Source organism: Adiantum capillus-veneris, chromosome 10, assembly GCF_014529385.1.
Source record: "Adiantum capillus-veneris isolate H3 chromosome 10, ASM1452938v2, whole genome shotgun sequence".
NCBI lineage: Eukaryota > Viridiplantae > Streptophyta > Polypodiopsida > Polypodiales > Pteridaceae > Adiantum > Adiantum capillus-veneris.
In genome coordinates this window covers 91,705,930-91,778,018 of record NC_140940.1, presented here as the reverse complement: position 1 = coordinate 91,778,018, position 72,089 = coordinate 91,705,930, and the positions used below count along the sequence as shown (strand labels likewise).

General features: G+C 45.1%; 1 pseudogene; it reads left to right on the top strand.

Annotated features, from left to right (window-relative positions):
• Positions 1-33,466: 33,466 nt before the first annotated feature.
• LOC147449236 (uncharacterized) lies at positions 33,467-36,976 on the top strand (annotated as a pseudogene).
• Positions 36,977-72,089: the final 35,113 nt, after the last annotated feature.

The following is a 72,089-nucleotide window of genomic DNA, read 5'->3' as shown; positions in this document are numbered from 1 at the left end:
TATAACTACAAGCTTTAACAACCTCACATTCTCTAGCCAGGCCCGATCCCTGCACACCTCAGTCTAGAGGTGCACGGAGATTAGGACCACAGGGTAATAATCTCGTCTTTATTGGTCAATGACTATATATTAAAGTTCTTGACGTCTGTGTGCACTTTTGACTTTCGATTGCATTTTTTCAAATATTTTCTGCTAGCTCTAACAACCTCACATTCTCTAGCCAGGCCCGATCCTTGCACACCTCGGTCTAGAGGTGCACTGTGGAGATTAAGACCACAGGGTAATAATCTCGTCTTTATTGATCAATGACTATATATTAAGGTTCTTCCAGTCTGTGTGCACTTTTGAAGTCCGATTACGTTTTTTCTACTATTAATTTGACGCTAGATCTAACCTAACCTATAATTTAACCTAACCTAACTTAATGTAATCTATCTTATAACATCTACCTAACCTATAACCTAACCTAATTGAAGTTCGTTTTCGTTTTTAGAAGTACACGAGTCACTTCAAAGTCCGATTGTGTTTTTACTACTATTAATTTGATGCTAGCTCTAACCTAACCTATAATCATTATGCCTAACCTATAATATAATCTAACTTAATGTAAAACCTATACCTAACCTATCTTATAACATCTACCTAACCTAACCGAAGTCCATTTGCATTTTTAGAAGTACACGAGTCACTTTGAAGTCCGATTGCGTTTTTTGAAGTACACGCGTCATATTCGAAGTCCGTTTGTATTTTCTCGACTATTATGCCGTCGATAGCTCTAACCTAACCTAACATATAACCTAAACCTAACATAAAAACAACACAATGGTGAGGCGTTTAGCAAAAAGACAAGCCGTAGATCTTGTCCACAATGCATTTGTGGGCAAGTTCTTTGGCTTGCCAATTTGGCAAACGACTCACCATTGTGTTGTTTTTAGAGTTGCGAAGCGATTTTATAGCCCAAAAACCGCTCGCAAACATATAGACAACACCATGGCGAGCCGTTGGCAATATGGCAAGCCATAGAGCTTGCCCACAATGCATACTCCTTGTGGGCAAGCTTTATGGCTTGCCGTATTGCCAAACGGATTGTCATTGTGTTGTTTTTAGGGGCACGAGGTAATTTTAGCGCTTGAAAATCGCTCGCAAACATATAGACAACACCATGGCGAGCCGTTTGGCAATACGGCAAGCCATAAAGTTTGTCCACAATGGATATGCATTGTAAACAAGATCTATGGCTTGCCGTATTGCCAAACGGCTCACCATGGTGCTATTCTAGGACTTGAAATTCGCTCACGGATATATAAACAACACAATGGCGAGCCGTTGGAATTATGAAAATCCATAGAGCTTGCCCACAATGCATATGTGTTGTGGGTAAGCTTTATGGATTACCGTATTGATGAACGGAATGCCATTGTGTTGTTTTTAATATGCGCTGTGGGTAAGCTCTATAGCTTGCCGTATTGTCGAACGTAGCTTAACCTAACTTAACCTAATGTAGCTTTACTTAACCTAACGTAACATAACCTAACATAACTTAACCTAACCTAACATATAAGATAACTTAACGTAGCTTAACCTAACTTAACCTAATATAACTTAACCTAACATAGCTTAACTTAATCTAACGTAGCTTAACTTAATCTAACCTAACGTATAAGATAACTTAACTTAACCTAACGTATAACCTAACATAACACTGTAACTTAACTTAACATACCCTAACCTAATCTAACTTAACTTATAACTTAAACTTAGCCTAAAACATAAACATCATCAACTACATAATTTGAAAAACGACATAATTCAATAAAAAATTTCTTCAAAACAAGATTTTATCATAAACTTTAACAATTTTTTTCCATAATTTAAAATAAAATTTCACATAACAACTCCTAATTTCTTTCAAAGCATTGAAAGTTTTAAGCATTCAAAGTTTAAAGCATGATTTTTTTTTAATATACAAAGTAATTTAAATAAACTTAATATGCATTTAAAGGTTTGAGCACTCACATTAGTCCTATTTGAGCAATGAAAGTTGTCGCCTAAGTCGTAGAACCTGCAAAAACGCACACACAAACACAAACACAAACACAAACACAAAGTTCAACCCTAAACCCTAAATCTACAAGAAAACATGAAAATAATTTTACCTTAGCGTTATGCGCTAACCCACAAGCAAGATTAGCACCTCCAACGGCGTGTATTGCAGCAGATCTGTGAGAGAGGGTGAAGAGGAGAGCTTGAGATGTGGTGCAAAAATTAGTAGAAATGCGCAGAGAATGCCCGCGGTTTTGGTTTTTGCAGGTACCGACGGTACAACTATCGGTATAGGCATCGGAATAGCCAACGGAAGGGGCGTCGGAATGTGCATTCGCGTTGGCGTCGGAACACCCGTCGAAATAGGCGTCGGAATTTTAAAAATGAAAATTTAAAAAAAACATTGGCTCCCTCCATAAATACACACACATATACCGACACCCGCCAGTGACGCCGATAATGTGGCACCGGAATTCAAGTGACCTCTTGTAGTGAATATGGGCTCCAAGTGTTCCTTCCATATAACTTGCAAATGGGCCTCTTCATTGGAGGACAACGTTGTGTTCTTGTTCGACTTGGCATACTTGACACCTTCAGTAGAGGCAGGCATTTGCAAATTGCTACAAGGGTTTGCGCTATGCAATTCAAAAGTTTGCCGTAAAAAACTTGCCTGCCTTTCCAAAATGGATTGCTTCTTCCTCCCCTCTTCTATCTTGCTTGCCAAACTTGCCATCCTCCACAACCTCAAAATCCCTATCGCTCAAACTCCACAGCCTAGCTTAGCCCAACTTGTGCATTCTATGATGCTAATAGGTGTGACGTGAATTCATGTTGCCTTCCATGATGCAAAACCTTCTTCCTTGAGGCTGAAATCTCTTATAAAAAATTGATTTCTTTTTCTCCCCTCTTGCATCGTGCTTGCTACATTTAGCAATGCAGCAACCTCAAAATCCCTGTCACTTCCATTGAATAGCCCACAACTTCTGCCTTCTATGATGTTGATAGGAATGACATGAATGTGTCTTGAGTTTTTGAGCTTGATAGTCTTGTTGATACATCCATGTTGCTTGAGTTGATGATGTTGGCACCTCCTTCTTTGAGGTTGACATCCATTAAGATATAAAATTTTCTTGAGCTAAGAAAGAGTGCATTTGATAGTAGAAAATAACTTCACCAATATTCAAAAAGAGCATCTTCATGGATGATGCAATGCCCAAGAATTTTGTGAACTCCTATTGATTGAAAGGTATTCTTCCCCTTCAATTTTCAACTTCTAGAGCTCCATAAGCTCATTTTCTTCCTTGTGTTTTTTTAAAAATCATTGACACTCGATTGCATTCTCAAGTTTTTAGCATCTCTTCGTACATAAACCTAAAATGCTTTTGTGAATTCCAACTGATGCTTTAAGATTTGAATTACAACCAATTGATGATGGCCTCCTCGCACTAAACTTGTAACCTAGTTCATCGATGTTGTGCTTAACTACAATTGAAAAAGACTCCATAATGAAAAACCTCAACTCTAGTTTGGCATGAAGGGCAGATGGAGTGGCTACTAAGATATGGTTTGACACACTTGAGGAGAAAGGCATGCTTGCATTTGGAAAGAATTCAAGGATGTCAAAGCAAGAGAGTTGGACATTACACTCAAGTCATTGCTTGAGCCCATGGAGGGATGCAAAAGAGAAAGTGGGGAGGGGGAATTGGGAACATACTTGAAACACAACATATTTGCCTCTCTATAGATTAGGGTATTCACAACATCCTTGTCCTCTCAAAAACACTTTCAAATATATACAAATTACACTAGTAGACCACTATCTGCACTTTACCCACTGTCTACACTCACCACAACATCAACACACATAACACACATGCCATTGTTTCTCCTCTCGGCACTTCCACCACATATAACAACTCTATCTCACTCTCTTTGCACAAACGCCACCGGTTTGAGGGGCACAAACATCCACTATCAACATTGTGGAACAAACGCAAGCGGACGAGAAAGAGGGGGGGGGGGGGGGGGGGGGGGGGGGGGGGGGGGAGAACGACCCCTGAGAGGGAGAAGGGGAGAATGACCTCAAAAAGACATTTACAACACCTTGAACACCAAAATTATGGCTATCTCCAAAGAAACACCTCCTTGTGGCTCCATAGGCAAAAAACCTATGTCCAAAAAGCCCCCAAAATGACAAAAAACCTCTTTTTTAGAGGTGCTAATACATCTTTAGAAACTCTCTTCTCATTGGTCCATGAGATTAATTGGTTTGGTAATTTGAAGAGGGCAGTGCCCCTCAACTTGTCTTCACCTCTCTCTCTCTCTCTCTCTCACTCACACACACACACACACACACACACACACACACACACACACACACACACACACACACACACACACACACACACACACACACACACACACACACACACACACACACACACAAACCTGGGGCACTAGTGCTAGCTCTTCTAATTGGTCCATGAGGTTGGTCGGTTTGGTAATTTCAAGAGGGCGGTGCCCCTGAACTTGTCTTCACCTTTGTCTCTCACTCTCTCTTAGCTAGCGCTAGTGCCCCACCTTGCCCACTCATAGCTTTGACCATCTTTGGCTTCACCATCATTGCCCAACCCCCTTGTTGAACATTCATGTTCAACCAAAAAGGCATGTATTGACCTTAAAACTGCAACACCAAGCAAACAACCAAACAGACAAAAAGATTGCAACTATATGTACAAAATATGTACAAAGCTCTATATCCACTGCATGCTTTTCTTTCTTCAAGTGGGTTGCCCAACCTCCTTGACCACAATTTGATGCACATCAAGCACTAATCCCATGTCAAAGTAAAGCTTAAGTCGTGCACCATTTACCCTATGCTGAAAAAGTTTCCCATTTGCCCACATTAATTGATATATCCCATTAGGAAAAGCCTTATGCACCTTATATGGACCTATCCACTTCTTCTTAAACTTCTTTTGGAAGGTGAAATCAACGTAGCTTTCATATTTCATCACAAGGTTGCCATCCTATACCTTTTTGTATGGCAGGTTTTGATGATTGAACTTTGTAACCCGCTTCTCCCACTGCTACACCGCTACCTCTCTATTCATCTGCAAGGTTTCAAGACTAGCAATTCAATCCTACAAAACATCCTACTGAGTGTCCCAAAAGAACACATCCTTATGGATCCAGAGGCAAACAAGTGTGTCCAAAAAGCCCCCAAAATGACAAAAAAGACCTCTTTTGTAGAGGTGCTAATACATCCTTAGAAAGTCTCTTCTATTGATCCATGTGGTTGATTGGTTTTGTAATTTGAAGAGGGTGATGCCTCTCTCTCTCTCTCTCTCTCTCTCTCAAACCTGGGGCACTAACGCTAGCGCTATTTCTCCACCCTACCTTCAATTAAAAAGAAAGGGGGGCCCACGGCCTCCCTTGTGAGAACGAGCCCCATTTAGGCACTTTAGAATTACCACTGATTTCTGGTCAAACACCACTGCACCGCTACGGGTGCCCGCAACCACTGCCGAAGTCACCAACCGCCACCTACACAACATGCATGCAAAAGGGGTGAGGGAGGAGGCCATGAGGGCTTCTCTTTCACTCCCTTTTTCCTTATGAGGGGACTCAGCACTATATAAATACCATTGTTTACCCCTTAGCACATATGGGACTACTACCATGTCACACGGAATCACTACAATTTAGCACCCCTTGTAGGTTTTCCTCTCTTAACAAAAAAAAACCAAAATTTCTTGGAAAAAACTTACCCCTTGGAAACCCCTTTATCTTCTTGCCCCTCGACCCAATGGTCCAACAGTAAGGCCTGATCAAAAGCTAGTTTCTTGGACTCCTGCCCCCATCATCTGCCCTGCATTTTGGCTTCACCGCAGCCTCAAATGACGTGCCTAAATTTGGCAAAATATCATATGTACCTATTTCCTCGGCAAATGCATTCAACTTCCACTGGGCTTATCTTTGTGCACATGATCGCGATAGATGAGCCAACACTTCTTGCTGATCCCACACACTACATACTACCCTTGAGAACATTGGTGAGCCCAAAAAGACTCATGAGAACACACCTATCAAGGCTGTCAAGTTGGTACAGATCTAGCCACCAGAAAAATTTTAATTGCCTATATCTTGGGCATCTAGACCCCATTGTTGAGCCAAAAAGACCGACATGCTCCATAAATTGATTACTTCAGGCTTAGGCACTCACCATGGTTCTGATATTTGTCTACACCTATCCAATCTGTGAAGGATCTCTAAAGCACTCCACCTTCAAACTGCAATAACTCTTACACCGTAGCTCCGATTGAGGAGTTGTCTGAACCGGTTAGAGGATCACATCTTGCGACATATTTTGAACTCTTAAGAAAACTTGACATGGCAATGTGTTGAGCGCCATATAGAGATTTTTTGGCATAAAGAACCATCTCAAACATGTATATTGGCAACCATCTGTATGCATAGGACCTTCACATCTACTCTAGCATCCTGGCATTCACTTGTAACCACACCTACTCTTGCCTATGCCCACTCATAGCTGTGACCATCTTTGGTTGTACCAACATCAATGATGACATGATCAATGCATGAATCACATCCGCGGAGGAGGGGAGGAGGAGAGATAGAGCGGCACTAAGGGAAAGATCAGTGACTGAATGAGAGAGAGAGAGAGAGAGAGAGAGAGAGAGAGAGAGAGAGAGAGAGAGAGAGAGAGGACCTTCTACAGAGGTCATAATATGGGTTCCAAGTGCTCCCATATAATCTACAAGCGTGGCCTCTTTATCTCTCTCTCTCTCTCTCTCTCTCACTCACACACACACACACACACACACACACACACACACACACACACACACACACACACACATCCTCGACATGCCATTTTTGAGCACTGTTTTCAGGAAGTCATTGTAGTTGAAAAAGCGAATGTCGTGATAGCTCTGCCTTGTAGCTTGCTTTGTCATTTGGTGATTAATGCACACTGGTCGGGACCAACCAGATGCAACAACTGCTAACACATGGCACAGAGAAGAGATATGGCACGACTTTACAATGTGATGATGAGGAGGGAAAGGGTAGCATGTCGATGAGATAAGAGGTAAGGTCTACATGCTGAGTGGGCAATTTCAAAGTGTTCCTTTTTTTTTTTTTCAAATCTCACATTTTGTGAAAGATTTTATTGATAATAAGAAACAAATACATCATCACCATGATCAACTCAAACCGTGGCCACAAAAACCTTCACAAGGGACCAATGTCCGGGTTTTTACAAGGAGCCTCAACCTTACAAACATCAAGACAACACCATATACAACTCGATGAAACGAGAGATTGGAATAGACTAGCATATCGAAACTAATATTACAATTATCTTTTTTCAGAAGAACAACTATCATCAACAAGAAGAAGGTATCAATACCAAACTGATTATTCTAAAAAAAAATAATGAAATTTCTAAACGCTTAAGAGTAGTTTGCTAGAAAGTGAAAGTTGAGCAATATATTTGAAGGTTTTAACGCTAAATGTATCTAAATTTTGTAGGGCTACACCAAACCTAGGTTTTTTCAGGCATGAATGATGTCGATTGAGGGAGGCTCATAGATGAGATGGGTTGTGGACGTCCATAGGACTGAGGCGGTGCATCTACCATAGCAGCAAGTGGACACCCCTACAACAGAGTTATCGGGCCATTGATAGGGGTAGCAGAGTCCCTTGAGCAAAGAAGTGGGTGTAATCAGCTTGCATGCGGGCAAGACATGATCCTCTGGAGCTACTCAACCTCCTATTGGTGATCAACAGAGTTGTGATTGCCAACCTACAAGTTTTGAGAGCTAAGAGTTCCAAGGTAGGCATGCCTGTGTGGGGTGGGGGCTGCAACACATCCATGTTGCAAGGTATTGAGAATTGGATGTAATTAAAGGTGCATCTCTCTCTGTCTCTCTCTCTCTCTCTCTCTCTCTCTCTCTCTCTCACACACACACACACACACACACACACACACACACACACACACACACACACACACACACACACACACACACACAATGTAGCTTTCCCACGTGTTAGAGGAGCGGGAAACTTTCACTCATGAACCCTCAGTCGATAGCTTTATTGCAGCATGCTCTTCAACCTAGTGTGGTGGGTGCAACTTGTTGTGGTAGCCTACCGGCATACATGGGGGACAACTACATGGCAACATGTTATGGTGGTGGTAGTTGCAACAATAGAGTACTCAAAATGTTTTGGTAGTGATGGTAGTTGCAGCATGCTCGACATCACATACTGGCTGGCACACATTGACACTTCCTAGAACTCTAGTAATGATGGTAGCCTTGACAACACGCAATCACAACCTACATTGGCGGGTGTAAGAGTGCACCTCTATTGCACATATTTGAGCAAGGTCTTAATATTCTTATCACGCCCAAAAGCCTCTATGACTGCGACAGCAAGTGGCTTCTAATTTTGTGCATGGACAACTTGAGGTGTTGGTGATACTCGTGTATCAAGAAGCACAAAATTTGAAGTGTTAGCTGCGGATGAGTCCTGAGAAGCTCTATCTCTTGGGGTTTACTTGGCATTTTTTATGGTTGTGGAAAACAATAACTACTTCCTCTTAGCAATGGATTCACAAATACTCTAGGATAAATTTAAAATTCTAAAACAAGGCAGACATTTTAAAAGATGGATTCTCTTTATGAAGGGATAAAAAGACAAAAGGTTAATGTTCAAGGAAAGCACTTCTTTAGCATTTTGTAAAATGCTATTTTCTTCCATTTAAAATGCAATGGATTCACAAATACTCTAGAATAAATTTAAAATTCTAAAACAAGGCAGACATTTTAAAAGATGGATTCTCTTTATGAAGAGATAAAAAGACAAAAGGTCAATGTTCAAGGAAAGCACTTCTTTAGCATTTTGTAAAATGCTATTTTCTTCCATTTCATATTTTTGAGAGGATTGTCCTTAAATCCATAGGGTTCATAGTAATGCAAAATATAATATTAGGGACTTGGATAAACAAATTGACTTGTGAGTCCGATTACAATGCCAATTTGTTTCAACAAGGGTCCAACAATAGTACTTGAGACCTACTTCCAATTTTATTTCTATCACCATTTCTAGACAAAAATTATCCAAATCATAGTCATGGGACCTGGCTATATTGTACTAGGTCTCCCATATTTGCATATTTTCTAATTCTTTTCTTTGGTAGGAAAGATGAGGTAGACATATCGGGTCCTCTTTCTTTTCTTCATTCTTTTCTAAAGTTGCTATCTCAATTTAATCTTACACAAACTGAGAACTTTCTCTTCTTAATATTCTTATGTCATTTTTGTCAATAATTCACTCTCTCCTATAAAAGTTCATACTAAAAAAATATTTATCTGGCCAAGGATGAAAAATACATTCTGATACCACTTGTGAGGGCCATGGCAGAGACCATCGACTATACCATCTTCAAATGGATACATCGTGATCTCTGACATTCCTCCCGCTTAAGACTGACACCAAGAGAGGACTCCTCCTGCTCTTTGATGCAACTCAAGTGGATGATAACATTCACTTTTCTGATATGGAACCCTTAATCTGAAAACATGTTTTCTTATTGGTTCAAATTTCTAATCAAAGTCATCGAAATAAATTTGAACTCAACCTTCCAATGTCAAACTGGTGGGACGTCTCTACTTCGTCCTTGGTTCAAGGTCACTGACGCTTTTTTTCTCGGTTATGATCGAGCACAACCGTCAATGTATTCCCCTAAGATGCGTGTATTTACTAACTATATGAATCCCTCGTCCCCAAGTTTGATTCCCGCTATGTAGGTCAAAATCCTTTTTTTCTGTTCTTGACTTAATAAAAAATATAAAATTGGGTTCAACTTTCCGGCCAACAAATTAACTCTCCAGAATCCACCCACCCACCAAATCGTTTGATAAATGCATCTTCACAAGGTAGTACTATGATACTAGAAATCAATATTCCAATCATATCAAACCAAGAATAAATTTGAAGAATTTGAAAGAAGCATGCAAACTGCTGCATACCCTTGCAAGTGTGTATTTATTAGGTCGTTTTCACCTTTTTTCTTTTTATAATATTTTACTTCCTTTTTTCTTTAGTATTATTAAAGCTATCTAGTTATCTCTCAAGCAATCACATATACTTCTCCATGCATATCCCTATCCTCGTCCCAAGACTCAAGTATCCTGTCTCCTTTTCCATGTGTGGAGGTAGCACCTTGACACAATTTCCAATTCTTTTTTTCTTATCTTGTGGGGTACTGGTTTAAAAAAATAATCTACTCTTCATAAACCAAGAAGCAAAGCAAAGGTCCGACTAACGAGGACAATTGCAAAATAGCCCATTTAGGTTCCTAGACTTCCAAGGTTCCTTTTAACCAAACAATCAGAAGAGTTCCTTAGTTAAATCACATTCTCCTCTCTTATCCTTATCTCTTCATGGATCCATTTTTCCTTCCTGCATTTTCTCATTGGCATTAGACCTACCCGAATAAGGTCGATTACTAAACGCATCTGCGGGTCCCTATCACCCCATCGGGACTCACTCCCATTCATTCTAATTCTAGGGCAATGAATGAGCCCGAGCTCAAAACATAGACCAACGGTTATCAGGCTTAGATGAAAAAGACCATTCTTCATTGCGTCCCACATGTAAACACCCGTGCCGCCCTTTTTTTAACATGTAAGACAAAGTTCACACTTAAATCCTTTATGTTATGTTAGGGCTATCCACGTCAAATCTTTTTGGTAAAGTTTTTAATCCTAGTTGAAATTTAGATTAGGTTCATTTGATTTATAATCCCTTAGATTTCCTTTTAATTTCTACTCAAGCAAAACCTTAAGAAACCAACTTGTCTCTTGGATGTTAAGGTTTTGTCTTGACGTAAGTTTCAAATTAACTTCGACTTCTACGGATCCCATTTTGGTCCCTTTGCATCATTTGCCATCCATGGGACATCTCCATGGAAATGGTGGGAAGGTGAGAGGAATGTGGCCTCTTCAAGAACTCTTTAAGAGCCCAAGTTCCAAAACAATGCTCTTCAAAAAAATTCAAATTCAATATTTTGTATTTCTATCTCTTTGTCTTCCCCAAATATAGGCCGGAAACCGAGTCTCTCTCTCTCTCTCTTCCCCCTTGTTACGCCAAGTTGTAGGGGTCACTCGCCGAAGAAAGGAGGTGATGACACGTGATGTATGCAATCATATAAGCAATGGTGAGATTCCTATACGCTCGGTTGGATTTTCATTTGCTTTCAGGCTCATTGTTTTGAATACTAAGAAAATAGTAGTCAAATATGTGTATGTGATCAAGATTCAAGAAAGCCTGCTTGCATTTGTTCCACAATAAAGTCATGACAATTTAAAACATTTGAACCGACTTTTCGAGAAGAAGAAGATAAGTCCTTGACGCTAAGATATAGTAATTTTGTAACATGGATTAACAATTGTCTTAGAGCCCCTGGGGGGCTTTGCGCCGATTGGAATGACTTTTTTGTATATGCTGGATTTCCTTGTGCAAAGGACATGCTAGGGTTTGCATGTATTATTTTGAGTTAATTGAAATCAAGTTTAAATGGGCATTTAACAAAAATACAATTGAACTGTTAATTTTTTTCCAAAAAAAACCAAACCACCACCCAAAAAAAGAAAAAGGAAACTCAAAACCCACATGAAAAACAGCATTAAGAAAAAATCATTTTCTTAGCCTTATTTTTTTATGGCCAAATGTTTTTTTTTTTGCAAAACTCACAATAGTGAGTAGATTATATTGATCAACCGAAAAATTACAAGATAACGAGCCTTGCTCATCATCCGAGCCAGGGAATCATGGAGGCATAGGGATACCAATAAGGAGACAAACCAGGACCATTAGATACATTGGCTACCTAGGGGAGCCACCCCGCAATAGACATAGAACTAACAAAAAACAAGAGATACACTCAAAGAATGGTTGAACAGGGAGCCACCCTTGACACCATTATCCTAATAGGTTGCCAGTGAAGATCCGCCCTCTGCCACCGAACATAGCGCCACCCACACAGGAAGAGTAGTAGACTGCAACGAGAACCATAAAGCATGCCGTACAAGGGGGGAGCCAGACTACTCCATCACCGGCCTCATAGGAGCCTCCACCAAAAAGAAGCAAACATTTTAGTGCACGACTGACGAGATCGTTGTCAAAGGGAACAAACCGTAGGCTGTAAGGGAAGGCATGTCCCGAGAGCATGTTGTTAAGGTGAGACAAGCACCTTCATAGGGTGGAACTGCAAGCCTGACGAAGCCACAAACAGGGAAGGGCTGCCACTACCTCCCCCATCCCCCGCATACAGACCATTCCCACAGTTGAAGCCATAGCCGCTGTATCAATGCTGAGATGAATAAGGAGGGACGGCCTCCACCTATTCCTAAAAGAAGAGGGATTGGTGCCGAAAGATTATAGGCAAAAAGAGTGAAGGCACCTAGACACCCATCCCCAGGGTGAGCGTCCTTAACAAACTCCCAACCCACCTCCAACAGACGACACCACTGCCCTACCTTGTCGCAACATCAACTTGAGCACTCTGACTGCTTGGCCTTTGTAGGCTAGAGAGCCACATACGAAGCCCGCTCCAGACCTCTTCTTATGCAAGAAATTCTCACCCACACAATATTGTTCTTTTATGGCCAAATCTTTAAGACAATCTCGGTATAGCCAAAATTCAAGGTATAGATAAAATGCCCAATTTTAACCTTGAAATTGGGACTAGATAAAATTACAACCAACATTTTCCATTTTCAATCTAAACGTTTAGACTAAAAACCAAGATATTTGAGCACGGAATATTCAAGGAATTGTCCGTCTTGTTTCCCCCCTTCCCTTACTCCTTTGGAGTGCATGTGTGGCAAGTGTCACCTTCTAGTCATATCACCATCTTTGTTACCTTTACCACCCGAAGAGGGGGGGGGGGGGGGGGTTCTTTCAAGACTAAAGGGCATTGGGGTCCCTGGATGCTCGGCTCGACCATTCGATTTTATTCGGCATGTTCAAGTTTCCTTTTTTGTCCTAGTTTACTACCCCTATTTATCATGCATTTGTTTCCAAGCATGGGCACCATCTGCGCGGGGGGGGGGGGGGGGGGGGGGGGGGGGGGGGGGGGTGGGTTTCCGATAGGTCACAAGCCTTGTACGGTGCCTGTCTAGCTTCAGATCTCGTGATCAATAAATTTTTTGAGCCCTCCAATGTCCTCAAGATTCACGGTACAACACCCCACTGTGGATCCCATCGCTCCCCCTTCATTCAATACCCCGTGGTCTTTAGTGTGTGCGTGTGACGGGGGGGGGGGGGGGGGGGGGGGGGTGGAGACTAAATATCAAGACACATTTAATGAGGGGGTGAGGGGATCAATAGCTTGGAAGTGCACGGTGGGATCTCAAGGCGGACTAAACCCGGCCAATGCAAAAATTGAGGTTGTACCAAAACTAAGCCAACCAGTCTTGAACCCACAACCTCTTGCCCCAAACTTTGAGACGCATGGGCTAACCACCTCACCAACGCATGCATTATGTACCCCTCCCTGTTTTTACGATCTTTTATTGTGACCCAACATATGCCCGAATTTAGGGGGTTTGTGCCTGAGTTTAACTTAATATGATGCTTTCAGTTGCAATTGCTTTGGATCGTGGATCCCTTCACCAGCCCTCATTGAATGCCTTGTGTTATTCTTGAAAAGAAGGAAGGGGTGGCCTTGGTGAAGTTAACTTCTACTTACAACAACACATATACATCAAGCTAGTCTCAAAAACATGTTTTCTTAATGACCCCATCCAAAGAGAGAAAAGTTTGCAAAAACACAATTGGCTTGGCCCGCCTTGCATCTATACTAATAGATAATGGGGGAGGGGATTCCTGCTCCCCCCGTGACACGTGTCGTAAGAAAAATAATCCGGTGCGTGAGCGTAGAGCACATGCATCACAGTGACTGAGAGAGAGAGAAATAGAGAGAGAGAGAGAGAGAGCCGTGTAGCTATGGCGATTACGGGCGGTGATACAGAGAGAGAGAGTCTCAGAGAGAGAGAGAGATCTCCCTCGGCTTGTCGGCGGTGTGATACACACACACACAGAGAGAGAGAGAGAGAGAGAGGCTACTCAGGTCTACCGCCTGCGTGATAATGGGAGAGAGAGAGAGAGTCTTAGAGAGAGAGAGAGAGATGGCCCCCGCCTGCGCAGTGTTCGGGAATTTGTATCACGAAATCCTTTCATTGAATTTGCCAAGAGGAATTTACACTATTTTTTGGGTTTTTACACTATTTTTCTCTATTTGGGGGCATAATATCTCCTTTTCGTCCTTTTCCCCTTGCCCGCAACAACCGGCATTTTTGAAATTGAAAACGGTACGATATTAAGCTGAGACACATTTTTCCCGAACACTGAGCCGGCGTTGTGAGCGGGATGGAAACACACAGAACGCCTCTATAATAACCCGACACACACTCTTGGAAAGATACACACACACACACACACACACACACACACACACTATGGGGCACCACTCGACTTACACAACTCACCTGGCCGAGACAGGGAACACACCGATGGAGCGAGAGGAGAGAAACTATCCGTTTACCCACTCCACATTGAGAGACACACACACACGCGCACACACACACACACACACACACACACACACACACACACACACACACCAAAAACTCAGATCAAAAGAGGAGAATTTCTGATGTTTAGATACAATACAGCTTGGGCCAACACCAATGGAGCAAATAGCTCACACAATATGGGTAAAATGTACCATATACAATCACAAATTGGAGTAGAAGCTTCGGTCATAGGAGAAACTTACATAGCCAAAACAACAGAATAACCATGAGGAATTTGGAAAAATGGATAGGGCCATTGCGTCCGGAACGGCCCAAAACCCCAATCTACAATGTCAAAGTGCTCAAATCCGACCTCGGATGAGCAGTTTACGACCAAAACAAGCTCCAAAATGAGCAAAAACACAGTTGCGGCTGTTCCTCCTCTTCTCTCCACGTTTTTTCTGGTCTTCTCTCCGTTTTTTCAGTTCCCACACTTAGCTTTATTATTTGGGCACCCTTGGTCTTTTAGATGACCTCAAACGGACCGCGAACATGTCAAAAACTGACCTCGTAGTGCATAGTTGTCACCCTGCTTCATCCATACGCACACCTGGCACTCGACTTTTTTCAATAATGAATCCTGCCACCACGTGAAGTGGCCCCAAAATATGGTCCTCATGATGACCTGTCTGCATAATTATCACAAGAAAACATCCACGTTGTGCCCGTACTTCTCCACGTGCAAGTATTGACCCCATTCGACCTCCTGACGCCACTAGATGCCATCTGACGCACCTGCTTACCTCATGTCGTCAGCCCGCTGATAGCTTCCTCGAGAAGTTTTACGCGCTACCAACTTCTCATTATTATAGAAAAAACACACTAGTACTGGTGATAGTGAAAATCGATGGACTATGTACATGCTATCCTACTTGTACACATGTGGGCCCCACGTAACCACCTGGCTCTGGAAAATGGGCAATTCCTTATTTGATGCACCATGCATGTGTATGTACATATGCGCAATCCCTTGGTCCAAAAAACTCCTGACATAATTTGCCCATCCCCTAGCCTACTAGAGCATTCATGCTCAGCAACAGCAACACTAGTAGATGCTCATTCCACCTGGATCCCACACAAAAACACTTGGCATTCCTTGCATCAAAAGCTTAATCAAGGTTCCACCTGGTTCCCAAGGAAAACCTGTAGAGATGCCATATATCAACCTTGCATCAAGAAAACCATCAATTACTTTGGCATAGACCTGCATGTACAAATATATCTCCTTCTCCATAGCTGAGAGGTCTGATCATTTGTGTCATCAATTACTGCTTCTTTGGCAATTCAACCGTGGTTTGCATCAGCCCTTCAATCACTTTATAAGTCCCTTCACTTTCATCTTCAACTTCATTCGCAAATGCAACTAAACCAGACTCCTGAATTCCTTTGTCCATCAAAAGAAATGCAACATCAGCATCCTCATCACTGCTGGTAGTACTATCACTGTCCTCATCAGTCTCACTGTGGAATAGTCTTCATCACTAGACTCATCTTCATCTTCATAAAGCTCCTCCAATCGTTTCCTTGTGTCCATATTATAAAGCTTCTTGGAACCTGTCTTTCCATAGAGGCTAATCGTACCACGTCGCCAATCTTGAAAAGCTGCCACTGCACGTAACCATGGTCTGCCCAATATAATAGGATATGCTCCCAACCCCACTGGCATCACATGAAAATCAACCACTGCCTTTGCATCATACGTCTCCACTTCTAAGCTCTTTACAACACCCAAACATTTTACTTTCTGATGGTTTGCCAATCTAATCCGGAAGCCTGACACCCCAGTCACTGTAAGACCCATCTTCTCAACGCATGAGTATGTTATGACACATATTTGGGCTCCACCATCAACATAACCTTGTCCCATATTTTTTCTTTTGTGCCATACATCTACTATTGGACAAATGTCTGGTAGCTCATCCATCGCCAACACCTTTACTGAACCTCTCTCTGGCTCTTTCTCCATTGGGTTAACCATCCTCTTCCACTGTCGCTTTAGCTTTGGCACCATCTCTATAAGCTGCCCAAAAGTAATATCGGCTTTTCTGCTCGTCAGATCCTCCTTCAAGTCATAGCTTAATTGCCCATCCCCTAGTGGAAAATCTGAAACATGAAACTTGCGACGAGCCCTTCTTTTCCTCTTGGCCTTGACATCTTCGCCTTCATGGCTCTTTCCCTTCTTCTTACTAGGACCTGGAGCAGTTCTTTCTTCCTTTTCCTCTGTGGTCCTCTTCCCAATAGGCATCAGTAATGTATTCTCTAGCTTTGATGCCTTCTCCAAGGTGACTACACTTATCACTTTTGTCTTTCCCTTTTCCTCCTGGGTTAATCCACTGGTTCCCTCATCTCCCTTCATTTCGATGCCATAATCATTGGACCTAGTTAGCACCTGTCTTGGCAATGGATACATGTATCCACCCATCCTTGGTGGCTTATCACATTGCGGGCTGATGTGGCCCAACTCTCCACAATTATAACATGTGGGTCTCTGCCTACAGAACCTCCCATTGCTTTGTCCAACACCATTCTTGGGCCTTTCTTCACTTCCTGGCTGATTTGCAAACCTCCCTCGACCTCGATTATTTCCCACTTGACCTAGCATGTTTAGACTGAGATTCTTCATTAAATCTACCACTTGCCTCATGTCTTGCCTTAGCCCATCATCTTGCACTGCTGTAGTGACCACTGCTGGCATAATCTGAGGAGTAACAGAAAGCACTGGTTCATGATGAACCCTTGGCATGCGACCTTGCAAAGAATCCATAGGCTGAAATTCAGACCTCATGGGGAAAGACTCCACCCCTAACTGGCTCATTTTCCTCAGCTTCCACTCTTTGTTCCTTGCCACCTCTAGTGCATCTTCACATGTCCTAGGCTTCTTTAGCTCCACTCTCCAACGTATATTCTCCCAAAGACCAGCCAAGAACCTGTCCTTCTTCATCATATCAGGTGGGGGTACCTGTGGTGCTAAGGCCTTGCACATTCGCTCCCATGCCAATGAAAACTTACGTATGTACGCATCTACCGGCTCACCTTCCTTCTGCACCAAACCTTGCACTTATTGCCACACTTTGTCAGGATCTTCTATCTTCACAAACTCCACTTCCAATCCATGCCGTAGATTGTCCCAACTCAATCTTACAGGTGGATCAACCACACGCAACTCCTCTTCAAATGCTTTGGACCAAACCCGTGCATCACTCTTAAAACAAATTTGGAGAAGACGTAACATCTGTGCCGGGTCATGAATCTGGTTGCTAATGCAGGCAACCTCCATCTTCTCCAAAAAGTCTTCCACATCTTCATCGCTTCTTCCATGAAATTCCGGATAAGAGAAAGCCATGGCTACCCAAGCTACGATGCTTTGAGAACCCCTTTGAACACACGTGCAAGAACCCAAAACTTTTGACTGACTCAATCCCTAGAAACTGCAATGGAACTTGAATTTAGATAAGGACAAACACATGCACATCAAATGAGTTTTCATAGTTGATCATCGGAATTACAACAGGCAAAGGACATTCCAGGATCTCTCTTAATCTTCTTGGCCCGAACATAAAGACTATGCGCTGCTGGAAAAAAATCTTCCTGGACACATGAACATTTATTTGTATTCTCTGAGTTAAATGAAAAGGAGTGAATTGAGGGCCATTTTGATCATCCATTAAAGTCAACCATGCAGGTCCCAAGAAGGTACACCTGTCTTATCCTTTGATTTTGCCAAAATTTGAGCAGCATAATAGCATAAATGGCTCAACAGACCAAAAAACCAGCCATCATAACTTTGGCAGAGTTTCCCCAGAAGAAGAGCAGTAAGAACCCAAAATGTAGATTGTATATGTATGCATAAAATGTCAACAATAAAACCCGAGCATCAAGTAGGAATCACTAGTACATAGCCTATGACGAGGTCACGAAAAGGGTGCTCCAGCTACCTGTATCACCGAAAGGATCTCCACACTTGAGAATCCCCCAGCTCAATAAAATCTCACGCTATCGACCCTCTCACGAAGGCTAATGCAAATCGCGTATAGTCAAGTCTCAGAAATGACTATCTTCCAGACCAAGTCTCAGAAATGGCTAGGACTGCAAAAAAAAACCAAGTATGGCTGCACAAAGGCGTACAATGGCAGTTTCCACAAGTAACGTACAATACCAACAGACAATGCGCTCAAACAGGCGCCAAATGATGCATACCACAACAACAGCAAGTGACACCACTGCTAGTATATCACTGTACGCCAGCTACCTGTACTTGTGTGAATCACCTGTACCTGTACCTGTACCTGTCCCTGTAACTTGTAGTCTGCAACCTGTAATCCCGAATCTCGAAGCTTGAAGCTCGAAGCAGAAGGTACTCAAAGAAGATCCTCCGTGGGGGCGCCAAAAGAATGTGAGCGGGATGGAAACACACAGAACGCCTCTATAATAACCCGACACACACTCTTGGAAAGATATACACACACACACACACACACACAACACACACACACACACACACACACACACACACACACACACACACACACACACACACACACACACAAACACACACACACACTATGGGGCACCACTCGGCTTACACAACCCACCTGGCCGAGACAGGGAACACACCGATGGAGCGAGAGGAGAGAGACTATCAGTTTACCCACTCCACATTGAGAGAGAGAGAGACACACACACACCCAAAAACTCAGATCAAAAGAGGAGAATTTCTGATGTTTAGATACAATACAGCTTGGGCCAACACCAATGGAGCAAATAGCTGACACAATATGGGTAAAATGTACCAGATACAATCACAAATTGGAGCAGAAGCTTCGCTCATTCATAGGAGAAACTTACAAAGACAAAACATCAGAAAAACCATGAGGAATTTGGCAAAAGGGACAATGCCATCGCGTCCGAAATGGCCCAAAACCCCAGTCTACAATGTCAAAGTGCTCAAATCCGACCTCGGATGAGCAATTTATGGCCAAAACAGGCTCCAAAATGAGCAAAAACACAGTTGCGGCTGTTCCTCCTCTTCTCTCCACGTTTTTTCTGGTCTTCTCTCCGTTTTTTCAGTTCCCACACTTAGCTTTATTAGTTGGGCACCCTTGGCCTTTTAGATGACCTCAAACGGACCGCGAACATGTCAAAAACTGACCTCGTAGTGCATAGTTGTCACCCTGCTGCATCCAACGCACACCTGGCACTCAACTTTTTTCAATAATGAATCCCGCCACCACGTGACGTGGCCCCAAAATATGGTCCTCATGATGACCTTTCTGCATAATTATCACAAGAAAACATCCACATTGTGCCCGTACTTCTCCACGTGCAAGTATTGACCCCATTCGACCTCCTGACGCCACTAGATGCCATCTGACGCACCTGCTTACCTCATGTCGTCGGCCCGTGGATAGCTTCCTCGAGAAGTTTTACGCGCTACCATCTCCTCATTATTATAGAAAAAACACACTGGTACTGGTGATAGTGAAAATCGATGGACTATGTACATGCTGTCCTACCTGTACACATGTGGGCCCCATGTAACCACCTGGGCTCTAGAAAATGGGCAATTCCTTATTTGATGCACCATGCATGTGTATGTACATATGCGCAATCCTTGCTCCAAAAAACTCCTGACAGCGTGATATAGAGAGAGAGAGAGTCTCGGAGAGAGAGAATCGGCATTTTTGAAATTGAAAATGGCACGATATTAAGCTGAGACACATTTTTCCCAAACACTGGGCCTGCGTTGATACACACACACAGAGAGAGAGAGAGAGAGAGAGAGAGAGAGAGAGAGAGAGAGAGAGAGAGAGAGAGAGAGAGAGAGAGAGAGAGAGAGAGAGAGAGAGAGAGAGAGAGAGAGAGAGAGAGAGAGAGAGAGAGTCTCAGAGAGAGAGAGAGAACCGGCATTTTTGAAATTGAAAACGGCATGATATTAAGCTGAGACACATTTTTCCCGAACATTGGGCTTAAGTTTATTTTTAGGGTTTTTACACTATTTTTTTCTATTTGGGGGCAGAATATCTCCTTTTTCTCCTTTTCCCCTTGCCCTCAACCAGTATTTTTGAAATTGAGTTTAAGTTTATTTTTTGGGTCTTTACACTATTTTTCTCTATTTGGGGGCAGAATATCTCCTTTTCCTCCTTTTCCCCTTGCCCTCAATCGGCATTTTTTGAAATTGAAAACGACACGATATTAAGAAGCTGAGAAAAAATTTTCCCGAACACTGGGCCTACGTGATAGAGAGAGAGAGAGAGAGAGAGAGAGAGAGAGAGAGAGAGAGAGAGAGAGAGAGAGAGAGAGATAGATAGATAGATAGATAGATAGATTTTATTATCGTCCTCGGAGGTCAAATATGACCTATGGGACCAAAGTTACATGTGATGTAGTATGTGTATGGCTGATGAGTGACTCTCGATGCTCCAAAATTGTAGTGATGAGAGTCGCAATGGAGAGCCCACACTTTGGCTGGGAGAGGAAAGTGTGTAGGTCTAAGTTATGGCTGAAAATGTGAGAGAAGCAAGTTCGGATGTGATCAAAAGCTGAGCACTCTAGTAGTGTGTGGTACTCAGACTCTCGAACTTGAAGTGAGCATAATGTGCACAATCGATTTGACTCTTCTCCATTGCCCCAACGCCCTATCTCGCATCGAAGGAAATGGGAGCTAAGACGAATTGCTGCGATTTTGCGTATCGCGGACAAGGGAATAGGCTCAAGCATGTAAGTGTGAGTACGGTTTCCTCTCTCAGCAAAGAACATGGTTTTGTAGTTGGGGGCAATATAGGTGGTATAATGTATGAAGCGTGACCCACCGGATTTCTCCCAAGCCGTAATACATTGGCGTTGTAGAAAAGCTTCATTCACTTGAGAGTCAATTGAAGCATCATGTAGCAAGTGTAATGCATCCCATCTCCCAAACCATTTCTTTATGTCTTGCATCCATCCCGTGCTCAAGATCTTGCTTTTATGCGTCTTTTGAACTTTTTTGCTTGCTTCCCATGCAATTGTAGGAAGTCGATGTGAGGGGTTTTGATGCATCTTTATCATGTACTCCACAACCCTTTCCATGCCCATAACCTCAATTGGAAGAGATCCCGACTCAAGAAGTAGGAGCATATATGGTGTTTGTGTCTTAACTTGGAGAAAGTTTGTAAGAAAACGCTTTTGGACATTCTCAAACTCTTTCCAAGTAGACTTTGAGATGCTCCCGCCCCACACTTCAACTCCATAAAGAAGAACCGGTGTCACCAATGCATCAAAAAAATACTTCTTGAGAACCCAACACTTGATGTTTCCCGCATTACACATGTTTTCAAATGCATAATATGCTCTCTTTCCCGGTTCCAAACGACGCATAGCACATTCATGCCACTTGTGATTGGATGGAACCTCAAGGCCAAGGTACTTAAAGCTCTCAACAACTTCAAGTGTCTCGTTGTTGTACACAATGCATGGCTTCTCCTTATGGTTGGTTTTCACAAGCATAACCTTTGTTTTGGATTCATTTACCATCAGCCCACTATGCAAGCAAAAGTTCTCAAGGACAACCATAAGCTTTTGTGCATCTTCTAAAGTGTGTGCTAGAAGCACTACATCATCCGCATACAACAAAAGCATGATTACCGCATTGCAAATAGTGACCTCTTCAATACCTTCTTCTTGCATAAAGTCAAGTACCATTTGTTCCAATTGATCGATGCATAGACCAAAGAGAGTTGGTGACAATGGACATCCTTGTTTAACCCCAATAGTGCTTACAAAAATCTCTGAAATTTCTCTTCCCATGCGCAATTGACAAATCACCGGCATTTTTGAAATTGAAAACGGCACGATATAAAGCTGAGACACATTTTTCCCGAACACTGGGCCTGCGTTGATACATAGAGAGAGAGAGTCTCGGAGAGAGATAGAACGGGCATTTTTGAAATTGAAAACGGCACGATATTAAGCTGAGACACATTTTTCCCGAACACTGGGCCTGCGAGAGAGAGAGAGAGAGAGAGAGAGAGAGAGAGAGAGAGAGAGAGAGAGAGAGAGAGAGAGAGAGAGATAGATAGATAGATAGATAGATAGATAGTTCTATTATCGTCCTGGGAGGTCAAATATGACCTATGGGACCAAATGAACATGTCACGTGGTGTGAGTGGAGTTCATAAGTGACTCTCGATGCTCAAAAATGGCTGAAATGAGCGTCACAATAGAGAGTCCACATCGTGGTTGGGAGAGGAAGGTATGTAGGGAGAGCTCATGGCTGAATATATGGGGAAAAGAGGACCCCATGTGGTCAAAAGCTGAGCACTCAAGTAGTGTGTGGTACTCACTCTCTCGCACTTGACGAGGGCATAAGGTGCAAAGTCGATGACACTCCTCGCCAGTGCCCCAACGTCCTGTCTCACAGCGTAGAGAATGGGAGCTAAGACGAATGGAGGCAATGGTGCGGATCGCACTCAATGGGATGGGCTCAAGGATGTAGGAATGGGTTCGGTTACCTCGTTCCGAGAAGAAGAGAGATTTGTAGTTTGGGGCAACGTGTGTGGTGTAATGGCTGAACCGAGAACCTCCGGATTTCTCCCAAGCCATGATACATTGGCATTGTAAGAAGGCCTCATTAACTTGGGAGTCGATCGACGCATCCTTGACCAAGTGACATGCATCCCATCTTCCAAACCATTTCTTGATATCAAGCATCCACCCCGAACTTAGTATTTTGCTCTTGCATGTCTTTTGAACCTTTTGACTTGCTTCATATGCGATTCTAGGAAGTCGATGCAAAGGGCTACGTTGTGTCTTACCCATGTACTCCACAATCCTTTCCATGCCCAAGACCTCAATGGGAAGCGATCCGGACTCAAGAAGTAAGAGCATGTAGGGTGTTTGTGTCTTGACTTGGAGAAAGTGGGTGAGAAAACGCTTTTGGACATTCTCAAACTCTTTCCAAGTAGACTTCCCGATGCTTCCACCCCACACCTCCACTCCATAAAGAAGCACCGGTGTCACCAATGTGTCAAAGAGGTACTTTTTGAGAGCCCAACACTTGATCTCTCCTGCATTGCACATGTTCTCAAATGCATAATAAGCCCTCTTTCCGGCTTCCAAGCGACGCATTGCACAATCCTTCCATTTATGATTGGATGGAACCTCAAGGCCAAGGTACTTGAAGTGATCTACCACTTCAAGTTTCTCATTGTTGTATACAATGCATGGATTCTCGTCATTGAGGGTCTTTACAAGCATAGCCTTGGTTTTGGATCCATTCACAATCAGCCCGCTATGTAGGCAAAAGCGTTCCAAGACACTCATAAGATTTTGTGCATCTTCTAAGGTATGTGCCAAGAGCACTACATCATCGGCATAAAGCAAAAGCATGATCACCGCATTTCCAATCTTAACCTCTTCTATGCCTTCTTGCTGCATAAAATCAAGAACCATGTATTCCAATTCATCAATGAGTAGCCCAAAGAGGGTTGGGGAAAGTGGGCATCCTTGTTTGACACCAATAGTGCTTGCAAAAAATTCTGAAATTCCATCTCCCATACGTAATCGACATATCACTTTTTGGTAGATGCGAAAGACTGCATGCATAAATTCTCTCGGCACTTGAAGGCTTTGCATACGTCTCCAAAGATTTCCTCGCGGTACCATGTCAAAAGCTTTCTTGAAATCCACAAAGCAACAATACAACTTTTTTCCTTTCAATCGAGACGCTTCCATAAGAACTCGAAGAGTGACAAGGTGATCAATAGTGCTATGATGCTTTCGAAAACCTGCTTGGCCAAGCGCACGTTTGCCATTCTTTTCAGCCCATTCACTTATCTTCATCTCCATGATACATCCAAATAACTTTGCCATCAAAGAACCAACCATTATAGTGCGATAGTTGTTCACATTGTTTACATCTCCTCCTTTGTGCAAAGGTTTGATCCAATTTGCACTCCAATCATGAGGCATGCCATACTGAAGTGCAAGGTTAAACATATCGCATATCCAATATCGTGTTTTCTTGCTTGTCCATTTAATCATTTCAGCCTTGACACCTTGAAGGTCACTTGCCTTGCGAGTAGCAAGTTTCTCAAGCGCGCGGCATACATCTTCAATGGTAAAGAAGGGAGACATAAATGGAAGGGAGCTACAACCCTCCATCTTATCAACATTGGGTTGCTCATAGAGGTTCTTACAATGCATATACATATCCTCAAGAGTCAAGTCACCAAAGCTCTCAACGCGCTTGCCTTTTAGATTTTGCCAAAACTTGCCACATGCATGTGCTTTCTCTTGTGCTAAAAGAAGTTGTTTTTCGACTTCCCACCTTCTCCTCTTCTTTTGAACAAGTGCTTTGTATGTGTGTGAACATTCCAAGTAAACTTCCTTGTCTTTGATTGCATCCAATCTTAGCAAGTGTTTTCGGGCTTGACTACATTCCATGTCAAACCATTTCTTCTTGGTGCTACCCTTCTTAGACCTTTTGCAAGACATGTGTTTCGCCGAAAAGCATTCCTTCGCACAAGAGAAAATTACTTCTTTGAAAACTTTCCACTTGCATTCTAATGTTGGGCTCCCTTGATGCTCTATCATGCTTAACATTTGGTCCACCATATCAGCATATATAAGTGCTCGTTTGAAGTCTAGACGTAGGTACAAATGATTCACATCATGATTGGAGGCTACATACTCGGGCCGTTTACCACACTTGAGGTCAATACATAACATCCTATGATCCGATTCCGGATTCCATTCACCAAGTGTAAAGCTTTGTATGCATTCTAGAGTGGCTCCTGAGAACAACATATAGTCAATCACGCTAGCACCATTGTGCTTTCTACATGTAAAGTCATTGGTGCCTTGCCATAGAGATACACCATTTGCAATGAGCATTCCGGTACTATTGCACATATGTAGAAGTGACTTTCCATAGTGATCCACTTCTTTTGCATCATTAGAACTTCGATTATACATGTATGAGTCATCCACTCTTCTTGATACATGCGGCATGTCGACTTGTCGTGTGTCGTGTTGTAACATATTTGTGCGAGCATTCATGTCTCCAAAAACAATGACTTCACCTTGATCCTTGTAATGAGCAATGTCTTCCTCTAGTTCAACAAAGGGCTGATCTCTATCCATATTCAAGCGAGCATAAAAGTTGGAGTCATAGTGAGGAATGTAGCAGCCGGCCACAAACATGACTTGACCATTTGGTGGGCTGATTTTCAGCCATAAGTAGCGTTTATACTTATCTTCTTTGACAATGGAAACATCTTTCAAACCCTTTTTGGTCATACATGCTACGCCTCCTTGGCCTCTTCGTTGCTTTGCATTTTTGGCCCACATCAAAGAATGCACATCGTATTTGTCAAATCCAAGAATTCGTTGCGCATCATGCTCCCATGTTTCGACAAGAAGTATCACATCGGAGTCATTGGTAAGCTCATCAATGCCAATTCCCGCATTCCATGGATACTCGTTACAATTTCAAAAGCTTATTCGCAAGAGTGAGTTGGTCTCATAGATCATGTGTCCCTATTTGTTGGGTGGACTTGCATCCTCCTCAAGTGCCTTTTCTTCTTGAGATGATACCTTAACCTTCTTGCTTCTTTCCTCGTATGCTTTGCGACGTACATTTTGTTGCATAAGAGTGCGATCCTCATATACATTACAACCCGTTCCTTTGAGGTAGATCCAACCATTGTCAAGGATGATCTTTCTCTTTACCTCATCAGCCATGGTACATACAATAGGTCTTTCTCCCGAGCGAGGGACTCCTTGTTTTCCAACTCGATGTGCACCATAAGCCATGATTCCTGACATGCCAAAGTGTGTAGCAAAAAACTCTTCAATAGCAACCGCAAGAGATTGGGGTGTTTCCATGCTTTCCTCCTTGATTCCACGAATGACGATGTTCTTTGAGCGTTTTTGTCGTTCTTGCAATTCTTGAGTGTCCACATTCTCTACATTCTTTGCTTGGACAACGGCTTGCGTGATAGGAGATGCAGAAACCACATTATCCTTACATATATCAGCCCATGATTTGGATGCATTTCTCATCTCACGTACATCATGTCGTATTGTATCTATCGTTTCCTCTTTCAATACATGATCACTCTCAACTTTGCTCAAGCGCTCTTTCACTACATTCATGTCAACAAGAGAGCGTTTACATTCTTGAACTTCATTCTCAAGATGCATCAAGCGTGTTGTTTGCATTTCAAGAACCTTCTTGAGGTGCTCATTCTCCACAACGAGAACTCTTAAAGTACCATTCTCGATTGCAAGTGCGTGTAACTCTTCACCTTGCTTGTTGACGGTTTCTTGTAACGAGATCAAGTAAGCCATGATCATTGCTTCCGTTGTTGTAGACGATGTGGTTGGATTAGCATCCAAATTCCTTGGAGATTTTGCATCATTCTCCATGGCGAGTGTGGCTTTTCCACCCTTGCGAGTTTTGTCTGACATTGCCTTCAAGTCGGCAACAAAAACGCAAAGTTTTGACAGTTTTTTCAGTTCTAAGATGCTGTTACAGCAAAGCCTTCCATTACACAGAAAAATTCTGTCTTTACATCAATGCGTAGAGAGCTTCGTGCTCTTCGATTGAGGCTATAGATCCTCTAAATCGGAGTTCGGATGAGCAAGTTATGGTCAAAAGAGTGAACTGCTGTCTACGAGGTCAAAAAACGGCTGAGAGAGAGAGAGGAGGGGGAGCGAGAAAGAGATCTAGAGAGAGAGAGAGAGAGAGAGAGAGAGAGAGAGAGAGAGAGAGAGAGAGAGAGAGAGAGAGAGAGAGAGAGAGAGAGAGGAGGCGAGAAAGAGATCTAGAGAGAGAGAGAGAGATCTAGAGAGAGAGAGAGAGAGAGAGAGAGAGAGAGAGAGAGAGAGAGAGAGAGAGAGAGCCGCAAGTAGAAAACGGCACGATATTAAGTTGAGACACATTTTTCCCGAAGTTGATTGACATTGGGGAGATAGAGAGAGAGAGAGAGAGAGAGAGAGAGAGAGAGAGAGAGAGAGAGAGAGAGAGAGAGAGAGAGAGAGGAAGAGGGAGAGCGAGACAGAGAGAGAATGAGAGAGGAAGAGGGAGAGCGAGACAGAGAGAGAGAGAGAGAGAGAGAGAGAGAGAGAGAGAGAGGGGGGGAGAGAGGAGAGAGAGAGAGGAAGAGGAGAGAGAGAGAGAGAGAGAGAGAGAGAGAGAGAGAGAGAGAGAGAGAGAGAGAGAGAGAGAGAGGGACACTAGGGAGATAGAGAAAGAGAGAGGAGGAGGGAGAGAGAGAAAGACAACTATAGATAGAGAGAGAGGGAGAGAGAGGGAGAGAGAGGGAGACTCGGGAGATAGAGAAAGAGAGAGGAAGAGGGAGAGGGAGAGAGAGAGAGAGAGAGAGAGAGAGAGAGAGAGAGAGAGAGAGAGAGAGATAGATAGATAGATAGATAGATAGATAGATTTTATTATCATCCTCGGAGGTCAAATATGACGTGTGGGACCAAAGTTACATGTGATGTAGTATGTGTATGGCTGATGAGTGACTCTCGATGCTCCAAAATTGTAGTGATGAGAGTCGCAATGGAGAGCCCACACTTTGGCTGGGAGAGGAAAGTGTGTAGGTCTAAGTTATGGCTGAAAATGTGAGAGAAGCAAGTTCGGATGTGATCAAAAGCTGAGCACTCTAGTAGTGTGTGGTACTCAGACTCTCGAACTTGCAGTGAGCATAATGTGCACAATTGATTTGACTCTTCTCCATTGCCCCAACGCCCTATCTCGCATCGAAGGAAATGGGAGCTAAGCCGAATTGCTGCGATAGTGCGTATCGCGGACAAGGGAATAGGCTCAAGCATGTAAGTGTGAGTACGGTTTCCTCTCTCAGCGAAGAACATGGTTTTGTAGTTGGGGGCAATATAGGTGGTGTAATGTATGAAGTGTGACCCACCGGATTTCTGCCAAGCCGTAATGCATTGGCGTTGTAGAAAAGCTTCATTCACTTGAGAGTCAATTGAAGCATCATGTAGCAAGTGTAATGCATCCCATCTCCCAAACCACTTCTTTATGTCTTGCATCCATCCCGTGCTCAAGATCTTGCTTTTATGCGTCTTTTGAACTTTTTTGCTTGCTTCCCATGCAATTGTAGGAAGTCGATGTGAGGGGTTTTGACACATCTTTATCATGTACTCCACAACCCTTTCCATGCCCATAACCTCAATTGGAAGAGATCCTGACTCAAGAAGTAGGAGCATATATGGTGTTTGGGTCTTAACTTGGAGAAAGTTTGTAAGAAAACGCTTTTGGACATTCTCAAACTCTTTCCAAGTAGACTTTGAGATGCTCCCGCCCCACACTTCAACTCCATAAAGAAGAACCGGTGTCACCAATGCATCAAAAAGATACTTCTTGAGAACCCAACACTTGATGTTTCCCTCATTACACATGTTTTCAAATGCATAATATGCTCTCTTTCCTGCTTCCAAACGACGCATAGCACATTCATGCCACTTGTGATTGGATGGAACCTCAAGGCCAAGGTACTTAAAGCTCTCAACAACTTCAAGTGTCTCGTTGTTGTACACAATGCACGTCTTCTCCTTATGGTTGGTTTTCACAAGCATAACCTTTGTTTTGGATTCATTTACAATCAGCCCACTATGCAAGCAAAAGTTCTCAAGGACAACCATAAGCTTTTGTGCATCTTCTAAAGTGTGTGCTAGAAGCACTACATCATCCGCATACAACAAAAGCATGATTACCGCATTGCAAATAGTGACCTCTTCAATGCCTTCTTCTTGTATAAAGTCAAGTACCATTTGTTCCAATTGATCGATGCATAGACCAAAGAGAGTTGGTGACAATGGATATCCTTGTTTAACCCCAATAGTGCTTACAAAAATTTCTGAAATTTCTCTTCCCATGCGCAATTGACAAATCACCTTCTCATAGATTCGAGAAACCGCAAGCATAAACTCACTTGGCACTTGGAGTTCTTCCATCCTTCTCCACAAATTGTTACGTGGAATCATATCAAAGGCTTTCTTAAAGTCCACAAAACAACAATACAATCGCTTGCCTTTCAACCAACTTTCCTCCATGAGAACACGAAGAGTGACAAGATGATCAATGGTGCTATGGCATCGACGAAAACCCGCATGTCCCTTTGCACGCTTGTCATTCTCTTCAACCCAATCACTCAATTTCATCTCCATTATGCACCCAAACAACTTTGCCATAAGAGACCCAATCATTATAGTCCGGTAGTTGCTTACATTCTTTACATCCCCTCCTTTATGCAAAGGCTTAACCCAATTAGTACTCCAATCATAAGGCATACCATGTTGAAGTGCAAGGTTGAACATATCACACATCCACTCATGGGTAAAATCTCCCGTCCATTTGATCATCTCCGGCTTGATACCTTGAAGATCTCCCGCTTTGCGAGTGGCCAACTTTTCAAGCCCACCGCATACATCCTCAATAGTAAAAAAAGACGGCATACATGGGAGTGAATCATAAAATGGTATTTTTTCAGTATTTGCTTGCTCATATAATTGCCTACAATGTGTGTACATATCCACTAGACTCAAGTTACCAAAATTCTCAACCCGCTTGCCTCTCAAGTTTCTCCAAAATCTTCCACATGCATGTGCCTTTTCTTGGACTTGAAATTCTTGTTGCTTTACTTCCCATCTTCTTCTCTTCTTTTGAATCAATGCCTTGTATGTGTGCAAATGACTTTGATAGTTGTCTTTGTCCATAGTTGCATCAAGCTTTATCAAGGACTTTCGAGCATCTTGACATTCTTTATCAAACCACCTTTTGCGTGATCTATCTTTGTTGATACCATGGAGATGCTTTATGGCAAAGCATTCTTCGGCACAAGAACAAATAGCTTTCTTGAAAGCTTCCCATTTAGTTTCCAATGGTGCATCACATTGAAGCTTTGTCATCCATAATTTTTGCTCAACCATTTCAATGTACATTGGTGCCGGTTTGAAATCCATACATAGTGATAACTTCTCTTTCCTTTGGCTGAGATTATCATGCTTAGTTGCTTCTCCACATGAAAGGTCAATACATAAGGTGCGATGGTCGGATTCCGGGGTCCATTGACAAAACATAAAACTCTTTATGCGATACATGATGGCTTCAAAGAGTAGCATATAGTCAATCACACTATCCCCATTATGTCTCCTGCATGTAAATCCATTGGTTCCACTCCACAAAGATACACCATTGGCAATGAGCATACCCGTGCTATTACACATGTGTAAAAGTAACTTTCCATAGTGATCCGGCTCTTTCTCATCCATTGAAGTACGATCATACAAGTGAACTTCCTCCAACTCCCTTGAAATGTATGGCATATCAAATTGTTAGTATCATGTTGCAATGTTTTTGTGCGAGCATTCATATCCCCAAATACAATAACATCACCTTCACCTTTGAAATAAGCAATGTCCTCTTCCAAATCAGAAAATGGTTGATCTCTATCCATGCAAGAATAAAAGGGAGAATCATGATGAGGAATGTAGCAACCGGCTACAAAAATGGGTGCTCTTTTTGGTGTCATAATTTTCAGCCATACATAACGTTTGTACTTGTCATCTTTCACAATTGATACAAAATCTTCCAATCCTTTCTTAACCATACATGCTAACCCTCCTTGTCCTCTTCGTTGCTTGAGATTCTTTGACCACATCAATGAATGTACATTGTAATCCTCCAAGCCGTTAATCCTTTGTGTATCATGCTCCCAAGTTTCAATAAGAAGTACAACATCGGCTTTGCTTGTTAGTTCATCAATGCCAACCCCCGCATTCCATGGGTATCCATTACAATTCCAAAAGCATATTTTCAATTGTAACTCGGTCTCGTAGGTCACACATCCCTATTTGCTTGAGACTTGCCTCCTCCTTGGGCACATTTTCTTCATGAGAGATCTCCTTGTTTTTATTATTCTTTTCCTCATATGCCTTGCGACGCATATTTTGTTGCTTAATAGTGCGGTCTTCACATACAAAACATTTTGTATCCCTCAAATAGATCCAACTATTATCAAGGATAATCTTTCGCTTGGTTTCATCCGGCATGGTGCATACAATTGGCCGTTCTCCCGAGCGAGGAGCTCCTTGCTTCCCCACTCTATGTGCTCCATAGACCATAACTCCGGACATGCCAAAGTGGGTTTTGAAGAAATATTCAATAACAATGGCAAGAGAAGGAGGTGTCTCTAACTTCTCTTCGGGAATTCCACGAATAACAATGTTCTTGGAACGTCGCTCCCGTTCCTTCAACTCCTCCACATCCACATCCTCAACATTCTTTGTTTGAACCATAGCTTGCATGAGTGAGGAATTAGAAACCACATTGCTACCACATACATCAGCCCAAGACTTGTTTGTGCATACATTTTTCATGTCGCATACATCCCGACTCATAGTGTCAAATTTCTCCTCTTTCAATACATGGTCATGCTCTACTTTGCTCATCCGCTCCTTCAAAGCATTCAAGTCCACAAGAGAGCGTTTACATTCCTTGACTTCCTCTTCAAGTTGCATCAAACGTCCTCTTGAGATTCTCATTCTCAACCACAAGTACCATTAGTTTGCCATTCTCCATTGCAAGTGCTCGTAAGTCTTCGCCTTGTTTGTTTACGGTCTCTTGCAATGATACCAAGTACGTCATGATCATGGTTTTTGATGTCGTTGGTTGGGTGGTTGTGTTTCTATCTCCACACTTAGGAGATTTTGGATCATTTTCCACAATGGTTGTGGACCTTGTTGAAGAAGAAGAACCCTTGCGAGTGCTGGAAGACATTGTATGTAAAATAGGAGATGAGAATCAATTTTGTTGAACCTGTTCACTTCGGAAATGCTGCTACAGAAATGCCTTCCATAACTCTAAAATTTTTTGTCTTTACATCAATGCGTAGAGGACTTTGTGCTCTTCGATTGAGGCTATAGATCATCCAAATCGGAGTTCGGATGAAGAAGTTATGATCAAAAGAGTGGACTGCTGTCTACTAGGTCAAAAAACGGCTGCGTTTTTTTTTTTTTTTTAGAGAGAGAGAGAGAGAGAGAGAGAGAGAGAGAGAGAGAGAGAGAGAGAGAGAGAGAGCCGCAGATAGAAAACGGCACAATATAAGGTTCATACATATTTTTCTCGAAACTGCTCACATCGCAAATTTTGAAGTTGATTGACATTGGGGAGATAGAGATAGAGAGAGGAGGAGGGAGAGCAAGAAACACACACACACACACACACACACACACACACACACACACACACACACACACACACACACACACAAGGGAGGGGGGGACATTGGGGAGATAAGAAATACACACACACACACACAAGAAATACACACACACACACACACATAGAGAGAGAGAGAGAGAGAGAGAGAGAGAGAGAGAGAGAGTACAACTCGTAGTACAGCTTGCAAGATGGGCGTTCAACATTGCCACCTCTGTTTTGGGGTTTGAGGGGGTGTTTCAGGGCAACGCGCAGGTCTGTCCAGGGGGTTTCAAGGGCATCGCGGGCAATGGGGAGCTCTGTCCAGGATTGCGTAGAGATGGCGGGCAAGGCTAAGAAGGGAGGGAGGACGGGAATGAGGGGCGCCTATTCTACACCTCCGCCAAAGAAGCCTGCTGGAAGGGCTGGGGGGGGAGCCAAAAAGCCGCCTGCGATGAGAGCCACGCGGTCGAGGGCGGGGATAACGCTGGTTGAGGAGGTCAAAGAGGTGGGGGGGGGGAGCTCCTTCTTGCAGTGTCTCAGCCCGATGTTGTTCCGGAGCCTTCATCGGTCAAGACTGCTACTGTGACCGGGGAAAGGAAGAAGAAAGCACGGAAAGGACCAAACAATGACGATGTTCCTCCATTGGCGGTTGTAGAACCGGAGCCATGCAAGCGTGCTATGTTGTTGTAACCAAGGAAGGGAAGAAGGGGGCTTTAAAGGCCCAACATTCAGAACAAGTAAGACAGTTCCCGGGTTTACCCGTGAATGTCCGGGTTTATCTGTGGACGTTTGGGTTTATTTGTTCCAATGTGTGCAGGGTTTGAAGATTGCAACACCTCAGGGCCAAGATGCTCTTCTGTCGGCAGATGTACCTCGAGAGGCGTGCCAAGGTGCTGCTTCAAAGAAATCTCCAAAGGCCCCAAAGGCCCCAAAGGAGATCCAATGCACAAAACAGGTAGGACTCTTCCTGTAGATGCCCGGGTTTATGTGTCATTGCCCGAAGATTTGTGTGGTTTAAGGGAAATTTGTGCCTGTTGTTAAGTGTTCACATGTGTAGGGTTTGAAGAGGGCAACGCCTTTGAAGATTGATGCTCCTCTGTCGGCGGATGTACCTCTAGAGCCGTGCCAAGGTGTTGCTTCAAAGAAGGCTCCAAAGGCCCCAAAGATTGCAACGCCTTTGAAGATTGCAATGCCACCGGGCCAAGATGCTCCTTTGTCGGCGGATGTACCTCGAGAGCAAGGCCAAGGCTCTATGTTGAAGAAGGCCGCCCCAAAGGCCCCAAAGGTCCCAAAGGAGGCCCAAACAACAAAACATGTAAGATTTGTGTAGGGTCAAGATGCTCCTCTGTCATCGGATGTACCTCAGGAGCCATGCCAAGATGCTAGTATGAAGAAGGCCCTGGCCCCAAAGGCCCCAAAGGAGATCCAACCAACAAAACAGGTAGGAGAAATGCCTGGGTTTATTTGTCAGTGCCCGAGTTGCCTGGGTTTATTTGTCAGTGCTCGAGTTTCGCTAGCTGTTAAGTGCTCCTAGGTGTTTCAGATGTGCAGGGTTTGAATCTGGTTAAAGGATCAGGCGTGTTGAAGGCTCAAAAAAGCGGCCAGTCAAAGGAGGTGAGTGGCACAGCGGGCACCCGACCAGGGGCTCCAAAGGCTCCTAAGGCTGCAAAGGAGGACCAACAAACTAAAATGGTAGGACCGTGCCCGGGTTTATCTGTCAGTGCCCGGGTATTGTGCAATTTTTTTGAAAATTGTGTCGACTGTAAGGTGTTCACGGGTGGCAATGTGTGCAGGATATAATTGTGCTTGAAGGATCAAGTCCCTTGAAGGATCAAGTCCCTTGAAGGTTCAAAAGAGTGGTCAAGCAAAGAAGTTGAGTGGCACAGCAGGCTCCGAGCCACCCAAGACACAGGTATGCAACAAACGGCTCTAGGCAGACTATTGCAATGAAAGTGTGCCTTGCAAGTGTTTTTGGTCCTTGCACCCGGGTTTATGTCTGAGTGCATTGTCATAGGTGAACAAGAGAAAGGCCAAGGCTGATGTGAAAGAGAAAGAAGGTACGGCGGTCCCCGAGAAACAAAATGTGAAGAGGTTGAAGAGGATGAAAGAGGTGGAAGTCCGTGATCCCGTCGAGCCGAAACTTGCTGTTGATCAGGTAAGCCCCTCAAGTGTTGTGCAAGAAGCCAATGAATTGTCTTTTTTTATCTTATGGTTTTCTTCTTCTTTGATAAAATGGTTAGGTCAAGGTGAAAGGGCACACGGGCAAGGGGCAGTTGGAGAAGGTGTCGGAGGTTAAGATTGCTGTAAAGAGGGATGGTGTGAAGAATAAGGCTAAAAAGCATGTGGAGACTGGGCAAGAGGATGAAGGGCCGGAGGATAAGGCTCTTGCCCTTGTCGGCTCTTCAAAGCGGCCCAAGCTTCAAGTAAAGAGAGCAAAACAATCAGGGGCAAGCTGTACTACCTCCACAACTGTGGTAAGAAGTCCCTAGGTTTATCTGTCACCGCATGGTGTGCAACTTTCTCTCTCTCTCTCTCTAGTATTCTTGATGCCCGGGTTTATCTGTCACGGCATGGTGTGCAACTCTCTCTTTCTCTCTCTCTCTCTAGTATTCTTATTGCCCGGGTTTATCTGTCACGGCATGGTGTGCAACTCTCTCTCTCTCTCTCTCTCTCTCTCTCTCTCTCTCTCTCTCTCTCTCTCTCTCTCTCTTTCTCTCTAGTATTCTTATTGCCCGGGTTTATCTGTCACGGCATGGTGTGCAACTCTCTCTCTCTCTCTCTCTCTCTCTCTCTCTCTCTCTCTCTGTCTGTCTAGTATTCTTATTGCCCGGGTTTACCTGTCAAGGCATGGTGTGCAACTCTCTCTTTCTCTCTCTCTCTCTCTCTAGTATTCTTATTGCTTGGGTTTACCTGTCACGGCATGGTGTGCAACTCTCTCTCTGTCTAGTATTTTTTATTGCCCGGGTTTATCTGTCACTGACTTGCTTTGCCTTTTGTATTGTATTGGATGTAGACGCCTTATGTTGAGGTTATCAATGGGGGTAAGTTGGTGAGGATTTGTCGGGCTGAACCACCATGTGCGAGTTGGAACACTCTCATGGAGAAGCGATCACGGATGATTCAACACTTAAAGAAAGTACATGGGCTGGATGTCTTCATCCCTCAAAGGCTCGGAGGGCGGCCTTGAGGGAGTGTCAACAACGACGTGCCCAAGTCAAGCATAAGAGATCAGGTACGGGCCCAACAACGCTTTAAGTATGTTAGTCGAAAGTTTGCAGTAAATCGCAAGAGGATTGAGGAGAGAGCAAAGAATAGGGCAGCCCTTACTTGGGACGTTCTTCCACGCAAGGCTCAAACGGCCATGAAGAAAGATACTTTTATCATGCAGTTTGTGGCCAACCACATGAAAACTATCGATCAAAGGGAAGAGGCAATGAAAAAGGAGATCAAGAGTCACTTGGAGGAAGGCTACGAATCTAGGGTAAGTTCTATGGTCATAGAAGCCAACTTTACTATTTTAATCGGGTTTGTGTTTTTGTAAGTGCCCGGGTTTATTGTATGTCTGAGTTTAAATTAATCTGTTTTATTGCAGCGCCGGATCAAAGTGGGGACCTTGATTGTTCGTAGTGACGAGGATAAAAGCAGCGGGGGGAGTAGCGGAGGGAGTGATGACGAGTCTAACCAGGATGGGAGTGGGGATGATGATCCCGATTATGGTAGCGATGGGGATGCCGATGACGATGGTGGGAGTGACACAAGTGGTGGCGGTGATGACATAAGTGGTGGGAGTGACATAAGTGGTGCTGATGATGACGATGGTGGGGGTGACACAAGTGGTGGCGGTGATGACATAATTGGTGGGAGTGACATCAGTGGTGGCGGTGATGACGATGGTGGGGGTGACATAAGTGGTGGCGGTGATGACGGTGAGGATGATGGGACTGATGACGAGGATGATGGCGGTGGAAGTGGCAAAGGGGACAGTGAGGATGGCGCCCAAGATGTTAGTAGTGACGAGGATGAGGCGCAATAGATTTTATCTTCACATGCTTGAGATTGTTTTGAGTGACTATGTCGTTTGTATGATTTTGTTTCACATACTTATAAGCTCTAACATGGAATGTGAACTTTTCATTCTCTCCTCGGCTTATGCTAGGTGGTTAAAACAATTTTGTGTTACAATTTTTTTGGGTTGACATGTTATCCACGTTTACATGTTCGGATGTTAAATTAAGTCTGGGTTTATGGATTGCCTGGGTTGATATGTGTAACGGGTCTACTTTATCGGTTATCAAATAAGTCTAGGTTTTACGGATTTCCTGGGTTGATACGTTGTCAGGGTTGACATGCTATTTGTATAGTGGTTTGCATTCATGGTTTATATGTTATTTGTATAGTGTGCTGCAAACTTAGAAAAACTTAGAAAATGCTATTTGTATGAACTTGCATCACATACTCATCAGATTTAGCATGCAATGTGTTGGCTCTCCCTTCTCTCTCTTGGCTTAAGCTATGAAATTAAGTTGCTTCATAGTTTGAATAGTGTGCCTTGGGTAGACATCCATGGTATGTGTGAAAGCTTGTGAAGTGCATAGATTTTGTGGTTGTATTTGCAAGCTGTCATTCAAGTTGTATTTGCAAGTTGTGTTGTTTGGTATCATGGAAAATTTCACCATATGGTTTGAAAGCCTCTCTCTCTCTCTCTCTCTCACACACACACACACACACACACACACACACACACACACACACACACACACACACACACACACACACACACACACACACACACACACACACACACACGAAAACTCATCCAATGTTTTATGAGGCCACATCATGTTTTATGTTTTTTTTTTTCCTGAGAAAAAGATCCTTCTATTAGTTAATGAAAACTGCCCATAGGGCTACATCCACCTGTGCAAGAGAGGGCTACAACAAGCATGATGGGGAGACTCTCCCAATGAAAAGTAGCATATATACAATGAGGCTAAATCAAGAGATGGGAGGAGGGAAGAGCCACACAGGTGGACAGTAGTACCATCTGAGCACCCCCTGGACTATGGTGTAGAAAGGTCCAGGGCGCCAGAGTCGAAGGAAATCCTCGCGGCGCTCCCTCATGTGGTCGGAGCTGCCCTGTAATCCCTCAAGCTGTCCTCTGAGAGTATGGATCAGCTCTAGCCAAAAGTCACGAACAGTCTCTGCTGGTGGCACAAGGCGCGCCTCAAAGATGCGGAAACAGTGGGCCCGTCAGATGAACCAGAGAGCTAGGCCATTGATGAGCTCCCAACACTCCTCTCTCTCACTGCACCACTCTTGTGGAGTAAGATCTGTAGCAGGCTGGAGTGTAGGTCGCCCCCCCTGCATCACTATCATCCTGCTCTGGTGGAAGATAGCTCAAACTGAAGTGCCGGGACCGTGAGGGTGGACCAAGCCGCTGCCCCCCAAGTGTACTGTCGAGCCATGGAGAGGGCAGGCATTAGCTGAAGAACTCGTAGCCACACCTGCTAGGACGATGGACAGTCCCAAAGACAGTGAGGATGACTCTCCCCCAGCTGGTCACAGGCTGCACATGCGGTCGAGAGACCACTATGCACAAGCCAGCTCCCTACTGCTGTGGCTCTGTGTGCAACCAGCCATGGAACAAAGTGACATGCCTCGGCTGTCTGGAGTCCCACAGCCTCTGCCAAAAGGCTGCCAAGAACTCGACTGTGAGGCCCTCATTCTGCCAATGACGTGCTGCAGCGGGGCGGGCCTCTCTCTGTGTTGCAAGTATATGACGTCCAAGCCGAACAGTGTACTGAAAGAAGGGGACTCCTGGGAGGTCTGCAGAAGATAAGGGGTCCCTCCATAGCCACTCACCAGGATCCCACTGTACTCGTGCTAGCGGACAACACTCCCAAGCCCATAGCCTCCAGTGTCCAGTCTCAAGAGCTGCTGGGTCAGGGTCTATGACGCAAGTCCTCCCACAGATACCCACAACTCGGATCCTCTGGAAACAACACTCTGCTACCTGCGGGGCCTCTACTGCAACTCACTGTAAACGTCCCCCACCCTGAAGCTCGAAGAACAGGGCTGGGACAGTCTCTGAGCAGGCCCTGACTGAAATGAGAACCTCTAGTCGTGTGAAGGCTCCCATCCACCGGGGTGCTACTGGCTCGAGAGGCGTGAGCCACTCAGCTGGAATTAACTCTGAGATGTCCTGACACATGCTCTGCACCCCTTGCGTTCCCTGTAGTAGCTGGACACCCTGCACCTCCTCTGACAAACCTGTGAACTCTAGCCAGTCACCTAGAGAGCGCGCTGGACCTGCTGCCATGGGACCCCAAGAAACATGAGGCCGACTCCCAACCAAGTGGCCTCTCTGAGTGCTAACCGTGGGGTTTCAGACGAGGGGCTGCCGTAGGCGCTCCTCCGTGCAAGTCGGCTGTCTCTGCTCTAGGCCACGCCGTAAGAGCTCCCAAGATCGAAGCAAACTCACAGCGAATCGGTCCTCCAGTCTCATGCTCAAACCAACTCGGCGCAACTCTGTAAAGATCCATCTGGTCGAAGGTTGCCAAGGGCCTCCTGACTGAGGCACCCTGGCATGAAGCCTCTGCAGCAAGAACTCCTTCCAAGGCTCCTCGCCTGGAAGAAGTCCTCTGACGACGAACTTCCCAAGAAGGGCTCTTCTCTGCTGTGCTGGATCAATGATCCCAAGCCCTCCCTGAGAACAAGGAAGTGTGATGACTGACCAAGCCACCTTGGCTCGGGCAATCTGAGTGTCACGACCTGACTAAATGATGTTCCTGATCAGCCTCTCTACCTGGCTGATACAAGAACTCGAGAAGATCCAGCAAGAAGTGATGTACCACATAGTCTCCAACAACACTTGGTTGGCAACTACTACTCTACCAGCCAACGAAAGTCGTGCTGAGCTCCAATGTAACAGCTTTCTCCTGATGGACAAGAGAAGAGGAGCAATCTGCTGCTCAGGGGACAAGTCCAAACCAACCTGACAACCCAAGTACCGAACTGCAGTCCCTGGAGGAATCCACCTGAAACCCTCTCCTGGCATCCAATCTGGCAGAGGAGCACTGCCAACCGAGAAATCCACTGACTTTCTCCAGTTGATCAGTGCGCGCGATGCACAACAGAAGGTCTCCAAAGCCTGCTCACATCTGTGTAGATTGGCCTCCTGGCCCTCTAAGTACAAGGCTGAGTCGTCGACAAACTCAGCGTCCAGAAGCTCATCTCCCCGTATAGGGAGTGCTAAGCCTCTCAGGCCAACTCGCCGTGACACCAAAAATCTGCTCATCGCCTCCGCATAGAACAGAAAGAGAAAGGAGGCAAGAGGACAACCCTGTCTGACCGATTGTGTGAGCATGAAGCGCTCACCTCTACCTCCTGGCAAAAGCACCTGACTGTGAGCCTGTCTGTACAAAGATGACACCCCTCTGATCCAAGCATCTGAGAAGCCCATCCTGCGTAGAGTTCCCTCTAGAAATTCTTAGTCAACTCTGTCGTATGCCTTCTCAAAATCGAGAAGAAGAATCACAAGGTCCTCCCCACGGAGCCGTGCCAGGGTAGAAGCCTCCTAGAAAGTGAAGATGTTGTCAAGGATACTGCGTTCCTTGACAAAACCTGTCTGAGTCCCATGTATAAGGCTCTCCAAAAGTGGATAAATCCTCAAACTTAGAGCCTTGGCAAGAATTTTGTAGGCTGAGTTGAGGATGGTGATGGGGTGCCATTGTCGAATCTCATCCAAGGAGCCACCCTCCTTTGGAATGAGGTAAATCAGGCCCTCACTCATGCTATCCGGCATCACTCCTATGTGTAGAATGTACTGAAAGGCACTACAAAGATCTGGGCCAAGCAGTTCCCAGTACTCCAAGAAGAAGCTAGGAGTAAGCCCATCCTCACTTGGATATCTACCACGAGGGAGGGCCCTAAGAGCCGTGTGCAGCTCCTCAAGCTGAAGAGGCATCTCTAGCCTCTGGCGCATCTCCTCAGTCACAAGACAAGGCATCTGTGCCCAAACCTGCGCCCTGCATGCATCCTGCCGCTCTGACTGGGGCTTAGCTGACAGTAACTCATGATAAAAGTCAGTAGCAACTGCATGCATATCCTCGGGCTCACAAACAACTGACCCATCGGGTCTCCTCAAGTGATTGACCTTGGCATGCGAGTGCCGAGGTCCCACTGTCTCAAAAAAAGCACCTGTCACTCTGTCTCCCACCTGAGTCCACTGAGATGCCTGTCGGTGAAAGGAAAACTCATAACGCCTCTCCTTTGTGCAAGCAAGCTCCTGTCGAGCCTGCTGTAACTGCTCCTCCAACCATGGACTGTTTCGATGCTGCTCCTGCTGACGGGAGAAAAGCGAACCCAGAACCCCCGACAGCCTCTAAAACACCAGGGACCGAATGGAGCGCCTCGAGCCTATCATGGTAAAGCAAACGAGGGGCACCACCTAGCTTGAGTGGCTAGGACGCAAACAACACACCACCATAACAAAGTTTTCATCCAAGAGAGATGGATGATTGGGAGTAATGGTGAAGAGGAAGGGTAATGAGATCAAGTGAGAGAGAGAGAGAGAGAGAGAGAGAGAGAGAGAGAGAGAGAGAGAGAGAGAGAGAGAGAGAGAGAGAGTATAGCGGATTAGTACTTAGGCACCACAGAAGGATGGCGAATCCGCACACCCTTTACACATACACAAGCTCACCCCAAACACAAGACTAGGTGGCGATTCCGCACACCTCACATGGGCAAAACATTGCAAGAAAACATACTCACAAAACCTCAAGCTTTATTTAGAGAATAAGGCGATGAAATGGGGGGCATAGGGTAGGGGAAAGAGAAGGGAGAGAGTGGTAGAGCACATGGCTGATAGGTGGGAGCTGATGGCGAAGACTCGCACGAGGGTTATGGCCATCATCCTTCATTTATCTGCCCTTCATCTTCCATAGCCCAAGGGTGTAAAGGTCATGCTCAAGACGAGCATGGTGATTGCGGTGATGGTGATGGTGTGGGTGTGTGTGTGTGTGCACTAGGCACACACAGTGCATAGTGTACTCTTTGGTGATGTTGTGTGTGTGTGTGTGTGTAGTGTGATGGTGACCCCTCTTTATATAGGGGAGGAGGGGGGAGAAATTCTAGAATTTAGAAATGAAGAAATCATTATCTACATAGGCCATGTGACTGTGGGCCCCACATGTCTGGCTGTGTGTATATGTGCCAGAACAGCAGTCTCATGAGAGAGAGACTAAGAGAGAGAGATGGGTTGATGAAAAAAAGTGAGAGGTGACATGGAGAATAAAGTAATTACAAGAGGGGAGAGAGGGGAGTGTGTTCAGAGGTGAATCTGTGTGCAGATGTGTGTGAACACAAGAAAAATCAGGTAAACACCGGGTGGGGATGGGTCTGTGGGCACCTTTTTTAGTGAAACTGAGTGTGTGTGAGTGTGGGGGAGGCTATTTCTACAAGACAAGAGACATGGCACCCTTTAGAGAGAGAGGGGGGTATTTGGGTCATGGAATATGATAGGAGAGAGAAAGGGGGGGTGGGGTATACTATTTTGGAAGATAGGATAAGTGGCATGTGAGTTAGGGTGCATTATTGGTGAGTTAGAATGCATTATTGGTGAGAGGTGGGGTAGCTTCAGGGGAGAGAGAAAGGAGAAAGGACAAGGGGAAGAGAGAGGGGGTTGACCTTTTGAGTGGAGGAGAGGAAAAGGGACACACGGCGGGGCAACAGTGAAGAAAAAGGAGGCAAGGTGGGGATGGGCTGCCCCGCAGGCATGAGGTGGCCTATTTTACCTTTCTCATATATTTACATAATCGTACTTTATTTTTTTTCTTACTTTTTCCAATGCCTTTTATCACTTCCTCCCTAAGAGGGGGTTTCATGGGGTGGGGACGAGAGAAGAGGGGTATGGGAGCTTGGCTTGTGAAAAGCCCCCATCATTAGCCCTCCCCTTTTGGCTAGAGGCATTCATGTCTCTAGCTCATCTGTTTGATCATTATCGTCGAAGGTGGTGGCTGATGGTGTGTCCTCATCTGGAATGTCAATTGGTGGAGCCTGGTCAAATCGAAGAAAATAAGGTTTAAGTCGCCAACCATTTACCCTGGTTTTATGAAGTTTTCCATCAGCCTCGATAAGCTGGTAGCTTCCATTGGCATACTTTTTCCTGATGATGAAAGGGCCTTCCCATCGCAACAGGAGTTTCTTAGCCTTGCGCGTGTCGAAGCGATTGTCGTAGCGGAGCACCAACATTCCTTTCTTCAATTCTTTTTTCCGGAGATGCTCATTAAAGCTAAGCCGTCTATGCTCTGCTTGTGCTGCATAATAATTTATTGCTTCTTCTCTGTCCAGCTGCAGTCTTTCCAAGTTGATGATGTGATCTCTCAAATGCATGTTGGGTTGTTGAAGTTGGCTTGCCATTACTCTGAGACTTTGTAGTTGCACTTCGATGGGCAAGATTGCTTCCTTACCAAATACTAGATGATACGGTGTGAATCCCAAGGATGTACGAAATGAAGTTCTGTAGGCCCATAAAGCTGGTAGTAGATACTTATCCCAGTCTCGAGGATGATTGTTTACCTGCTTGGTAATAATTTTAGAAACCATTCCATTTATTTTCAACTAGGCCATTACATTGAGGGTAATATGGTGAAGAGTGCCTCCTTGTAATGCCCAATTTCTGCATTAATTCTCCTACCAAGTCAGCTCTGAAACCTGGCCCTCTATCAGAGATGATCTCTAAAGGTGTGCCAAACCTACAACATATGTGATCATAGATAAATTTAGCTACCTCTACTGCTGTGATTCTAGTGGTGGCTGTAGCCTCTGCCCATCTAGTCATGTAGTCGACCCCCATGATAATGTAGAATTTTCCTGAGTTGGCCCTAGGTAATGGCCCAATGGCATCGATACCCCATTTTTCAAATGGGCCATATGAGACAATAGGTGTCTGTGGTTCAGGCATAAGTGACCTAGTGCCGGCCTTTTGACACAACTTACACGTTTTGCACTAGTGGTGTACATCACGGTTGAGGCTAGGCCATATGAAGCCTGCTTGCAAGATTTTCCTACTTGTTATGTCTAGGGAAAAGTGACCACCACAAACCCCGTCGTGACAGCTAGCAATTACTCCCGTGATTTCCTGAGAGAGAGGGACCTTCCTGAGTATTTGGTCCTTACCCTTACAGTACAAACCGTCATTGATGAGTCGATACCTTGTGGCCTTCCGCGTCAGCCATTGCTTCTGTCCCTTTGTTAAATCTGATGGGCATTCCCCTATTTCCAAAAAATGCATGATGTCAGGCAAGGCATCACTGCCTTGAAATAGAGGGAGCTTTAGTTTTATTGCTCCAACCACCACTCCCTGTAGTCTTTCACTTGCTAGGGCATCTGCTTTTTGGTTTTGAGCCCTTGGGATATGGTGTATTTGAACTTCTTCAAACTTACCCAACAAGGTTTTTACACCACTTAAGTGAGTCCTTAAACTAGGATTCTTGCATGTCCATGCTCCATTTACTTGCCTTACCAGAAGTAGAGCATCCCCAAATATATTAAGGCGTTGTACACCTTGCGAGACGCACCATTGTAGACCCTTGGTTAGTGCTGCATACTCAGCTTCATTGTTAGAATGTGAATCTAACAATTGGCCCAACGAAAATACCTTTGTCCCTTTGTCATCAAAGACCACTATGCCTGCAGCTGCTTTGTCGGACGCTCGCTTGTAGTCTCCATCAAAGTAGAGAGAGTATGCTCCTTCTACCATCGGTGGTACTGGAGGTAATCGGACTTTTCCTTCCTTAGATTGCTTCTCCTTCCCTTCAAAGACTTGGTAGGTCACGAGTCTCCCCAAACTTGCCCTTGTCGTGCTTTCTACCTGTACCGTGTAGTCAAACTCTTGCAGACGAACTAGCCATTTAGTAATCCGAGCAGACACATCCATGTGTTGTACAACATAGGAAAATATTTCATCCGTGGTTAGAATCACAAATTTCTTAGGCAACAAATATGACCTAAACTTTGTAGTTGCAAATCTAAGAGCTAGGACTAAGTGTTCCACATGGGTGAAACCTTTCTCTCCTGCTGTCATCATTCGACTAGAGAAGTAGATTGGCCTCATGAAAGATGTCGTCGTATCCTTTTGGAGTAGCACAGCCCCCAATGAGTCATCACCAACACTTGAGGTGACATAGAATTTTTCATCCCACTTAGGTGGTGAGATAGTTGGCAGAGTGGCTAAGACCTCCTTTACCTTGTTGTAGTGATGTTCGCTTTCCTCGTCCCAAGTGAAAGTTGATCTTTGAGTGAGTTGTTGCAGTGGTAGAACAAGTTGTGATAGTAGATGTATGAATCTACTTAAGTACCTCACCTTATGTAGAAAAGAGACCAGTTGACGTGCGGTCGTTGGTGAAGGTAGGGCTATGAGTGCGGACACCTTACTTGGGTCGGCGTTGATATCTTTTGCTGAAATTTCATGACCTAGTAGAATGACTTTACTCTCCCCAATGTGGCATTTATCCACATTTAATTGCCCACCTAGGCTCTGCAACCTGGCCAAACCTTCAGTTACCTTTTCTAAATGTGAAATACGGGAGCTATATATACAAAAATCATCAATGAACACTCTTATGGATGTTCCAAAGAACGGTTGAAAAACATATGTGACATATCTTTGGAATGTGGCAGGTGTATTTGTGAGACCAAATGGCATAACCCTGTATGGAAAACAACCCCATGGCGTGAGAAAAGTGGTTTTTAGCTGATCTTCCAAGGCTATGCGTATTTGAAAGTATCCTGAATAACCATCACAGACAGTATAGCATTCAAAACCCGCTACTTCATTCAGAATTTCATCCAAGAAAGGGAGAGGAAAGTGGTCTCTCTTTGTAGCTGCATTTAGTGGTTTGTAGTCAACACAGACCCTCCACTTACCATTCTTTTTAGGCATCACCACTACGGGTGACACCCATTCTGAGTTTTCTATAGGATAGATGAATCCCGCCTCCTGCAGTTTCCTTACCTCGGCCAAGAGTGCCTTTTCTTGTATGACCCCCAGTCGTCGTAGCTTTTGCACAACTGGTTTTACCCCTTCCTTCAACTTAATATGATGTTCCACCACTGTAATGCCTGTGATTCTTTCATAGTTATCAATGAACAGGTTAGGAAATCCCATCAACATTTGCAAAAAACTATCTTTCTCCTCAAGTGTTAATTCCGTTGTTAGGAGTTTTTTGGAGCAAGGGATTGCGCATATGTACATACCCATGCATGGTGCATCAAATAAAGTATTGCCCATTTTCCAGAGCCAGGTGGTTACGTGGGGCCCACATGTGTACAAGTAGGACACCATGTACATAGTGCATCGATTTTCATCGTTACTAGTACCATTGTGTTTTTCTACAATAAGGAGGAGTTGGTAGCGCGTAAAACTTCTCGAGGAAGCTATCCGCGGGCCGATGACGTGAGGTCAGCAGGTGCGTCAGATGGCATCTAGTGGCTTCAGGAGGGCGAACGAGGTCAATATTTGCACGCGGATGAGGACGGACACAACGTGGGTGTTTGCTTGTGAGAATTATGCAGAAAGGTCATCATGAGGACCTTTTTTTGGGGCCACTTCACGTGGTGGCGAGGTGCATTATTGGAAAAAAGCTGAGTGCCAGGTGTGCGAATGATGCAAAAAGGTGACAACTATGCACTGCGAGGTCAATTTTTGGCCTGTTCGGGGTCCATTTGAGGTCATCTAAAAGGCCAAGGGTGCCCAAATAAAAAATCTAAGTGTGGGAACTGAAAAAGGAGAGAGAAGACCAGAAAAAACGTGGAGAAGAGAGGAGGAACAGTCGCAGGTGTGTTTTTGGGGTTTTTGGAGCCTGTTTTGGCCGAAAACTGCTCATCCGAGGTCGGATTTGAGCACTTTGACATTGTAGACTGGGGTTTTGGGCCGTTCCGGAAGCAATGGCGCTGTCCATTTTGGCAAATTCCCCACTCTTTTCCTGCTATTTTTCTGTGTAAGTCTCTCCTATGAGTGAAGTTTCTGCTCTAGTTTGTGATTGTATCTGGTATCTTTTACCCATATTGTGTGAGCTGTTTGCCCCATTTGTGTTGGCCCAAGCTCATTTGTATCTAAACATCAGAAGTTCTCCTCTTTTGAGCTGAGTTTTTTGGGTGTGTGTGTGTGTGTGTCCGTGTGGAGTGGGCAAGTGGATAGTCTCTCTCCTCTCACTCCAGAGGTGTGTCCCCTGTCTCGGCCAGGTGTGTTGTCTAAGCCGAGTGGTGCCCCATAGTGTGTGTGTGTATCTTCCCAAGAGTGTGTGCCGGGTCGTTATAGAGGCGCTGTGTGTGTTTTCATCCCGCTCACATTCTTTTGGCGCCCCCACGGAGGATCTTCTTCGAGTACCTTTTGCATCGAGCTTCAAGCTTTGAGCTTCGGGATTACAGGTTGCAGGTTGCAAGTTACAGGTTACAGGTTACAGGAACAGGGACAAGTATAGGTACAGGTGAGTCACACAGGTACAGGTAACTGGAGTACAGTGATATACTAGTAGTGATGTTACTTGCAATTGTTGTGGGAATGCATCACTTGGCGCCTATTTGAGCGCATTGTCTGCTGGATTGTATGTTACTTGTGGAAACTGCCATTGTACGCATTTGTGGAGCCATACTTGGTTGTATTTGGCAGTCCCAGCCATTTCTGAGACTTGGTCTGGAAGATAGTCATTTCTGAGACTTGACTATATGCGATTTGCATTAGCCTTCGTGTGAGGGTCGATAGCGTGAGGTTTTTATTGAGCTGGGGAATTCTCAAATGTGGAGATCCTTTCGGTGATACAAGTAGCTGGAGCACCCTTTTTGTGACCTCGCCATAGGCTATGTACTAGTGAGTCCTACTTGATGCTCGGGTTCTATTGTTGACAGTTTATGCATACATAGACAGTCTATATTCTGGGTTCCTACTGCTCTACTTCTGGGGAAACTCTGTCGAAATTTTCCCAAGTTATGATGGCTGGTTTTTTTGGTATTTTGAGCCATTTATGCTGTTATGCTGCTGAAATTTTGGCAAAATCAGAGGTTGAGTCGGGTGTGCCTTCTTGGGAGCTTCTTGGCTTTAATGGATGATCAAAATGGTCCTCAGTTCACTCCTTTTCATTTAACTCAAAGAATTCAGATTAATGTTCATGTGTCCAGGAAGATCTTTTTCCAGCAGCGCATAGTCTTTATGTTTGGGCCAAGAAGATTGAGAGAGATCCTGGAATGTCCTTTGGCTGTTGTCATTCCAATGATTAACTATGAAAACTCATTTGATGTGCATGTGTTTGTCCTTATCTAAAGCTGAGCTCCATTGAAGTTTCTGGGGATTGGGTAGTGAAAAGTTTTGGGTTCTTGCACGTGTGTTCGAAGGGGTTCTCAAAGCATCATAATTTGGGTAGCCATGGCTTTCTCTTATCCCGAGTTTCATGGAAGAAGTGATGAAGATGTGGAAGAATTTTTGGAAAAGATGGAGGTTACCTGCATTAGCAACCAGATTCATGACCCTACCCAGATGTTACGCCTTCTCCAAATTTGTTTGAAGAGTGATGCACGAGTTTGGTCCAAAGCATTTGAAGAGGAGTTGCGTGTGGCTGATCCACCTGTAAGGTTGAGTTGGGACAATCTACGACATGGGTTGGAAGTGGAGTTTGTGAAGATAGAAGATCCTGACAAAGTGTGGCAAGAAGTACAAGGTTTGGTGCAGAAGGAAGGTGAGCCAGTAGATGCGTACATACGTAAGTTTTCATTGGCATGGGAGCGAATGTGCAAGGCCTTAGCACCACAGGTACCCCCGCCTGACATGATGAAGAAGGACAGGTTCTTAGCTGGTCTTTGGGAGAATATACGTTGGAGAGTGGAACTAAAGAAGCCTAGGACATATGAAGATGCACTAGAGGTAGCAAGGAACAAAGAGTGGAAGCTGAGGAAAATGAGCCAGTTAGGGGTGGAGTCTTTGCCCATGAGGTCTGAATTTCAGCCTATGGACTCTTTACAAGGTCGCATTTCAGGGGTTCATCATGAACCAGCGGTTCCTGTTACTACTCAGGTTATGCCAGCAATGGTCACTACAGCAGTGCAAGATGATGGGCTAAGGCAAGACATGAGGCAAATGGTAGATTTGATGAAGAATCTCAGCCTAAACATGCTAGGTCAAGTGGGAAATAATCGAGGTCGAGGGAGGTTTGCAAATCAGCAAGGAGGTGAAGAAAGGCCTAGGAATGGTGTTGGACAAAGCAATGGTAGGTTTTGGAGGCAGACGCCCACATGTTATAATTGTGGAGAGTTGGGTCACATCAGCCCGCAATGTGATAAGCCACCAAGGATGGGGGGAGACATGTATCCATTGCCAAGACAGGTGCTTACTAGGTCAAATGATTATGGCATCGAAATTAAGGGAGACGAAAGAACCAGTGGACTGACCCAGGAGGAAAAAGGGAAGACAAAAGTGCTAAGTGTAGTCACCTTGGAGAAGGCATCAAAGCTAGAGGATACATTAGTGATGCCTATTGGGAAGAGGACCACAGAGGATAAGGAAGGAAGAAGTGCCCCAGGTCCTAGTAAGAAGAAAGGAAAGAGCCATGAAGGCGAGGATGTCAAGGCCAAGAGGAAAAGGAGAGCTCGTCGAAAGTTTCATGTTTCAGATTTTCCACTAGGGGATGGGCAATTAAGCTATGACTTGAAGGAGGATCTGACGAGCAGGAAGGCAGATGTTACTTTTGGGCAGCTTATAGAGATGGTGCCTAAGCTAAAGCGACAGTGGAAGAGGATGGTTAACCCAATGGAGAAAGAGCCAGAGAGAGGTTCAGTGAGGATTGCTCTTAAAGACCGCACAAAGACAACTTTTATTACGCCATGGGGCTGCTATTGCTACACAGTGTTGCCGTTTGGGTTGTCAAATGGACCATCTTTCTATCAAGAAAGAGCAAATTGGGTGCTGGAACCATTCATTGGTAGTTGTGTTAAGGCTTTTATGGACGACTTTTGTGTCTATAGCAGTAGGGCTGAGCATGATGAGAAGTTGCAGATGGTATTGGCTCGATATGATGAATGTGGAGGACAACTAAATCCAAAGAAATGTCATCTAGCACAGCCAAGGGTGAAGTTATTGGGCCATATGGTGTCAGAAAATGGCATTGAGGCTGATCCAGATAAGGTGAAGTCTATTATTCTTCTTCCATCACCTATGAGTACGAAGCAATTGGCAACCTTTATACACAAAGTGAAGTACATGGCACGGTTTATTCCATTGTCTTCGCAGCTTCTTTATCCATTACAGCAAGTGGCAAAGCATGATCCATTGCAATGGGATGACAAGTGTGAAGAAGTGTTTCAAGAGGTGAAAGAGGTGTTAGGGGGGTTGTCAGCCATGCAGGCTCCTGATTGGGAGAAAGTTTTTTATGTAAATCCATCAGTAGGGGATGATTCCATTGGAGCCATGCTATTGCAAAAGGGGAAGGGCAGCCATTATATGAGGCCAGTGTATTGTGCAAGCCGAGTGAAGTTGGTAGCGGAGAGAAAGTTATCGAAAGTAGAGCTAGTGATGGCCAGTGTAATATTTTCTTGTCGACGATTTCGTCATTACTTGCTACCACGGCCTTTTGTTTTCTTGACGAGTTATGCTTTTTTGCCACAGTTAATTAATGGTACTAACATGTCAAATGTGGTGAAGAAATGGGTAATTGAGCTGCAAGAGTTTGAGTTCTCTTTTCTAGTGGAAGATAGTACAAGGGCTACCCTAGCTGATTTGTTGACCTACAAGGAGAATCCCCTTATTGTTAAGGAAGAGGTGGTGAGAAAGGTAGTTGAAGAAGTGCCACAGATCAGCAATGCACATGTGTTGTTCTTTGATGGTTCATACAGAAAGAGCCACGATGCAGCTTCAGGGGGTATAGCACTTTATGATCCAGAGGGGAAGCTAGTATGCAAGAGAGGGTTCAAATTGGATGCCCATAGTAACAATGAGGCTGAATATGCTACATTGGAAGCCGGATTACACATTTGTTTGAAGCATGGGGTTCGAAGGTTGAGCATAAAAGGTGATGCCTTGTTAGTGGTGAAGCAAGTGCTGGGTGTGTGGAAGAGCAAGAACACCTCATTGAAGGAAATGTGCTTCAGAATTAAAGGCCTGTTAAAAAAGTTCGAAGCATGGAGCATCAGACACATTGAACGTGCTCTAAATGGAGAGGCACATGAAGCAGCTCAAGGCATGATTGGGGAGCTATTCGTGTTGAGGACCAATTTACCTCTTTATCATGGCTGGGAAAGTTTGGCTCAAGAAGAGGAGTTTTTGCTAACAGGAATCATTCCAAAGGAGATTCAGAAGTCTAAGAAGTATGTCTTTGTGCGTAGAGCATACAGGTACAAATTGATTGGTGATGTCTTATACATGAAAGGGGCTGATCTCGTGTTGAGACGTGTACCTTGGCGGGAGGAGCTTTACAGAGTGTTGGAAGAGAATCATGAAGGCGCATGTGGTGGCCATTTTGCTCTAAAGATCACCTTGCATAAGATTTTTCAAGAGGGGTATGTATGGCCTAGTTTGCACAAGGATGTTCACCATTGGTGTAGGTCTTGCAATAGGTGTCAAGCATTTGGGAAGAGAGTGTTGAAGCCAGAGCTACGAAAAACCATTATGGTGTTTGATGTGTTTGAAAAGTGGGGAATTGATGCAATAGGCCCGTTACCTATCACAAGCAGGGGCAAAAGCTATATTTTGACGGCAGTGGACTATCTTTCTAGATGGGCAGAGGCTATAGCAGTAAAAGAGATCACTGCAAAGGATGTGGCAAAATTTGTGTATGATGAAATATGTTGCAAGTTTGGGGTGCCATTAGAGCTAGTTTCAGATAAGGGGCCAGGATTTAGAGCTAAACTGCTAGACTTCTTATGCACAAAGATGAAGATTAGGCACCAACATACCACTCCTTATTACCCGCAGTGTAATGGCTTAAATGAAAGATTCAATGGTGAGTTGGTACAAATTCTTTCTAAAGTGACAGAGCACCAAGGAAAGAATTGGGATTTGGAATTGCCTAGTGCATTATGGGCTTACCGTACTTCGGTGAAGACAGGTACAGGGTTTACTCCATTTCATTTGGTGTATGGAAAGGAAGCACTATTGCCTGTGGAGGTAGAGTTTCCTGCGGTCAAGATGTTAGAGAAGTTGCTTGGGTCGCCTAGTGATGCATTCAAAGAGAGGCTCTTGCAGTTACAAGAGGTCCAGTTGGATAGGATGAGCGCATTGGAGCATTATGGGCAGATGCAGGATAAGGCTTTGACAAAGATAAATGAAAAGGTCAAAAGTAAGGGTATCAAGAAACATGACTTGGTTTTGCGCTACAACAGTAAGCTGGACAACACCTTCCAAAAGAAGTTTCAAATTAAGTGGGAAGGCCCTTTCAAGGTAGTAGAGTGTTTTCCAAATGGCACATATCAGCTGGCTAACCTGGATGGTGTTCTACATAAGTCAAGGGTAAATGGATTGCGTCTTAAATTGTATCATGCTAGATTGATGATGGTGGAGCAAGATGAGTTGTCGGTGGAGCAAGAAATGTTGGTGAAGGATGAGGAGACTTGTGATGCGGCGAGTCTCATATCTCTCTTTGCTGCTGCTGATCATGAATGATCTAGCAGGCTAGGGGATGGGCAAATTATGTCAGGAGTTTTTTGGAGCAAGGGATTGCGCATATGTACATACCCATGCATGGTGCATCAAATAAAGTATTGCCCATTTTCCAGAGCCAGGTGGTTACGTGGGGCCCACATGTGTACAGGTAGGACACCATGTACATAGTGCATCAATTTTCATCGTTACTAGTACCATTGTGTTTTTCTACAATAAGGAGGAGTTGGTGGCGCGTAAAACTTCTCGAGGAAGCTATCCGTGGGCCGACGACGTGAGGTCAGCAGGTGCGTCAGATGGCATCTAGTGGCGTCAGGAGGGCGAACGAGGTCAATATTTGCACGCGGATGAGGACGGACACAACGTGGGTGTTTGCTTGTGAGAATTATGCAGAAAGGTCATCATGAGGACCTTTTTTTGGGGCCACTTCACGTGGTGACGAGGTGTATTATTGGAAAAAAGCTGAGTGCCAGGTGTGCGAATGATGCAAAAAGGTGACAACTATGCACTGCGAGGTCAATTTTTGGCCTGTTCGAGGTCCGTTTGAGGTCATCTAAAAGGCCAAGGGTGCCCAACTAAAAAATCTAAGTGTGGGAACTTAAAAAGGAGAGAGAAGACCAGAAAAAACGTGGAGAAGAGAGGAGGAACAGTCGCAGGTGTGTTTTTGGGGTTTTTGGAGCCTGTTTTGGCCGAAAACTGCTCATCTGAGGTCGGATTTGAGCACTTTGATATTGTAGACTGGGGTTTTGGGCCGTTCCGGACACAATGGCGCTGTCCATTTTGGAAAATTCCTCACTCTTTTCCTGCTGTTTTTCTGTGTAAGTCTCTCCTATGAGTGAAGTTTCTGCTTTAGTTTGTGATTGTATCTGGTATCTTTTACCCATATTGTGTGAGCTGTTTGCCCCATTGGTGTTGGCCCAAGCTCATTTGTATCTAAACATCAGAAGTTCTCCTCTTTTGAGCTGAGTTTTTTGGGTGTGTGTGTGTGTGTCCGTGTGGAGTGGGCAAGTGGATAGTCTCTCTCCTCTCACTCCAGAGGTGTGTCCCCTGTCTCGGCCAGGTGTGTTCTCTAAGCCGAGTGGTGCCCCATAGTGTGTGTGTGTATCTTCCCAAGAGTGTGTGCCGGGTCGTTATAGAGGTGCTGTGTGTGTTTTCATCCCGCTCACACCGTAGACAACATACCCTTCAACCTACTTCCTCCTAGGCCAGGTGATTTGCTCTCCTCTTCATTGGGTTGCCCTTTTGGTGATGGATCACCAGTTGTGCTTACCCTTTGTGGATCCTTCATAATGATACCCATCACATCAATGGAACTGTCACTTTCGTCGGTGGATGTGGTCTCCTTGTTAAAGGATATGATGTTAAAGAATATGTCCATTGTGCTATGGGCGGTTGGACACTGACTATACTATGTTGTAAATATACTTTGGATAATAGTTCAAAAGAGAAGAATGGCTGCTGCAGGGTAACGATTGTGTGTGTGTGTCTCGATGTGTGTTGGTGTGTGTGTAGTCTTCTTTCCTACCTTCTCCATCACCTGTGCACTCTACAAAGTGGTACCAGAGCTCAGTTTGAGGAGCTACAGTCAATACATAGGTTTCCGCAGCTTTGGAAAACAGCAAAAAAGAAAGGTTTTTTAGTCATAACTCCCTCACCCGAACTCGGAATACAGTGATCCAGGAGTCTATCTTTATGTTTTTGGGCGTTCCGGACGCATTGGCATACTCAGATTTGCCAAAATCTGCAATTTTCTGTAGCAAACAGCCAGTTGACAAAAGCATAGGAGATGTCGAGTTTTGCACTCGACAGTAGATTTACAGGTTACAGGTGAAGAATTCAGCATTTACACAGGTTTTGGAGAGCGACATAGAGCTTTTGCATCATGATATTGTGTTATCAAAGATTATGTTTGGTTGTTGTGGGTCCGTTATGGATAGCCGCCTATGTAAGAAAGGTTGTGGGAAGAAGTTCAGGCGGTTATATTGTCAGATTGAGTACTTTGTGGTTATGTATGGATATGCGGTCAATGTATTTTGGAAAACTGCAGCCTTTGTGAGGGTCGAGTGAGGTTTTTTGAAGCCTTGCCTTGGGAGCTTTGGTACCTTGGCAAGGTGGATTAGGTACTGGAGCGAACCCCCGATTGGCCTCGCGAAAGACCTCATATGTCGTTTACGACTATGGGAAGAAGGTGGATGTATGGATATGTGGTACAGGACAGCGTATGGATTGCATTTGCATACAGGTCCATGTGGACATTGTTTTAGAGTATTTATGCATAGTACTGAGTCAGTCTGTGGCAAAGTGAGTCAGTGGATTTTTCCTTGGCAATGAGAGATTTTCTGTCAGTGTTTATGAGCACTTTGGTTAAGATTTTCACTTGAGATATTGTCCAAATACAAATGAAACTCTGCCGAAATTTTGTCAAAATCCTTTGGAAGAAATTGAGAGAGTGAAGTTGGCAGAAAGTTCAACTCAAGTCACACAGATTGTTGGAGAGAAGCTGACCAGAGAGAACTACAGCATATGGTCTTACAGGATGGAGAACTTTATCATGGGCAAAGGTTTATGGGATTATATTATAGGTGAACAAGAGTGTCCCGAGGTTGGTTTGGAACCAAATAGAGAGAATGTTGAAGCACATAAAACATGGCAAGCAGGAGTAGAAGCTTACAAGAAGTGGATCGAGAATTCAAGGAAAGTGATGCATTGGATTTCACTATGCATTAGTGACTTCTTTATACCACATGTGAAGAAGGCTCAATCTCCAAAGGAAGCATGGGAGATACTAGCAAGAATGAACAGCTCCAATACAGAACCACAAAAAGTTCACTTGAAGCAAAGGTTATATTGTGTATGGCGAGGAAATAGATCCATATCAGATTATGTGACAGAGATAAAGCAAATACAGGAAGATCTTGCGAGCATTAATGTTGAAGTTCCAGATGATGACTTAGTTTCAGTGACATTGAATGGTTTGGGACCGGAATACAAGTCATTGGATACATCTATATCTGTTCGAGGACACATGCCTGATTTTGAAGAGTTAGTAAACCTTTGTTTGCAAGAAGAGGTGAAGTTAGGCAAGTCAGGTCCTTCTACATCAAATAACAATTCCAGAGATCAGGTTTTTTACTCTAGAGGTCGTGGAAACAATAGAGGTGGAAGAGCAAACTATGGTCGTGGAAACAATGTTGGAAGAGGTCAATGGCAAAACCAACAAAGTCAAAGTTACAACGATTCTAGCCAAAGAGGCAGGGGGAGAGCCCGAACTCGTGGACGTGGAGGTGGACGATTTGTACATCCTCAAAGAGATGGATATTGTAACAGATGTGGCATTTATGGTCACTTTGAAAGAGAATGTTACACAAGGCTAAATCAAAATCGTGATCGTGGTGGAAGAGGCCGAGGTTATGGCAGACATGGAGGAAACTTTGTTGGATACAATCCTCATGATCAAAATATATATGACAATAGGTCGAGTGGATAATTATTTCCTATGGAGCATGTTGTTGGAAGCATGGTGGAGCCACATCATACAGATGATTGGTATTTAGATAGTGGTGCCACAAATCATATGGCATATCATGGTGAATGGTTTGACAGAAAAGAGAAGTTAGAAGAGGATGAGTTTGTCGCTACAGGTGATGATACTATGCATCGGATTACACATGTTGGTTCAGTTCCATTGCTAGAAAAAGACGAGACATACAACACATTGGGAGATGTTCTATATGTACCTTCAATCACAAAGAATTTAGCATCAGTTGGACAGATGACAGATCAAGGGTTGCAACTCCGTTTTAATCGTTATGGCTGCTTCATAGAGGAGTTTCAAAAAGGCAGACCAGGCAAGATATTGGCACGTGGAAGAAAGAAAGGTCGCTTGTTCTCATTGGAAGCTGGAGATCCATGTTTACACAGTGGTATGTATGCAAACAAATCAGCCACTCAAGATGATTGGGCAAATTTATGGCATAAGAGAATTGGTCATGTCAATTTTAGAAGACTAAAGCATATGCAATCAAATCAAATTGTACGTGGATTACCAAAGTTTGGCAGATTGAATTTTGATCATGTTTGTGAAGCTTGTCAATTTGGAAAGAAATCTCGTTTACCATTTCCAAAGAGGGGGAGAATTAGCCAAAGTCCTTTGGAAATTGTTCAATCAGATATTTAGGGACCTTGTGATCATGCTACACCAAATGGTTGTCGATATTTTATCACATTCACAGATGATTACAACAAAATGACATGGGTTTACTTTCTAAAGGCAAAGTCAGAGGCATTTGAGGTATTCTTGGAGTTCAAAGTTATGGTTGAAAAAGAGAACGGTTGTCAAATTAAATGCCTACGTATAGATGGAGGGGGAGAGTACATGTCACACAATTTTGATGATTACTTACGTGAACAAGGCATAAGAAGACAGATTACTTGCAGATACACACCACAACAAAATGGAGTTGCTGAGAGAAAGAATAGAGTCATAGCAGAGATTGCAAGAGCCATGATGAATGAGATGAAGATGCCATTAACATATTGAGCTGAAGCAGTTCATACAGCAGTACACATTATGAATCGAACACCAATAGCTGTCATTCATGAAATTTCACCTTATGAGAGACTTTATGGGATCAAGCCAACAGTTTCCTACATGAAAGTTTTTGGATGTGTTTGCTATGTTCATGTGCCAAATGAAGCAAGAAAGAAGATGGAGCCAAAGGCAGTGAAGTGTATATTCTTGGGCTACCCAGTTGAAAACAAAGGTTACAAGTGCTATGATCCTACGACAAGACAAGTTTATGTCAGTAGAGATGTCAGATTTTGTGAGCATGAACCATGGTATAAACCAAAGCCAGTGATGATAGAAGATGAGTATGAAGAGAAAGAGAATGTGCGTCATGTTGTTGATAAGCCAGGACCATCAACAAGAACTATTTCAGGACCACATATGGCAGAGGAGAGTACAGGAAGTGTCAACCCATGGAGCGGTCGTTTGCGAGATAAGAAGCAAGACGAGAAAGGCAAGAAGAAAGTGGTTGAAGAGAGTTATGGAGATGAAAGCCTCGATGAAGAGCATGGTTTACCACATTTGAGGACACTTGGCAGTAAGCATATTGAGAAATATGTACCCCCATATGCAAGAGTTGAAGAGAAGAGTGCACCACAATTGAGAAGATCAGAGAGGGTGCGTTATCCAGTTGATAGATTGACATACAACGGTTACATGCGTACACATTATGCATACATGGTTTCAGGTGTGCAACATAAAGAGCCTACATGTTTTCAAGAGGCAATTGGAAAATCAGAATGGGAGTCAGCTATGGATGATGAGATGGATGCTCTTGTGAAGAATGACACTTGGGATTTGGTTCCCTTGCCAAGTGGAAAGAAAGCAATTGGTTCAAAATGGGTATACAAAGTCAAGTGCAAGTCAGATGGTAGTGTGGAAAGATACAAAGCGATGCTTGTTGCTAAAGGTTATGCACAAACAAAAGGTCTTGATTATGATGAGACATTTAGTATAGTTGCAAAGATGACAACAGTCAGATTGGTGATAGCAATGGCAAGTATGTTCGGTTGGAAGTTACGGCAAATGGATGTGGATAATGCATTCTTGAATGGTGACTTGGAAGAAGAATTTTATATGATACAGCCAGAGGGTTATCAACATCCAGAGTTTCCATATTATGTGTGTAAGTTGAAGAAAGCATTGTATGGTTTGAAGCAAGCATCTAGAGCTTGGTGTGAAAAGATAACAGATTCTTGAAGAAGATTGGATTTAAACAATCTACTACTGATCACTCATTATTTTTGAAGCATGTTGATGGAGAGATCATCGTTATTGTTATCTATGTTGATGACTTGATTCTCACTGGAAGTCATGTTGAGCAAATTTTGCATGTCAAGAAGAGTTTGTTGAGAGAATTCAACATGAAGGACCTTGGCGAGTTGAGATATTTCTTGGGAATTGAAATTGTCAATAATTTATCAAGAATTTGGATGATACAAAGACAATATGCGTTGGATATGCTTGAGAAGTATGGAATGACAGCGTGCAAACCGGTTGATACACCTCTTGATCAAAATGTGAAGTTGTTTGATGATGGACATTACATTGAGGATGTCACTATGTATCGCAAGATGGTTGGAAGCCTTATTTACTTGACAATAACAAGGCCAGATTTGAGTTATGCAGTGGGTGTTGTGAGTCAATTCATGCAAAATCCATGTAAAAGTCATCTTGATGCAGTGAGACGGATTATGAGATATGTGAAAGCCACTGTCAGTTATGGAATGTTTTATGAAAAGAATGGGAAGCTTTGTCTTTATGGTTACACAGATGCAGATTGGGCACGAGATTTTATGGATATAAGATCTATGAGTGGTTATGCATTTTCTATTGGCAATGGTATGATAAGTTGGAGTAGCAAGAAGCAATCAACTGTAGCATTATCAAGTACAGAAGCTGAATATTGTGGAGTAGCTTTGTCAGCATGTGAAGAGTCATGGTTGAGAGTGCTTATGGTAGACTTTGGTTTTGACTATCATGACAGTGTCATGATATATTGTGACAATATTAGCAGCATCATGTTGGCAAAGAATCCAGTCTACCATGCTCGCACTAAACACATTGAGGTACATTATCACTTCATTAGAGAAAAAGTTTTGGCAGGTGAGATTGATTTGGTATATGTGAAGACAAATGATCAAGTTGCGGATATATTCACAGAAGCTCTTGGAAAGGAGAAGTTTTGCTACTTTCGTGAAGCATTGGGAATCCATCATATGCAAGCTCACTCTGAGCTTGAGGGGGAGTGTTAAAGAATATGATGTTAAAGAATATGTCCATTGTGCTATGGACGGCTGGACACTGACTATACTATGTTGTAAATATACTTTGGATAATAGTTCAAAAGAGAAGAAGAGAGAAGAGCAGCTCGTTGAATGGCTGCTGCAGGGTAACGATTGTGTGTGTGTGTCTCGATGTGTGTTGGTGTGTGTGTGTAGTCTTCCTTCCTACCTTCTCTATCACCTATGCACTCTACACTCCTCCTCAGAACTGGAAGATTCGCTAGTGGTTTCATCTGCCGATGTTTCCAGATTCATTTTCTTCTGCTTGCCAATCCTCATGTCGTAGTAGATTGTCTCCCCTTTCTTACCGGTCATGCGTAGAAGGCCAGTACCCCAGTCCTGTTTTGCCTTCATGGCCATCAACCATGGCCTTCCCAAAATTAGTGGATAGCCCTCCCCCTTAGTAGGCATTACAAAAACATCTACCTCTACCTCAGTGTTGAAAGCTTTTATTTTCACGGCACTTACCACACCCACACACTTTACTTTTACGTTGTTTGCCATCTTTGCCTTGCATGGAGAAGTCCTGTCAACCTCGAGCCCTAATCGAAGCATCATAGCTTCGCTCATTACACAGATTTGTGCACCTCCATCAATGTAGGTGTTTCCAACCCTCTTTCCTTTTATGGTTACGTCGAAAATTGGAAGGATGTCATCCATGTTGCATCCCGAAATTGCTTCGGCTACCTTTGTTTTGGACCGTCTTGTACTTACCATTTTTGACCATTGTCGCCTTAATTTAGGTGCAAGATGTAGCAGCTGTGGCCATGTAATCTTCGGTCCTTGCTCTGCCACATCCAATGTTAGATCATAGGGCTTAGAACTTTCCCCTAGCTGGAAGTCGGTGATGCCCAATTTCCGTCGTGGCGTGGATGGCCTCTTGCTAGTTTCTCCTCTCATTCTTCTCTCATCATCTGATTGTGTAGCTTTCTCCCTCCTAGCTCTTTTCACAGTCATGGCTTCAAGTGGTAAAAATGTTACCTTCTCCTTACCCTTGTCCCTCTCCTTTGCTCTGGGTGGATCCACTACTACGGCTTTTCCTTTCTCTTCTAGCCTTATGATGTTTACAGGGCGATCAGGTGGTGGGGCTGGTGGAAGAGGTGGAATGGATACTTGTAGTGGTGTCTGGGGTGGTTCTAGAATTTGTGTTGGTGGGGCTGGTGCTCGGGGTGGGGGTGTTCTTTCTCTAGGGGGTGACAATTGGTTCCTCCTACCTCCTCTAGTATAGTTTTGTCGTGGTTTGGGACAGTAGTACATACCGTGACAGTCTTCTCTGCAGTTGTGGCAATGATACTCCCTGTTTTGTCGTCGTGCTCTTCCAGGGTCTTGATCTCTTTCTTGACTCCTCCCTTGCTGTATTAAGTGGACAGACAAATTCTGCAGTTGGTCAGTAATATGGGCCAACATATCTTGTTGGTCATCTCTTACCCCAAGAGCCGGTGGTGGTGGTGGAATGGTGGTTGTTGTAGTTGCTGGTCGACGCGATGTTCCTGCTTCTGTTGACTCGGTTTCTTTGGCTTTCATTCGCAACTTCTTGTCCTTAAGGCGAGCAATTTCAACGGCTAACTCGTACGTAGCCGGGAATCTACTTTTCACCTTCTCCTTGAGAAGCGACCATAAGCCATGCGTGAACCGATCTTTTTTTAGGAAATCGGGTGCAGCTTCCCCCCTTGCCAGTGACTCAACCCACCATTCCCACAAATCCACAAATTTGGACTCATAGGTGGCATATTCTAAAAGACCCTCCTGCTTCAAGTCTCTCAACTTGTCCCACAACTTTTCTAAAGTGGTACCTCCCCCAAAGCGCCTCTTAAAAGCGGTTTTTAAGGGTTCCCAGTCATCCTTGGTTGCTTGTGGAAGTGCATTGTACCATGATCTAGCTTCTAGCTTCATGAGATGCTTAAAGATTCTAACCCGGGATTCATCCGTATCTTTGTTGCTCACTACACATGCTACTTCAAAGTCATTTAGGAAGTCTGTTACCAAATCCTCCCCCTTCTTTCCTTTAAATGTTGGAAATGCTACACTTGCCATGATTACTGAGAGAGAGCTAGAAAGACACACTGCTTAACTTGCAAAAGTTTTTTTCTTCTTTACAAGGAGGCGTGTATACCCTCTTATACTAGGACATAGATTAAAACTTCAAACGGTACATTGCCTTGTACCAAAGGTAAGACAAATGGTTGATCTGATGCCAAAACCTCAAAAAATCGCTCCCCACCCAGCATGGTGTCAATGACGTGCTGGTAGTGAGCCTTCAAGTCCAGTATTACCTTGATTGAGCGTACACGTGTTGGTATGTGTGATCTGTCTTGAGGTAGGTTGTACTGATTCATGTGAAGCTTAGAGGTGCTTAGTCACTGTCAAAGCTTGTGGGAGAGGGTGGTGTTCTTGCCTGAAACAAACTCAGTAGATCCCTAGTTTCTCTAGTGAGAGTGTGAGCCAATGCTTCCATTATCTGTGCTGCAGTATCAGGTGCGACTTGAAAACTGACTGTGATAATTACCTCGGTGACTTGAGTTACCCGATTCTCAAAGTAGAATAGTGTTGATTCTCTATTGTGCAGAGCTCCTTCCATTTTGTTGTTGTTGTGGGTTGGTTGTAGGTTGCGGACATGGTTTCGACCTTCTCCTTCTTCTTCTTGGCACTCGGCCTATGTATATCCACTGGGTTTGGCATGTTGGTTGACTCTCCCACTGCAAATCGATTACCGTTACGCCTGGAACTCGAGCTTCGATGGAGATGCGGAGTTCGTCTAGTTGTGCTTGGATCTCTTCTTCTTCTATCGTCCAGTTAGCAAATGCTGCTAGCCATTCATCCATTCACAATAGTTTAGGGGTTTCAGTCTTGTAAACTGAAGGGTTTCATGAAAAGATCCTCAGTGGGAGGCACCAAATGACGGGAGCAAAGCGAACCTCGAACCCCCGATGGCCTCTAAAACACCAGGGACCGAATGGAGCGCCTCGATCCTGTCATGGTAAAGCAAACGAGGGGCACCACCTAGCTTGAGCGGCTAGGACGCAAACAACACACCACCATAACAAAGTTTTCATCCAAGAGAGATGGATGCTTGGGAGTAATGATGAAGAGGAAGGGGAATGAGATCAAGTGTGTGTGTGTGTGTGTGTGTGTGTGTGAGAGAGAGAGAGAGAGAGAGAGAGAGAGAGAGAGAGAGAGAGAGAGAGAGTATAGCGGCTTAGTACTTAGGCACCACAGAAGGATGGCGAATCCGCACACCCTTCACACATACACAAGCTCACTCCAAACACAAGACTAGGTGGCGATTCCGCACACCTCACATGGGCAAAACATTGCAAGAAAACATACTCACAAAACCTCAAGCTTTATTTAGAGAATAAGGCGATGAAATGGGGGGCATAGGGTAGGGGAAAGAGAAGGGAGAGAGTGGTAGAGCACATGGCTGATAGGTGGGAGCTGATGGCGAAGACTCGCACGAGGGTTATGGCCATCATCCTTCATTTAGCTGCCCTTCATCTTCCATAGCCCAAGGGTGTAGAGGTCATGCTCAAGACGAGCATGGTGATTGCGGTGATGGTGATGGTGTGGGTGTGTGTGTGTGTGCACTAGGCACACACAGTGCATAGTGTACTCTTTGGTAATTTTGTGTGTGTGTGTAGTGTGATGGTGACCCCTCTTTATATAGGGGAGGAGGGGGGAGAAATTCTAGAATTTAGAAATGAAGAAATCATTATCTACATAGGCCATGTGACTGTGGGACCCACTTGTCTGGCTGTGTGTATATGTGCCAGAACAGCAGTCTCATGAGAGAGAGACTAAGAGAGAGAGATGGGTTGATGAAAAAAAGTGAGAGGTGACATGGAGAATAAAGTAATTACAAGAGGGGAGAGAGGGGAGTGTGTTCAGAGGTGAATCTGTGTGCAGATGTGTGTGAACACAAGAAAAATCAGGTAACCATCGGGTGGGGATGGGTTTGTGGGCACCTTTTTCAGTGAAACTGAGTGTGTGTGAATGTGGGGGAGGTTATTTAGCTACAAGACAAGAGACATGGCACCCTTTATAGAGAGAGGGGGGTATTTGGGTCATGGAATATGATAGGAGAGAGAAAGGGGGGGTGGGGTATACTATTTTGGAAGATAGGATAAGTGGCATGTGAGTTAGGGTGCATTATTGGTGAGCTAGAATGCATTATTGGTGAGAGGTGGGGTAGCTTCAGGGGAGAGAGAAAGGAGAAAGGACAAGGGGAAGAGAGAGGGGGTTGACCTTTTGAGTAGAGGAGAGGAAAAGGGACACACGGTGGGGCAACAGTGAAGAAAAAGGAGGCAAGGTGGGGATGGGCTGCCCCGCAGGCATGAGGTGGCCTATTTTACCTTTCTCATATATTTACATAATCATACTTTATTTTTTTTCTTACGTTTTCCAATGCCTTTTATCACTCCCTCCCTAAGAGGGGGTTTTCATGGGTTGGGGACGAGAGAAGAGGGGTATGGGATCTTGGCTTGTGAAAAGCTCCCATCACTGCATCCTCTGTAGTGAAGCAATGCCTCGTCTGAGACGCTGCTCCTCCTCTCTCGCTGCAGCCCGTCGAGCCAGAGACTCCTGGAGAAAAAAGTGGCTAAGCTGAGCTAGGCCTAAGGCCACTCTGTCTGTAGGTAGAGCCTGGCTATCCATGCCTTCTGTCCAAAGAGCCTCTACCCTCTCTCTGAGTGCTGAGTCCAACAAGACCCGCTCTAGGATGCGAAGCATCGTGCTCCCAATCCTCTGCCTGTCTGCCACTGTGAGGATCACTGGTGCATGGTCCGAGAAGGATTTCCCTGCCAGGAGCCCCACTGATCCCCCCAAGTCACCAAAGTGGTAACTAGTGTAGAAGCGATCTATCCGCGATAGATTCACTCCTCCCACTCTGCGGTCCGACCTAGAGAAGGCAAGACTCTCTGGAGGCCTCACAAAGCCAGAGTGCTGCCATGTATCTGAGACCCTCAAAGTCATACACAACCTCTCCCAGACTGCTAACTCGACTCCATGCACAGTAGCATGGCTGCCTCAAATCGTGTCAGAAGGGTCCTCCAACATGTTGAAGTCCCCTCCTACACACCAATGGTCAACCTGTGGCAAAGACTCAACAATCAGTGACCAAAAATCTGCACGAGCACTCAACACATTGGGCGCATAGATGTTCAGGAAGCCCACAAGGCCACCCTGAACCTGCATAGCAATCCACTGAGCCCTGCCTGGCACAATAATCCCTCTGCCCACAATGGCCTACTATAATGAGTCCGCAATAGTCATATATACCCCACCCTGGATGCCTCCAGGTCCAAAAGCAGCTGACCAAAAGGTATCATATTGTCCACGTAAAATCTGACCACATCGTCGGATGCGGCTCTCAGACAGATGGTGCTCTTGTAGCATAAGGAGATCAATCTCTCCTCCCACAAGGCAACATTGAAGCTCCTGACGCAATCGGCCCCGCTGTCGCTAAACTGGGGCCCACCTAGTCCCTGCACGTTCCACGAGACGATCCTCATGGGGAGCGAGAGAGAACAGATGCTGCCGCAGTAGCAAGACGGGCTATCTTCGAGGCTGGCTTGGATGGGGAGTAATCCGCATCCGAGCGTCCTCTAGATAGGCGAGACTGTAGTGAGTGCCTAGCGCAAGCCCAAGCAAAGCGAGCCGTTCGTAAAGCAACCTCCTCTGTCCAGGAGTCCTCATGAATGTATACATAGCAAGGCAAACACTGCGTGTCAGCAAAAAAGTACACCACAATGTGCCTACATCCTGCTGAGTCTGGGGGTGTCACCGCAAACTTGGCCAGTGGCCACAGAGTCTGCACCAAATCTGTAACTCCAAGTTCTCCCATGTGGTGAGAGACCTCGAGAACCTGTGTATGCAGCCATCCCACCACTGAGTCGAGGGACCACTCTGTCTCAGTCCTAACACAGAGGGGGAAGGAAAAACCAACTACTGAGTCTAAGGCCTCTGTCCCCCTAGCGGCGAGGAACAAAGCATGGACCCTGAAGCAGACTCCCTCATGGTCTGCTGCGGAATCGGTGAGAATGCGAGTGAACCCGTAGTCGAAGAAATCCCAGCGGCGTCGGAGGTCAATGCTCGTCAGACCACGAGGGATAGCTGCAAGGGAAGATGTCTGAATCTGCAGAGGGGGTCGCAAGAAGGTCCGACCCTCTCTCGCTAGGCGACTTGTGGCAAAGGCGCTGCCAAGAGATCTCCTAGCCGTCGGCGAGGGACCAGTCTCCTGAGTCGACTGTGGAACTGGAGCAGGAGGGGGGGGAGAAGGAGCTGGGGGGGGCAGAGGGGAGGAAAAGCGGGGTGGGGCAAAAGAGGTAGAGGGGCGAGGTGGGGGGGAGTGGACGGCAGCAGAAGGCGGGGGGGGGGGGGGAGGAGGAGGAGGAGGGGAACTTTGAAGGGGGGGTGGATGGTGAGGGTGAAGCGGAGGTGGAGGCTGGCGTAGGGGGACTCCTCTTGCTCAAGAGGACCAAAGCGGTTCCCCGTGGGAACCCACTGCTGCTGAGTAGGCACCTGAGGAGGCTGTCGCTGTGGCCCCTGGCGTTGACGGCCACGGGCCTGCTGCCACCCCTCCTCCGTTGGAGCCCCAGGCTCGGAGGGTGACTCTGAATCTGTGCTCTGTGCCGCTGGCTGTGGCTGTGGCTGCAACCTAGCCTTGGCAGGCTGGGGCTGAGGCTGAGGTGCCAGTCGTGGCCTCCTCGGTGGACAGGCCTTCGCTAGGTGGCCCATCTGTCTGCAAATGAAGCACTAGTTCGGGAGACCCGAGTACTCCACAGTCCGTCTAAACCAACCCCCACTCACTCGAGGCAGAAGGATGACCTTCGGGAGCGTGTGGGTATCTCTGACCAAAACTCGAACTGAGGGGATGCCAGCCGCCTTGGCAGCTACTGATGCTGTCGTACGAGGTGTCTCCAGGACAGTCCCGATGGCGAAGCCAATCCTGGAGAGAAGTGGTAGGTACTCCCTCCGTAAACCCGAAAAGTAGACTGAGATGGGGATGTCTGCCTCCTCTACTAGCACATCCGAAGTCGGGTCAAAACCATGTCGCCACTGTCGAAAGTGGGTGCGTGATGCTCGGATGGCCAGTGGACTCATAGCTATGACCTTGGAAGCCATCTTGGAGGTCTCGAACTCGATCTGGTAGTACCCCCGTCCGAGAATCTGGACATCCAAGATCTTGCCCACCTGTGCGAGAAGGCAGGCCTGGAGAAGGTCACGTAGCTCTCCTCTTGCAAATGACCGAGGTCGCCTGCAAACGCTCTACCTCTGCGGCTAGGCTCGCTTGCTCTGTCTGTGAAAGAGCAAGTCGAATGGTGGGCTCATCAGAGTCGGGCGAGGGGGCTTCGGAGGAGTCCCTCTGAGGTGGAGCATGAGCCTCCATTAGTGTCTGCTGCTCTGAAGGAGAAGGGCGAACGAGAAGGCTAACGCTTGAGAGCTCGGCAAGAAGACTCCAACTGAGAATCCACTGCCAGGCAATTCAAGCGAGGCCTTCGGAGGGGGGGGGGGGGGGGGGGGGGGGGGGAGAGGATAAGGGGTTGGAAAGGCGAGGGCAATGGGCAGCGAGTAGTGAGCAAGAGGGGGATAACGGGCGGGGCTGCACTCTGGCTGGGTTGCACGCAGGCTGGGTGCAAGCTCAACAGCGCTCGCGGACAGACAACGCGTAGGTAGGGGGCAGCGCGAGGGCGAAGGCAAAGGGGGGCTATGGCGAGGGGGAGCAGGAGTAGGCGGGGGGGGAGGGGAGCGCGTAGGAGCAGCAACGAGCCTTCGATCAGGACTTCTACGCTCAAGTTTCCCCATTCATCATGTTTTATGTTTTGGTGCGTTAGTCATGCATTTGGGTTTCCTTGGACAAGTTTCAAAAACAACATTTACATTGCCATTGTGCCTAAGCTATTAGTAGTGTTAGTAGTATTAGTGCTCGTAGTGAAAATCCACAATGATGATGGTAGAAAGGGGAAAGGAAGATGCTGCCAAGAGTATAAGACAATCATACTAGAAGGACAAATCTTTTCTCCACTTGCATCACGTACATTTCTACAACTAAACTATGTTGATAGTCTCTCTCTCTCTGTCTCTCTGTTTGAACCTAATTAGTCTAATATTAACATAAAAATTATTATTGTATAACTTAAATCTAACTATATAGACACTGCAATCTCTATCAAAGTTGAGAAAAACTATACACCTAATAGTTTCACAAGAAATACAATTCTAAGAGGGCATCGAGAATGAACTGCCACATAAAGAGGTAGCCCATGGTCAACTAAAATAGGTATGGAATTAAGTGTATAAAGCAGAGGTATTGAAAATTATTTTAGAGAAGGTAATGAGTGAAAATTCTCCATCACAAGACAAGAAGTAGTGCCGATAGGTTGAGCAAAACCCAAAACAAGTATAAGGTTGATTGAAAGAAAAACAAAAAGCCTATCAAGTTGTACAAAGTAAGAATAGTCCACTCCTTTACCACCATAATAATAAGTTTAAAACTTGCCTTATTCAGGTGAAAAGAGATGGTAGGTGATTGAGAGGTCCAAGAATAGACAAATAACCAAACATGGGATACTATAACGGAAGTATGTGCCACTTCCCCCAACTTGCCAGCCCCGTTTTTAAGTGATTACTTGCGTCTCTTGTATTCGGCACTTTCTTATGATATTGATCATTCGTTCGCATCCCTCACTCTCGTGTCCCTCTTGCGTTCAGTTTTCAAGTTGCGTTCTTGTATGTGCGTTTGCTTGCCTGCACGTCCCGTTTGCATCGCAGGTGAGCCGGCGCGGCCCCTTTCCCGCGACGCCCCGAACGAGGGCGTCACACTTGGTATCAGAGCTTCGGCTTGAGTCCCCGCCGACCCGACATCGGCCCGTGGCTTGTGGTTGTCACCACGTTTTCGGCCCGTCTGCCTCGTTTTTTCACGTTCTCTCCGCGTTCTCGGCCCGTGTTGCCCCGTTTTGCCCCGTTTCACCATGTCCCTTGTGTGATTGCCCCGTTTTGCCCCGTTCCTTGCGTTTTCTCCACGTTCCCCACAGTTTTTCACCGTTTTGCCTCATTTGACCCGCGTTTCGCCCCGTTTTCACCGCATTCTCTGCATTCTTGGCCCGTTGTGCCCCGTTTTGACGCGTTTCTCCACGTTTCCCATCGTTTTTCAACGTTTTACCTCGTTTTGTCCCGTCTTACACCGTTTGGGACCGGTTTTCATCGTTTTTGAGCTGTTTTTCATGGTTTTCGTCGTTTTGGACCCCGTTTTGCACTGTTTCATAGTTTTTTCAACGTTTTCAAGCCGTTTCTCGCAGTTTTTCAGTTATCGATATTTTTGAGTTTTTCTTTTCGGCTTCGGCCACAAAAGTACATAAATGGCGGGAGATCAAGAATATGATGACGGATACAGAACCGAGCCTGATCTGAATAAGAAGGAGAAGAAGAAGAAGGAAACGAAGACACGACAAGATACCCAAGACACAATAGAAAGGAGACTGGAGGCCCGCATCATGGCCTCCGTGGAACAACAGATCAACTTGATGTCGGCTAACCTGAGCGAATTGATCCAGACACAGCTAGGCCAGCGATACGAAGACCGCCCAGGCACCTCTAATGTCAACACGCGGCGTAACACACAAAGACGACCGCGACCCGAAGACGAAGAGTATCAGGATGATCAAAGCGAAAGACGCTACTACAGCCCTGACAGACACCTAGAAGACGAAAACAAACTGGGAAAGTTCAGACCCAGTCCCCAAGAGAAATACAAAGGCAACCTCACCTCATCGGAACTCAACAAGTGGTTCAGCGAGGTAGAAGACTACATGCAGTGGAACAACATAGGCAGACGCAGATATGTGCAAGTGGCCAAAACCTTTCTGGCCGACGACGCCTATGTATGGTTCCTCACTGTATAGCAATCAAAGCGCTGGGAGGACTGGGAGGACCTACAAAGAGACATGCTCATCTACTTTGTCCCAGAGAATGAGGGCAACAAAGTCAGGGATTCGTGGCGCGATCTACGCCAAGACGGCCACATATCAGACTACATTGTCAAATACCGGCGACTCATGCTCCAACTCCCATTGATGCACACAGCAGATAGGCTACATGGGTTCCTGTACGGCCTTAAGCACTGGGCCCGTCGCGAGGTAGAGAAACAGAATCCCAACACCTGGGAAGTGGCCGCCAACATGGCAGAAAAGCTACGCGACACAAACCCCACACCAGGTTTGCCTCCAAATAACCCTCGTCCCAACAATTTTTCCCCCAACAACTGGCCTAACCCACCCGCCGGGCAAGGCCGCGGATTTGTACATAATAACAGAAGCAATGTTACCCGCCCACCACCACCCAATTCCAACCCGGGACTAGGCCGCGAAAATGGCGCCTTAGTCCCACGCAGCGTTTTTGCGAGCAACTCCTACAACCCCACACCCAACAGTTTTGCCTCCCATACTTACAACGGCAATAACAACAACCCGCACCTTGATCGCGTCTGGTGCAGCGACTGCAGAATTGCTCATGGACCCAACTACGCATGTGTCCGCAAGAGAAATCAGGCCTCAACATCATCTAGCAGGGCCAACACCATACAAATCGAAGAACCACCCTCCCCCCCCAACGAAGAATCAAAGAAACGGATGACCCTACTGCTGACCAACAACTTCGGATTGGAGCGGTATCCCTCCACCCTCAATGCATGGCAGCAGCGATAACGGACATCCAGAACCTGTATGTCCGGGCAACAATCGGATCCTAGCCACAATGGATCATGGTAGACTCAGGCGCTACACACAACTTTCTATCCCCGTAGTGCGCCGCCCGCCTGGGCCTACGCCTCACCACTGTCAATGAAACTACTGTTAAGTTTGCCCAAGGAAAGGATAGCAACGTAAAGGCAGCCCGTCAAGTCAGGATCGAGATGGGTGAATTCACATGTCGCCTTGACTTCATCGTGGTCCCAATGGACGACTTTGAGGTAATCATTGGTCTATCATTCAACGACAAGTACCTCATTGCACTCCTAGGCATGAAGGTGGACCAGTTACTGCTGAATAATCAAGGCAAAGCAGTGACTGTACAAGGCGCCAAACTCACAATGCAGCAGGCATTCACCCGTCAGGCGCATTTGCAAACCAAAACCACTCCCATCAACCGCCAAGACCCTGCACAGCTAGCAGCGATGAAAGGCAAACAGAAACTCCCAGAATACTCGTCCCCCAAACTCAACCTCATGAGTGCAAAGCAAGCAGAGAGGGCTCTCAAGAAAGGAGCTCAGGTTCACCTCTGCATCATGCAAGCAAAGGAGCAGCCCACCGCACGGCTCAACTCTATCACCATCGAGCAGGCCAAAGTGGGTGACCCCTCACTTACCCCCATCCTCCAGAAGTACAAGGATGTCATGCCTCTAGAACTTCCCCCCGGCCTACCCCCTCCCCGTCAAATTCAACATGAAATTGACCTCATCCCAGGAAGCACACCCCCAGCGAAGGCCCCCTACCGCATGAACGACACCGAGCTCAAAGAGCTCAAGAAACAAATACAAGAATTAGAGGATCAAGGTTTCATCCGGCCAAGCAACTCTCTTTTTGGGGCCCCAGTACTGTTCGTCAAGAAGAAAGACGATTCGATGTGACTATGCGTGGATTATCGGGCCCTCAACAAGATAACTATCAAGAACAGGTACCCAGTCCCCCTCATGGAAGATCTTCTGGACAGACTACAAGGTGCCCAATACTTCACGCGCATCGACCTACGCTCAGGCTACCACCAAGTCCGCATTGTTTCTAAGGACATCCTGAAAACCGCCTTCCGCACACGCTACGGCTCCTGGGAATGGATGGTCCTGGGGTTCGGTCTCACCGGCGGTCCTGGCACTTTCTGCAGAATCATCCATGACAGTTTCCGGGACATGATAGATGATTTCCTCATCACTTACATCGATGATCTTCTCATTTACAGCAAGACCTTAGAAGAGCACCAGAAGCATGTCGCCGCAGTACTCCAGCGCCTCTGCGAACACCAACTCTATGTCAAGCTGGAAAAGTGTGAGTTTGCTGTCCAGAAAATCGAGTTCCTCGGGTTCATTGTCACTTCAGAAGGCATCATGGTGGACCCCAAGAAAGTCGACGCCGTCATCAAGTGGGCTCCCCCAACATCATTCAAAGAAGTCCGAGAGTTTGTGGGCTTTTGTCAGTACACACGCCGTTTCATCCGCAACTTCAGCAAGATTGCTGCGCCACTTACAGAGATAACCAAAGGCCACAAACCCTTTCAGTGGACCTCTAAAGAAGAAGAAGCCTTTGAGAACCTGAAGATCGCCATGTGTAGTACCCCTATCCTCCGACTGCCCGACTTCACCAAACCATTTGAAGTACATATAGATGCATCCGATGGTGCCATTGGTGGAGTCCTCATGCAAGAACAGCAGCCCATCGCCTACGAATCTCACAAGTTCACAGATGTAGAGACAAGATGGACTACACACGAGAAGGAAATGCTCGCTGTCGTCCACTACCTCCGAAAGTGGCGACACTATGTCCAAGACAAACACACAAAGGTCTATACAGACAACATCTCCCTCAAGTACTTCCAAACACAGCCCAAAATCACCCCCAAGCAAGCTAGGTGGCAAGACACACTGGCAGAATACGACATTGACATCATTCACAAACCAGGAACCACAAATGTC